Source organism: Manihot esculenta, chromosome 6, assembly GCF_001659605.2.
Source record: "Manihot esculenta cultivar AM560-2 chromosome 6, M.esculenta_v8, whole genome shotgun sequence".
Taxonomy (NCBI): domain Eukaryota; kingdom Viridiplantae; phylum Streptophyta; class Magnoliopsida; order Malpighiales; family Euphorbiaceae; genus Manihot; species Manihot esculenta.
The window spans coordinates 10072157-10143925 of record NC_035166.2 but is presented as its reverse complement, the minus strand read 5'-3'; the positions used below and the strand labels follow the sequence as shown (position 1 = coordinate 10143925).

At 38.6% G+C, this 71769-nt stretch overlaps 3 protein-coding genes and 1 pseudogene across 3 annotated transcripts; all 4 read right to left on the bottom strand.

Moving 5' to 3' along the window:
- Positions 1–17310: 17310 nt before the first annotated feature.
- Positions 17311–19140, bottom strand: LOC110608368 (GDSL esterase/lipase At5g03980-like). Its single transcript, XM_043957741.1, has 5 exons — positions 18520–19140; positions 18221–18433; positions 17970–18109; positions 17610–17883; positions 17311–17528 (listed from the first exon to the last, which is right to left on the bottom strand). The coding sequence occupies exons 1-5, from the start codon at positions 18776–18778 to the stop codon at positions 17311–17313; spliced, it is 1104 nt and encodes a 367-aa protein (XP_043813676.1). The 5' UTR covers positions 18779–19140.
- Positions 19141–31421: 12281 nt separating this feature from the next.
- On the bottom strand, positions 31422–32908 carry LOC110608375 (GDSL esterase/lipase At5g03980-like). The gene is made up of 5 exons (XM_043957740.1): positions 32631–32908; positions 32332–32544; positions 32081–32220; positions 31721–31994; positions 31422–31639 (listed from the first exon to the last, which is right to left on the bottom strand). The coding sequence occupies exons 1-5, from the start codon at positions 32887–32889 to the stop codon at positions 31422–31424; spliced, it is 1104 nt and encodes a 367-aa protein (XP_043813675.1). The 5' UTR covers positions 32890–32908.
- Positions 32909–54168: 21260 nt separating this feature from the next.
- On the bottom strand, positions 54169–55773 carry LOC122723847 (annotated as a pseudogene).
- Positions 55774–68504: 12731 nt separating this feature from the next.
- Positions 68505–70334, bottom strand: LOC122723846 (GDSL esterase/lipase At5g03980-like). The gene is made up of 5 exons (XM_043957739.1): positions 69714–70334; positions 69415–69627; positions 69164–69303; positions 68804–69077; positions 68505–68722 (listed from the first exon to the last, which is right to left on the bottom strand). The coding sequence occupies exons 1-5, from the start codon at positions 69970–69972 to the stop codon at positions 68505–68507; spliced, it is 1104 nt and encodes a 367-aa protein (XP_043813674.1). The 5' UTR covers positions 69973–70334.
- Positions 70335–71769: the final 1435 nt, after the last annotated feature.

Sequence of the window (71769 nt, the reverse complement as noted above, 5' to 3'; positions counted from 1 at the left end):
GCATTGCATAAATTGATGTTGATGTGGATGGTTGATTGGATGATCCATAGTCCTCGATATGTTATGATGAGATATGGCATGTTATGCATGAAAGTCCAGGTTGTACCCATTCTACGTCCCTGGCACAAAGAAAGAGAAAGACCGGTTGACCCATTCTACGTCCCGGCATATTGGAATGTTATGTTATGATGTGTTATGTAAGAGAAAGACCGGTTGACCCATTCTACGTCCCGACACTTTGGAAAGGAAGAGGACTAATGGTGACAATACCATCCTTTATGTGATTAGCTGTGATGTGTTGCATTTCATGAAAGCATGAAAAAAAAAAAAAAAAAGTTAAATAATATGTGGAAATAAAATAAATAATAATAAAAAGAATAATAAAATAAAAGGAATAATGAATAATAATAATAAAGGAAATAATAAAATCTATGTTTTTAGTTTCTGCTCATTGGGCTTTATAGCTCACCCCCTCTCCCCTAACCCCAGTCTTGCAGGTGCAGAGTAGATAGAGAAGTCAGCAGAGTAAGAGAAGTTTATGTAATAGCTTAGCTGTGGACATGGTTTGTTTGTAATGTAAAAGTATGATATGTTATGTAATGAAAGTTTAATAGTGTGCTTGACTAGAGTCTGTTGTATTCCCTGTACACATGGTCTTGTATGAGATATAATGTTTTTATGATGCCTATGTAACCCAAGCCTATATTATGTTATGTTACCCCATTGGAGTATTTGATGAGGACTCCAATGAGAAGTTTATGTTATGCTTGTGCATGCACAGGCTAGGCTTGGCAAAGAAATGTTTGAATGAAAGAAAAGTTTTAAATTTTTATGTATGTTGTTGACCATGTATGGGATTAAACAGGTTCACAGGATGTATGTTTGGCTTGCTATGGGTTCTGGCGGCCTTAAGCCGACCTGAATCCTAGCGCCGGTAGCGGTCCGGTTTCCGTGTCGTTACAGAGTGGTATCAGAGCCCTAGGTTCATATGGTCGGACCTAGAGTGTCGGGCTCATAGATGTTATAGAAAGTCAAGCACGATAGGAAATCATGTCCACTAGGATAGGATGTAGAGTCCTGTCTAGAATGAAAGTATGTATGCCATGAGATATGCTATGAATATGATGTGTATATGATGTGGGTTCATGTGTTTCCACATGAACCATTTGATGCTAATGTTTTGTTATCTGTGCTGTTTTTCAGTAAACAGAATGCGAGGAACTCGTCGATCGGCTAGATTGACTAGAGTACCACCGGAGGATGAGGGCACGAGCGCCCGTCCTCCAGCATTGCCAAGGGCAATTTCAAGTAGGTCCAACAGGGACAGAGCAGTGGGAGACCCTAGAAGGTCTCTGGATCTGGGTAGAAACAGATCAGTAAGAGGAACGGTTCAAGGAGGCAGGTCAGTGGATGTGGGAGAAGAGATGGATGTGGACCAGAGGAGGGATGGTAATCTTGGTGTGAGCATGCCAGAAGAGGGCATGGGTGAGTCTCAGGGAGGCACTCAGGCCTCGGGGTTTGTTCCACCACCCCAGTACCCACCTTTTTCACCATACCCCGGGTATTCGATGGGAAGTACATCGGATTACCCCAGTTTTAATCCTTACCCTTCTCACATGCCATACCCACCTTTCCACCCACAGTATCCACAATACCCTATGTACCCACCTCAACCCTCCTATCCAGGCACAGCAAACCCTATCCCAGGGGATGTTGCACCACCACCACCAGCAGAACCCACAGTTCCAGAAACCCTAATACCTCAGCCTAGCTCATCTGGAGGGAGCAAAGTCAAGATGACTGACTATATGAAGTTGGGTGCTCCCCAGTTTGATACAGGTGATGATCCGTTTGTGTACCTGGAGAAGGTCAAAACAATTACAGATGAGATAGGGGCGGATGACAGTAGAGCCATTCAGATGGCTGGTTTCACTCTGAAATGCAAGAAGGCACGAGAGTGGTTCAAGAACTATGTGAAACCAAGGGTGGACAGTCTGTCATGGGAGGAGTTTGCGAATGAGTTCGCAGGATGGGTTTTCCCTGACAGTTCCAGGGAGCTGAAGATGATTGAGTTTGAACAGCTGAAGCAGACAGATGAGATGGGTGTCGATGAGTACACCGATAGATTCTTAGAGTTGTTGCCGTTTGCTGGGCAACATCTGGACACAGATCCGAAGAAGTCGAGGAGGTATATCATGAGGCTCAATTCCAGGTATTCCTCTTTGATTCAGTCAGCTGATAGAGAAAGTTTCCATGCCATTATAGACATGGCCAGGAGAATGGAGGCTAGTGCCGTAATAGAGGGAAAAGTCAAGCAGTCAGTGGCACAACCTTCTGGTTCCAAGACCCCAGGTGGGGGAAGGATTGACCCTTCATCCTTGAGTTCAGGCAGTAAGAGGTGGAATAATACCACCAGGAAGACAAAGAAGAATAAGTTCTGGAGCAAGATCAAATCAGGTCTGGGATTAGGAGGTGGCTCAAGCTCTGGTGCTGATAACGCAGTTTGTGCGAGGTGTGGTAAGCTACACCGGGGGGTATGCCGGTTTGGGACGACAGCCTGCTACAGGTGTGGGCAAGAGGGACACATGTCTTGGGAGTGTCCGAGAGCAGTTCCTACGGCACAGCCCCAGCAGACAGCTTCGGGTAGTGTGGCACAGCCAGCAGCTTCAGCCGCGACACAGGCTAGTGGCAGAGGCCGAGGGAGAGGGTCAGCCTCTTCTTCAACAGGTTATAGAGGGGAAGGTCCGTCAGCTCCAGCACGAATCTTCACGATGACGCAGCAAGAGGCGAATGCATCCAACACCGTGGTGTCAGGTAATATCATCATTGGTTGTTCAGATGTTTATGCCTTAATGGACCCGGGTGCAACCCATTCTTTTGTTTCTCCGAGAGCGGTCGAGAGGTTGGGTTTGATGGTCTCTGGGTTAGAGTGTCCCCTATGGGTCAGTGGACCCAAGTGTGACCCGTCAGTGGCAGAGTCAGTCTGCCAGTACAGTCCAATTTTCATAGAGGGAAGATGCCTATCCGCCGACCTAGTGGTTCTAGACTTGACAGATTTTGACGTCATTCTAGGGATGGATTGGCTATCTACCCATGGTGCTACCTTGGATTGCAGAGACAAGGTAGTTAAGTTCAGATGTCAGGATGGGTCAGAGGTTGTCTTTAGAGGAGACAGGGGGAGTACACCTAGAGGTTTGATATCAGCCCTACAGGCTCGTAGGCTGCTCAGGAGGGGTTGTCAGGGTTATCTAGCTCATGTGAGAGAGCTAGACAGAGATGTCAGAGAGCCCGCCTCGGTGCCTGTGGTTAGAGAGTTCTTAGATGTTTTCCCAGACGAGCTGCCAGGTTTACCGCCTCCTAGGGAGATAGAGTTCGAGATAGAATTGATGCCAGGAACCAGACCGATCTCTATCCCTCCCTATAGGATGGCGCCAGCAGAGCTGAAGGAGCTTAAGGAACAGTTGCAAGAGCTGGTAGACAAGGGTTTCATCCGACCGAGTACCTCGCCTTGGGGTGCTCCAGTGTTGTTCGTGAAAAAGAAGGATGGATCCCTCAGACTTTGTATCGACTACAGACAGTTGAACAAGGTCACTACCAAAAACAAGTACCCGTTGCCTAGGATCGATGATCTATTCGACCAGCTAGCAGGAGCAGGTTGTTTCTCCAAGATAGATCTGAGATCTGGGTATCATCAGCTGAGGATCAGAGATGAAGACGTGCCAAAGACAGCTTTCAGGACCAGATATGGGCACTATGAGTTCCTAGTGATGCCGTTCGGGTTAACAAACGCCCCTGCAGCATTCATGGATCTCATGAACAGAGTATTTAGCCAATACCTGGATCACTTCGTTATTGTCTTCATAGATGATATCTTAGTGTATTCCAGGAATGCAGAAGAGCATGCCCATCATCTGCGGTTGGTCTTGCAGACTTTGAGGGAACATGGCTTGTATGCCAAGTTCTCTAAATGTGAGTTCTGGCTGAGGAGCATTTCGTTCTTGGGGCATGTAGTGTCAGAGAATGGTATTGAGGTGGACCCCAAGAAGACAGAAACTGTGGCTAACTGGCCTAGACCCACTTCAGTGACAGAGATTAGAAGTTTCTTAGGTTTGGCAGGTTACTACAGGAGGTTCGTTCAGGACTTCTCAAAGATAGCAGCTCCTCTGACCAGGTTAACCAGGAAGAATCAAAAGTTTCTGTGGACCGACCAGTGCAAAGAGAGTTTTGAAGAGCTTAAGAAGAGGTTGACTTCAGCACCAGTTTTAGCTCTGCCATCTAGTGATGAGGACTTTACAGTCTTTTGTGATGCGTCCCGTGTGGGACTGGGTTGTGTACTGATGCAGAATGAGAGGGTGATTGCTTATGCTTCGAGGCAGCTAAAGAAGCATGAGTTGAATTACCCCACACATGACCTGGAGATGGCAGCAGTAATCTTTGCACTCAAGATGTGGAGGCACTACCTCTACGGGGTAAAATGTGAGATCTTTACAGATCATAAGAGCCTGCAGTACATCCTGAGTCAAAGAGATTTGAACTTGAGACAGAGGAGATGGGTAGAGCTGCTGAATGACTATGATTGCAAGATTCAGTATCATCCGGGTAAGGCGAATGTTGTGGCAGACGCCCTAAGCCGGAAATCACTCGGTAGCTTATCCCACATATCGGCAGAGAGGAGGCCAGTGGTGAAGGAATTCTACAAGCTTATTGAGGAAGGTCTACAGATGGAGTTGTCTGGTACAGGTGCCTTGGTGGCCCAGATGAGAGTATCACCCGTGTTTCTGGAGCAGGTGGCTCAGAAACAGCATGAGGACCCGGAGTTAGTGAAGATTGCCAGGACTGTTCAGTCAGGCAGTGGTAGTGAGTTCAGATTCGACAGTAAGGGGATCCTCCGCTATGGGAGTCGATTATGTGTACCAGATGACATAAGGCTAAAAGGAGACATTATGAGAGAGGCTCATAATGCAAGATACAGCATTCACCCCGGAGCCACCAAGATGTATCAAGATTTGAAGAAAGTTTATTGGTGGCCAGCGATGAAGAAAGAAGTGGCACAGTTCGTGTCAGCCTGCGAAGTGTGTCAGAGGGTGAAGCTGGAACATCAGAAGCCGGCTGGAATGCTTAACCCGCTACCAATTCCAGAATGGAAATGGGAAAACATAGCTATGGACTTCGTAGTGGGGTTACCGGCGGCGTCCAACAGAGTGGACTCCATATGGGTGATTGTGGACAGACTCACCAAATCTGGTCACTTCATCCCTGTCAGGAGTGGCTACTCTGTGGACAAGTTGGCGCAGGTGTATGTGGATGAGATCGTCAGGCTGCATGGGGTTCCTGTTTCGATAGTGTCAGATAGAGGGCCCCAGTTCACCTCCAGGTTTTGGCGGAGTCTGCAGAATGCCATGGGTACTAGGTTGGATTTCAGTACTGCCTTCCACCCCCAGACTGATGGACAGTCAGAAAGGACCATCCAGACTATAGAGGATATGCTCAGGATGTGTGTGCTGGACTTTGGCGGTTCTTGGAGGCAGCATCTACCTTTGGTGGAGTTTGCCTACAATAACAGCCATCATGCTAGCATCGGGATGGCTCCATATGAAGCTTTGTACGGAAGGAAGTGCAGATCACCTGTTTGCTGGGAGGAAGTTGGAGAGAAGGCCTTGGCAGGGCCTGAGCTAGTAGAGATTACCAGCAGGGTAGTACCCATAATCAGAGAGAGAATCAAGACTGCTGCAAGCAGACAGAAGAGTTATGCAGACATCCGCAGAAGGCAGTTAGAGTTTCAGGAGGGGGACCTGGTATTGCTCAAGGTGTCTCCAATGAAGGGAGTGGTTCGCTTCGGGAAGAAAGGTAAACTAGCCCCACGATACATCGGACCCTTTGAAATCTTGCAAAAGATTGGGAATGTGTCGTACAAGCTAGATTTACCTGCTTCAATGGCAAGAATCCATCCGGTTTTCCATGTTTCGATGTTGAGGAAGTTTGTGTCAGATCCGAGCAAGGTTCTTAGTGAGCCTGATGTGGAGGTCCAAGAGGATCTCACCTATGTTGAACAGCCAGTACGGATCGTAGACACCCAGATCAGAAAGTTAAGAAACAAGGAAATCCTGATGGTAAAAGTCCTGTGGAACCACCACAACTTGGAAGAATGCACTTGGGAGACACGGAAGTCTATGCTCCAGCAGTACCCTCATCTCTTTTAAGGTTGGATCTCTATGTGTTGATGTGCTATATATGTATGTTATATGTTTGCCATGTTATGTGTTGTTTGGTGAACATTCGGGGACGAATGTTCTTAAGGGGGGAAGAATGTAATACCCGGCTAGACTCTGGTATCGGAATTCCTACCGTCCGGTGGAATCTCGGATGTCGGAAGCCTCTAGTAGGGTAGAAACATGTTTTCATAAAATGTTTTAAAGCATTTCATGGTTTTAAGTATGAAAATTAAATGAGTTTTTGGCATGAAAAGTCTTTAGAGGAAAACCCAGGTTCGGCCGCCGGAAGTCAAGTTCGGCCGCCGAACATGCATGCGTTTTGGAGGCACGTTAGGCCCCCGAAAGCATGAGTGAGGGAAGTTCAGGTTCGGCCGCCGAAAGTCAAGTTCGGCCGCCGAACATGACATGCGTGCGGAGGCACTTTCGGCCCCCGAACGTGGTCTGGCCAGCCACTATAAAAGGGGCACTTAGCCGAAATGGGCGAGCTTTCTCCCATTTTCGGCCACAGCTAGCTTCCGACCGCCCTCTTCCAGATCTAGTGTTCTTCCTTCAAATCCCCACCATTTTTCTTGAGTTTTAAGCTTGCATTGAAGGTTTTGAACTTTTGAAACAAGTTTTGGAGCTTTGGAAACCCAGGAGCTCATTTTCGTGGATCTCCAAGTTTAGGTCGTCTCCCTCTCGATCTTCAAGAGGTAAGAGCCGATCTTAAGCTCCTTATATGTTTTAAGTAAGTTTTAAGTTGTTTTATGGGTAGAGATGCATGTTTAGGCTTGTTGATGAGTTTATGGGTTTAGATGTTTTGATGAACAATGTATGTTGTTTGTGTGTGTTTGAAGTGTTGTAGTTGGGGTATTTGATAGTTTGAGACCCCTAGGTGTGATGTATGGTGTTGATGCATTTTTTAGAACAAGTTTATGCATGATTGGTGAGTTTGGAGGCAAAAATGCTTAAGGGAGCCAAGTTTCTGCCCTTTGGCAGAAACCAGGTTCGGCAGCCGAAGGGAGTTTCGGCCGCCGAACATGGCTTGGGAGGCAGCTTTAGGCTGCCGAAGCTTGCCCCCGAAAGTTGGAGTTTCGGCTCTATCCGAGACTTTCGGCCGCCGAAGGTGCCGCCGAACATGCATGAGTTTCGTCTCTGTCTGGGAGTTTCGGCCGCCGAAGGTGCCGCCGAACCTGCCTGACTTTCGGCTCTGGAGGGACTTCCGGCCGCCGAAGGTACCGCCGAAAGTGCCCTGTCCAGCCTTTTCTTGCATGTTTTCTAGGGGTGTTTTGAGGTGTTTTTAGGAGGTTTTTGGGGGTATGTTTAGAGTCTTGTTTATGTTTGTTTGGTACCTCATCTAAGTCCACCTGTGTAGGTTCGGACCCGAGGAACCGAGACCCCCGGCAGTGAGATAGCTGCCCTTGAGTTGTTAAAGCTTCAGTCATCAGGTGAGTGGAACAACCCCTTAAGTTTTAAAGTAAAGTAAATGAATAAATGAATGAAGCATAAAGCATTGCCCATGCATCACTAATGCCATGCAATATTTCAGGATGTTTGCATTAGAATTCACGAATATGCTGCATTGCATAAATTGATGTTGATGTGGATGGTTGATTGGATGATCCATAGTCCTCGATATGTTATGATGAGATATGGCATGTTATGCATGAAAGTCCAGGTTGTACCCATTCTACGTCCCTGGCACAAAGAAAGAGAAAGACCGGTTGACCCATTCTACGTCCCGGCATATTGGAATGTTATGTTATGATGTGTTATGTAAGAGAAAGACCGGTTGACCCATTCTACGTCCCGACACTTTGGAAAGGAAGAGGACTAATGGTGACAATACCATCCTTTATGTGATTAGCTGTGATGTGTTGCATTTCATGAAAGCATGAAAAAAAAAAAAAAAAGTTAAATAATATGTGGAAATAAAATAAATAATAATAAAAAGAATAATAAAATAAAAGGAATAATGAATAATAATAATAAAGGAAATAATAAAATCTATGTTTTTAGTTTCTGCTCATTGGGCTTTATAGCTCACCCCCTCTCCCCTAACCCCAGTCTTGCAGGTGCAGAGTAGATAGAGAAGTCAGCAGAGTAAGAGAAGTTTATGTAATAGCTTAGCTGTGGACATGGTTTGTTTGTAATGTAAAAGTATGATATGTTATGTAATGAAAGTTTAATAGTGTGCTTGACTAGAGTCTGTTGTATTCTGTAAGACCCCGCTCGTTCAGACATCGGAATTCCTACCGTCCGGTGGAATCTCGGGTGTCGGATCCTCTTTGGGGGGTAGAGCAAGGGTAAAGGGAAGGTTTTCTAAAATGTTTTTAAGTGTTTTATGGTTTTAAATAGAAAAGAGTTGAGTTTTTGAAGAGAAAAGACCAAGGAGGCATTTGCCAGGTTCGGCCGCCGAAAGTGAAGTTCGGCCGCCGAACATGGAAAGGCTTCGGGAGCGCCTTTGGCCTCCGAAAGTCTTGTTTAAACGAGCCAAGGTTCGGCCGCCGAAAGTGAGGTTCGGCCGCCGAACATGCATGAGTTTAGGGGGCACGTTAGGCTGCCGAAGGTCTTCGACCAGGCCACCTATAAAGGGCCCTCAGATCGGAAATGGGTGAGTTTTCTCCCCATTCTCGAGCTCAGGTGAGTTTATGCCTTCCTTTGGTCGTTTTCGTGTTTTCTCTACCCATCTCTCAAGTTTCTCATGATTTCTACCCTTGTGTTTGAAGATTTAAAGCGTAAAAGGAGCTTTGGGAGCTTGGAGCTTTTGGAGCTTGGATTCTCCACACCTCCGAGTTAGGGATCGCACCAACCCTCGATCTTCAAGAGGTAAGTGTAGATCTTGGTTTCCCTTGAGCTTTCATGAAGTTTTAAGTAAGTTTTATGAAGGTTTTATGTTGGAATGGGTAGATATGCATGTTAAGGGTTTATGTGGGTTTTATGCCCAATGTATGTTATGTGATGATGTGTTGAGGAGTTTAAGTTAGTTTCTTTGCTCTCTATGCTTGTGGGAGTGTGTATGCATGCTTGGGAGAGAGTATGTGAGGTTTGGGGTGTTTTGTGAGGTTATGGAGGCTGATGTGCACGAAGGCTGAGTTCTGGATGAACCCAGGTTCGGCCGCCGAAGGTGGTTTCGGCCGCCGAACGTGCCTTTGGATGCATGGTTTGGCCGCCTAACCTTGCCCCCGAAAGTTGAGTTGTGGCTTGAAAGCAGACTTTCGGCCGCCGAAGGTAATGTTCGGCCGCCGAAAGTGCCTGACTTTCGTCTCTGGAGTGAGGGTTCGGCCGCCGAAGGTGCCGCCGAACCTACCCGAGTTTCGTCTCTGGAGGAGACTTCCGGCCGCCGAAGGTGCCGCCGAAAGTGCCTGTCCAGCCTTTTCATGGCTGTTTTCTATGCATGTTTAAGTGATGTTTAGAAGGGTTTTTGGGGAGTTTCTTATGAGTTGTTAGAATGTGTTTAGTACCTCATGTGAGTCCATCTGTGTAGGATTGGACCTGAGGAGAGGTGTCTAGCTTCAGTGCTAGTTGACCCAGAGTTTGTTGAGCAGTGGCTTCAGGTGAGTAGAACTAAACTTAATCTTTTATTTTAAGAAATCTAATGCCTAAAGCATACTCATACATCATGTTATGTAATAGGATGTTTGCACTAGTTCACCATGCCCATGCACCATGTTTATATGTAATAGGATGATTGCACTAGTTTCACGAAGGTGATGCATTGCATAATGTGCTATGTATATGATGTGATGGGTGGACCAAGGCGACCTCAATAGCCCACAAGTCTGTCATGAGTCTTTGTCAGTCGGGTGAGTACATATAGGAAAGCCCCATGAGAGCTCCTTCGGGGCCAAGTTTTGACAGAGGGAATGTTGGGGTCATGTCTAACCCTGAGGGGAAGGACGTTACGTGAACCCTCTAAAATCACCCGCAAGAGGAAGAGATTTGCTAGCATGAACTCAAGCGGGGGTGAGATGTTTGTTGTGATATAATTGTGTTATGACGCATCTCATGAATGCATGAATAAGAAGAATAATAGAATTGAATAAAATGTCTTTATAATAAAATACATAAAAAGGGTGGAACAATAAAATGAATAATAATATACCTAAAAATGGAGGAACTAAATCAAATGTTTTTCTCTGTTTCTACTCACTGGGCTCTTGTAGCTCACCCCATTCCCTTAACCCCAGTTTTGCAGGGCCAGAGTAAGTAAGCCAGAGTTCAGTCAGAGTAAGCTATGGGATAGAAGAGGTTCAAGCATGGGTTGCCATGTTTGGTTGTAATAGCTTAGCTTGTTTTGTTTATGTTTATGTATAAGGAGAGATGCTTATTGTATATGTTTATGGAGATAGTATGTGATGTAAGTTGCTAAAGAGATGATATGTTATGTACTGCTATGAATGCTTTGTATGCTTGTATAGTTTAGTTGTGGACATGATGATGATGACGATGTATGGACATGTTGTGAGCATATGAATGAGTAGAAAGAGAAATGTGTAAAGAGATAGAGCCAAGTTAAGAAAAGTATAGATATGCCATGTGTTGTAGCATGAGATGTTTAGAATTGTGCTTTGCCTTGAGTGTTGGTAAATCCCTTTTTGTTATGCATGATCTTGAGAAAATGTTTTAAATGTTATGAGTTTTGAATGGCCCGTGAGGGAAGAAAGGGTTTCAATCCCTTGACCCAAAGCGGATATGTTTTAAAGCAAGCTTGATGACCCATTTGGTATGAGGTTCTATGTTTTCATGCATAGGTCAAGCTGAGGTAAGGAAAATAAGTTTAAAGGTTTTTATGAGATCAAAGCTTAAGTTTTCAAGAAAAGTTTGATCATGTATGGGATTATACCTAGAGTTCAGGATGTATAGAGGCTTACTACGGGTCCCGGCGGCCTTAAGCCGATCTGGATCCTAGTGCCGAGCAGTTTGGAGCCGTTACAGAAGGGTACCGGTTTCCGGGCTGTTACAGATGGTATCAGAGCATCGGTTCCTCGAGAGTACGGTGTTTTGATGCGAAGGTGCTCAGACATCGGAAAGAGGTTGTGCTAGATGTTAGTGAGGCAAGCACATTAAGAAAGATTGAGAGTAAGATCATGTCCACTAGGATAGGATGAGGAGTCCTGTCTTGCTTGATGATGTGTAATGCCATGTGTGATGCGTGTGCATTTATGTTGTATTATGGATGTTGATAGTCCCTTAGCTACAAGATGGCATGATATGTACTGATATGAGATGAGCTGAGCGACCAAGAGTGGCCCTTGGCACAGTTGGTCATGGCATGTTCTGCTATGTTGTAGGCTGTAGGTGACTGGTTCATCCATGATATATGTTGCTTGAGGGGTCATGTGTTTATCACATGGACCATATGATATGATGCTATGCTATGTGTGGTGAGTTCATGTGTTTGTCATGGACCACATGATGTGATGTGATGCTTATGTGTGCTTGTGTGCCTGTTGTGTTTCAGAAAAGCTGAGATGCAAGGTGCTAGGAGCTCTATGGAGTCAGATCCATCTGAGTGGGAAAGTGAGCCTTTTCCTCTTGCAAGGTCAGGTGGAGATGACAGGACAAGAGACCCTGAAAGGTCTGTTGAAGTCAGCAGAGAAGTTATGGTGCAGAGGAGGGATGTTAGTTTACAAGTGAACATGGATGAGGAAAGTATGGAAAAGTCTAAGGATTCTAAGAGTTCAAGTTCAGGGGAAGTTGATCCCTCCATGATGAGTACAGCTACCAAGAGAGGTAGAAAGTGGGGAAGAGCCAGAGCCCCTAAGCAATGGGGCAGGACTAGGAAGGGTAGGTTGTGGAAGAGGTTTAGGCTTGATGCTGAGGATGGTTCGAGTTCTGGCCAAGGTCCTACAAGATGTTTGAGGTGCGGAAGGTTGCACAGAGGGCCTTGTCGAGTTGGGACAACGGCATGCTTCAGGTGCGGACAGGAAGGGCACTTCGCACGTGATTGTCCTACTGCGCCCAAGAGGGTGTGGTCCCAGCAGCGAGCTGCAGGTGATGTGGCTCAAGCCAGTGTTCCAGAAAGGGGAGCAGACACATCGAACGCAGTGATGCCAGGTATGCTCACTTGTGCATGTTCTGATGTGTGTGTTTGTGCTCTAGTGTGTTTCCCTTTTCTGTTGTTGCTCTAGGAGCCTTTGAGAGGTTGAGTTGATAGCTTCTGGGTGTAGAGTGTTCTCTTTGGGTTAGTAGACCCGGATAGGATCCATCTGTAGCTGAGATTCAGGCCAGTGTCCGATGAGGGTAGATGCCTTCCACCCGTGCATGAGGTCCTAGACGTGAGTGTCTGGATGTCAGCCGGGGGATGGATTGGTTTTCTACTTGTGGAGCTGGTGATACTTGCGTCTGCAGCGCCAGGTGGTCGGGATCGAAATGCAGAGTGGGTCCGAGGTAGACTTCAGAGGGGACCAAGTAGGATGCCTAGAAGTTTGATGTCAGCTGTCAGGCTCGGAGAGTGTGTAGGAGTGGTTAGTAGAGAGTTCTAGCTCGGGTTTGTGAGCTGAATAGGCAGGTCTAGGAACCAGCCCTAGTGCCATAGATAGAGCGAGTGTTCAGGGGTTTTATCTGACTCAGTACCTCACCCTGGAACGCTCCAGAGTTGTGAGGGAAAGGAAGGATGGATCCTTGAACCCTTGTAGCGACTGTAAGCAGTTGTGCAGGGTTACTACCGGGAGTAGGCAACCTCTACCTTGGATTGATGATCTACGGGATCAGCTAACAAGAGTCGGTTGTTTTCTAGATCTGAGATTCGGTTGTAGGTTGTGAAGCTTAGAGGAGAGATTAGTGGCAGAATAGATGGTAAAAGTATAGCAGAGAAGAGTAAGAGTAGACTAGAAGGCAGAAGAGAAGAGCAAGATCGGTGAAGGAAGAAGAGAGAAGGATCAGAGTAGCGCAGCAGAAGCTTGTGGCGTTCAAGCGCAAGTTTGAGATTTTGATTGTTTGTTTGTGTGTTTTTGTTTGAACATTCGGGGACGAATGTTCTGTAAGGGGGGAAGAATGTAAGACCCCGCTCGTTCAGACATCGGAATTCCTACCGTCCGGTGGAATCTCGGGTGTCGGATCCTCTTTGGGGGGTAGAGCAAGGGTAAAGGGAAGGTTTTCTAAAATGTTTTTAAGTGTTTTATGGTTTTAAATAGAAAAGAGTTGAGTTTTTGAAGAGAAAAGACCAAGGAGGCATTTGCCAGGTTCGGCCGCCGAAAGTGAAGTTCGGCCGCCGAACATGGAAAGGCTTCGGGAGCGCCTTTGGCCTCCGAAAGTCTTGTTTAAACGAGCCAAGGTTCGGCCGCCGAAAGTGAGGTTCGGCCGCCGAACATGCATGAGTTTAGGGGGCACGTTAGGCTGCCGAAGGTCTTCGACCAGGCTACCTATAAAGGGCCCTCAGATCGGAAATGGGTGAGTTTTCTCCCCATTCTCGAGCTCAGGTGAGTTTATGCCTTCCTTTGGTCGTTTTCGTGTTTTCTCTACCCATCTCTCAAGTTTCTCATGATTTCTACCCTTGTGTTTGAAGATTTAAAGCGTAAAAGGAGCTTTGGGAGCTTGGAGCTTTTGGAGCTTGGATTCTCCACACCTCCGAGTTAGGGATCGCACCAACCCTCGATCTTCAAGAGGTAAGTGTAGATCTTGGTTTCCCTTGAGCTTTCATGAAGTTTTAAGTAAGTTTTATGAAGGTTTTATGTTGGAATGGGTAGATATGCATGTTAAGGGTTTATGTGGGTTTTATGCCCAATGTATGTTATGTGATGATGTGTTGAGGAGTTTAAGTTAGTTTCTTTGCTCTCTATGCTTGTGGGAGTGTGTATGCATGCTTGGGAGAGAGTATGTGAGGTTTGGGGTGTTTTGTGAGGTTATGGAGGCTGATGTGCACGAAGGCTGAGTTCTGGATGAACCCAGGTTCGGCCGCCGAAGGTGGTTTCGGCCGCCGAACGTGCCTTTGGATGCATGGTTTGGCCGCCTAACCTTGCCCCCGAAAGTTGAGTTGTGGCTTGAAAGCAGACTTTCGGCCGCCGAAGGTAATGTTCGGCCGCCGAAAGTGCCTGACTTTCGTCTCTGGAGTGAGGGTTCGGCCGCCGAAGGTGCCGCCGAACCTACCCGAGTTTCGTCTCTGGAGGAGACTTCCGGCCGCCGAAGGTGCCGCCGAAAGTGCCTGTCCAGCCTTTTCATGGCTGTTTTCTATGCATGTTTAAGTGATGTTTAGAAGGGTTTTTGGGGAGTTTCTTATGAGTTGTTAGAATGTGTTTAGTACCTCATGTGAGTCCATCTGTGTAGGATTGGACCTGAGGAGAGGTGTCTAGCTTCAGTGCTAGTTGACCCAGAGTTTGTTGAGCAGTGGCTTCAGGTGAGTAGAACTAAACTTAATCTTTTATTTTAAGAAATCTAATGCCTAAAGCATACTCATACATCATGTTATGTAATAGGATGTTTGCACTAGTTCACCATGCCCATGCACCATGTTTATATGTAATAGGATGATTGCACTAGTTTCACGAAGGTGATGCATTGCATAATGTGCTATGTATATGATGTGATGGGTGGACCAAGGCGACCTCAATAGCCCACAAGTCTGTCATGAGTCTTTGTCAGTCGGGTGAGTACATATAGGAAAGCCCCATGAGAGCTCCTTCGGGGCCAAGTTTTGACAGAGGGAATGTTGGGGTCATGTCTAACCCTGAGGGGAAGGACGTTACGTGAACCCTCTAAAATCACCCGCAAGAGGAAGAGATTTGCTAGCATGAACTCAAGCGGGGGTGAGATGTTTGTTGTGATATAATTGTGTTATGACGCATCTCATGAATGCATGAATAAGAAGAATAATAGAATTGAATAAAATGTCTTTATAATAAAATACATAAAAAGGGTGGAACAATAAAATGAATAATAATATACCTAAAAATGGAGGAACTAAATCAAATGTTTTTCTCTGTTTCTACTCACTGGGCTCTTGTAGCTCACCCCATTCCCTTAACCCCAGTTTTGCAGGGCCAGAGTAAGTAAGCCAGAGTTCAGTCAGAGTAAGCTATGGGATAGAAGAGGTTCAAGCATGGGTTGCCATGTTTGGTTGTAATAGCTTAGCTTGTTTTGTTTATGTTTATGTATAAGGAGAGATGCTTATTGTATATGTTTATGGAGATAGTATGTGATGTAAGTTGCTAAAGAGATGATATGTTATGTACTGCTATGAATGCTTTGTATGCTTGTATAGTTTAGTTGTGGACATGATGATGATGACGATGTATGGACATGTTGTGAGCATATGAATGAGTAGAAAGAGAAATGTGTAAAGAGATAGAGCCAAGTTAAGAAAAGTATAGATATGCCATGTGTTGTAGCATGAGATGTTTAGAATTGTGCTTTGCCTTGAGTGTTGGTAAATCCCTTTTTGTTATGCATGATCTTGAGAAAATGTTTTAAATGTTATGAGTTTTGAATGGCCCGTGAGGGAAGAAAGGGTTTCAATCCCTTGACCCAAAGCGGATATGTTTTAAAGCAAGCTTGATGACCCATTTGGTATGAGGTTCTATGTTTTCATGCATAGGTCAAGCTGAGGTAAGGAAAATAAGTTTAAAGGTTTTTATGAGATCAAAGCTTAAGTTTTCAAGAAAAGTTTGATCATGTATGGGATTATACCTAGAGTTCAGGATGTATAGAGGCTTACTACGGGTCCCGGCGGCCTTAAGCCGATCTGGATCCTAGTGCCGAGCAGTTTGGAGCCGTTACAGAAGGGTACCGGTTTCCGGGCTGTTACATATTCCCTGTACACATGGTCTTGTATGAGATATAATGTTTTTATGATGCCTATGTAACCCAAGCCTATGTTATGTTATGTTACCCCATTGGAGTATTTGATGAGGACTCCAATGAGAAGTTTATGTTATGCTTGTGCATGCACAGGCTAGGCTTGGCAAAGAAATGTTTGAATGAAAGAAAAGTTTTAAATTTTTATGTATGTTGTTGACCATGTATGGGATTAAACAGGTTCACAGGATGTATGTTTGGCTTGCTACGGGTTCTGGCGGCCTTAAGCAGACCTGAATCCTAGCGCCGGTAGCGGTCCGGTTTCCGGGTCGTTACATGGAGTGACATAGAGACATTCTAAACAGCAAGTCAATATTCTGCTAGACATTTGTTGTAACCTCCATTGTATTTCTCCATCACTTAGTAGATTCTCTTACACCCCAAATACTCTTCCCAATCTTGCTTGTTTGTTTAGTTACTTTGCTTCCTTACTTGTGTGTGTGATTGGCTTCCACAACACCTTGAGGTCCCAATTACCCAAGGTTGTGCTTATTGACCGCTGTGAGCACTTGCAATCTGTTGATTGCTGGAATCAACCCTTTTGTTTATCTTCCGCTGTGTATTGAGAGATTAAGGCTGACTCAGTTCGACAGACTGAGCTAAGTGTCGCATAGTGATAGAGCATATTTTAGTTCATATTATCATTATGTTCTTAATGTCTATTTGCATCTTTTCTGCTTAATTTTGTGATTTTAATCATGTTTTGCAGATATTAGGAGTAAAGAGACAATATGGAGAAAATGCTTTTAAAACTGCCAAAAAGTGCCAAATATGGAATGTGCCAAAAAAGGAAAGTTTCAAATAAGGAAAGTTTTCAGAAAAGGAAAGTTCTCAAATAAAGAAAGTGCAGAAGCAAAAGCAGATAAGGAAAGCTCAGTCAGAAGATTGATAAGTGGAAAGTTAATTATCAAAAGTTAAAATTTTTTTTTTATAGGTAACAAATATTATTTCCATTTAAATTTAAATATTACTTTATTTTTCATATTATGAAAATGGATACCTTTTGTACAATTTACTATTTACTCAATTATTAATTTGATAATATTTAATATCTATATTTATTTCTTTATTTTTTATTTATTTTTATATTAAAAATTTTTTCGAATTAAAATTGCATTGACGATTCAAAATTTAGATTTAATTGAAACCAAAACTAGCATATATAAGAATTGCTAATAGCATATATAAGCAACATAAGAATTAATATTGATAGATATAACATCTAAAAAATGTTAACCAACTGAATTTCTTTCCATTAAAATTAAAAGCCACAAACTAAATTAAATGAAAAACTTTCAAACTAGTATATAAATTTATGAAATAATCAAGCTATGCACTTAAGCTTTTGGAAGATGTTGCGAATGATCCATCGAGCCATGAAGAAATAGGCCTTTTCAGTTGAATGTACTCCATCCCAACTGATATGTTCTTGAGGTGTATGACAAACTGGTACGTTAGGAGCCCCACACATTCTATTAAGACTAAAATCATAATCACCTCCACTCCCACAACAAGCCTTTTGCAGTGATTTTGGATCAAACCCTGTTTCCATGAAGCAACGCAACGTTAGTTTCAGTAGTTAATGTTATGTTAAACCACAATTTGCAGACTTCAAAAACTCACCAAGCAATGCAGCTTTACTCAAAATCCACTTGTAGGCATTGTAGTAATCCCCATATACTATATTCACTTTTGGATTCTCTTCTTGCAATTCTTTAATTGCTTGCTGGAGTTGCTCATTGTGATACATTGCAAAGTTATTCAGTCCTTTGAGGCAATGAAATTCATCATATTCACTAGAATCATTGGAGTGAAATCCACTAAGATATATGGGCATGCAACCGATTGGAAAATTCCCAGGAACAATAACCCGAGCAGCACCAAATCCAATAACCCTCTACAGAAATCATGTAGGAAATTTAAGGTAATGAAAAGATGAACAGAAGAAATCAATTACTCTATGTTTGAAGAAAATTAACTAACCATAACAGCTTCTTTGATAGCTTTAACAACATCAGATACCATGGACTTCAACTCATCAATACTCTTGCCTTGAAAGAAAGCATAGTTATAATCATTGCCTCCAATCTCCCCAACCATGAACAAAGATCTCTTATGTTTCTCTACACATTCTGTAAAATATAAGAAGGATAAGACAATAGTAAGCATAGTTATAAGTTCAATAAATAATTTATCTTATTATAAAGTATGATGCATCAGTAATATATAGTGACCTTTGGAACTATGGCAGGTTGTATTGAAATGGGTATGCATCCAGTTGAGTTGTTTGGTAAGAGAACTATTGGTGACAGGGGCAATCACTCCTTTTTCTGCAAGAAATTCCACAGGCAATGCAGTAGAGCCAGCAACTGCAAAATTCACGCCATGTGTCTTGCTGGAACTAGCATTCAAATATGCTTCAAGAAGTGGAATACCAGCTGATTTTGCTGTCAAAATACAAACAAGTGCAATAATTATCTTAAGCGCACACAAAAGAGCATATAAAACGTGAAATAATATAGTGGTTTCTTACCAATGAAATCAATAATGAGCAAGCCATTGGAGCATCTACCAGTTGGATTCCTGTACAGGTTTTGGCCATAGGGAAGTCTAGAAAAAACAGAAGCAGGGTCCTCTTGGATCAAATTGCCAGTGTCAGAAATTGAATCCCCAAGGTTGTATATGGCCTCAAACTCACAAGCCTTGAGAAGATGAGCATTAGATATAGGCAGAAGAAGAAAAAGGAAAACGGAACAGAGAAGCAAAGGGAAAAGAAGCTTGGAGGAAGCCATGGCTGTAGAGAATAAAGAGTTTCAACTATTGCTGGCTTTGGCAAACTAGAGTGAAAACAATTGCATCTATTTATGGTCATACGAAGTCCATGCAGAGATAGAAATCAGAAGTCAAATACGACTTGGTTCTGTCCTGATCTTTGCATCCTATTTGGATATGAAATCCGAGATTAAGTTATAGTTGGACTTTCGACAGAAAAAAAAAAAAAGAAGTTATAGTTGGACTAGGATTCTGTGAAGAAATCACTCCATGCTAAAATCTGATGGCCTAATACATATAAAACACCTGTAATATAAAATAAATTATTCATAGTCATATTATGAAACAACTCATTGCAATGTCAACGCATAATCTTGAAAATATTAGATTATATATCTTATAACTTTCGAATCCCTCAAAACAAACAAACAAACACTTTTTAGATTTATAATTTATTTCATAATTTTTTATTAACTTAACTTTTATTAAATATCAAAAAGTATTTTAAATATTCACTTAAAAAAATAATTTGAGAAGTTATTTTTAAAATAAAATAAAATAAAATTATAATAGTCAATTTATATAAAAATATAATGTAAAATAAAAAGTAAACAATCATTTTAGAACGACAAAAAAAGAAAAGTGAAAAAGAGATATGAAATACAGACGGTATTTATTTTATTTTTTCTATCCTAATAAAATTTTTATATAAAACAAGTAATTATTTTAAGTAATTATTTTTATACCTCAAGATCATTAAACCTAATTTGAAATCAGTTTATATAACATAATTTTTACTATCTATATATATGTGTGTGGATGGAAATATGAGTTGAAACTTGGTTTAAAAATAATGTTTTGAAGTGGGAAATGAAAGTTTGAAAAGCTTAAAAATTAAAATGAAATTTTAAAATATTTAAAAGAATTAAGTGTAATTTTTTTAAGAAGGTTGTTGCTCCTCCGCCTCCTTTACTTACTGTATGGTGCAATGCCGCCTTCTCCCAACTTTTAAAAAAATAAAAATTAAAAAAAAAGAGTCGAAAAGAAATAAAAAAATCAGGATACAAATGGCATTCTTATAATAGAGCACACATTTAGCATATACTTCATATCTAACACTAATCTAAGTAACTTTCTATTAATTTTGTGTCTTTTGTCATGTTTTTACTGTAAAATAAAGAATCAGTTAATTTGACAAATATCTTGAAAAAACTGCTAAACAAAGCCTTAACCAACGATTTGGATAAACCTACTTACTATTTTTATTCGTTCAGTACCAAAAATTACCTAAGGCTCTAGATAGAAATTGTCAAATTACCTAAGGCCCTAGATAGAAACTGCCAAATGACCCAGTCAATCTTTGACCTGAGCCTTGCTCAAACTCCTAAGAAAATCTACAGTCTGTGAAAACAAAGAAAATAAGATTTTCCCATTAAAGATACGCGATCTCGCACGTTTCATTCCAAATTTTACGGCATTATCTAATTTAAATTCACCACGTCGTTTGGTTTGTTAGTCAGAATTGGATGTAATACCCGGCTAGATCAGGTATCGGAATTCCTACCGTCCGGTGGAATTCGAGGATGTCAGAGGTTTCTAGAAGGGTAAGAGAAAATTTTTCTAAAATGTTTTTAAGTATTTTAAAGGTTTAGAGTGGAATAGGATTGAGTTTTGAAGAGAAAAGACCAAGGAGGATTTGGCCAGGTTCGGCCGCCGAAGTGACGTTCGGCCGCCGAAAGTGCCTTAGATTCGGCTTCCAAAACTCCAAGTTCGGCCGCCGAACGTTGCATGGTTTTGCATGCGGTTAGGCTGCCGAAGCTGAGTCGGTTTGCCACCTATAAAACGCCTCCAGTCGGTGAAATGTATAAGTATAGCTTGTCTTTTCACTTCCAGAGGTAAGATCATGTCGTCCATGGGTATTTTTCATGATTTTGAGGTACTAGGTCGGATAAAACCTTTATCTACCAAGCTTCTCTACACTACTCTGATTACTCTGCCCAGTGTATGGATAATCCCTATATGCATGTATTCTGTTTTACGTTTCTTGATGAGAAATGTGCTGAACCAGGCTTATTGTTTGACATGTTTGATGAGACGCCAGTGAGTTGTAAGGTGGGAAGAAAGGGTTTCAATCCCTTGACCCACAGGGATCAGTAGTCACCAGTGTAAGCCCTGAGGGCATGTTTCAGATTTGTATATCTGAATGATAGTAGTTAAGCCTGGTAGTTCTATAGGATTGTGGTTGTGTTTGATCATGTATGGGATTTATCAGGTGCTCAGAGTTTAAGTTCGGCTTACTACGGATCCCGGCGGCCTTATGCCGATCTGGATCCTAGTGCCAGTAATGGTTCGGACCGTTACAAAGGGGTACCGGTTTCCGGGTCGTTACATTGGATCTCTCTAATTCTTAAGGTGGTTGATAAATTAAATCTAATAGACGTTTTTTAGATTGCTTGTTGACTAGGGTTAAATAGCGAATATTTTCTAATTAATTTACATCTAAGGAGAGATTGGTTATTAGGAGCGTCTCCCATAACTAGAACCAATCTATTGGAATTAATAAATATATTTTTGCTTCAATAATCAATTCTCACAACTGAAATGGATCCTATTTTTCAATAGAATTTGTTTGTATTGATTTTCTCTTAGTTAATATTTGATTTTTTTTCTTAGTTATTGCTTCCTTTAATTGTTTTATTTTTATTTTTTTACTTTAGTTTCACCCTTCATCAAAACTTCCCTTTTTATTTTTATTGTTTGTTTTCCTAGTTATTGATTGAAACTTTTTAGTATCAATTTCTTGTCCTATGGTCGACTCAAGCATTGGGGAAGTGAGTTCCCAAGAGGAGAAGGATCTAGAGGAATGTCGGGTCCAAGATGGAGTCGAATGTCCGATCCAAGGTGAAGCTGAGTTGCCGAAAGGGCTACCATCGAGAGAAATGGTGGTTTATGCTTTGGATGGTGGATCCAATAGGGAGTTGGTAGCCGAATGTCCAAGGGAGGTGGTGTTGCCCAAGCGAGAGAGGTGAAGGCGACGTTGCTCAAAGAAGAAGAGAAATAATAGGTGCAAGGCCGACGGATTAGCGAAGTCACCTAACCACATGGACGAAAGAAGTGTTGCTGGGGCACAAGTAGAGAACGTCGAAGGCAACAAGGAGCACGTGGGTGAACATGCATTGCATGTAGGTGGACATGCAAGTGGAATCAACATGGAGCATGTAGGTGGACATGCAAGTGGGACCGATATGGAGCATGTAGGTGGACATGCCAGTAGATCTTACTCTAGCTCGTGCGTTGGAGGACGTACGAGGAGGATGCGACGAGGCCGTTGCCAGGATGAGTGAGGGAGGATGTCACGGTCAAAGAGTGGTGAGACCAAGAGAGGTCATAGAGGCAAAATCGGCGAAGTATTGCTTGCGGTGCATGCGGCAGCCAATTGGTAGGCCAACGGGCCAATTCTGCATCAGGGGCAGATTTGGTATCGCAAGCTGGCAGTAGGCTGAATGAGGTTCAGCCTGGGGCTAATGATGTGTAGTGGTTGGTCAGAACGCTGGTTGGTGATGGAGTTGCTAGGCTGCCAGAAATGAGTTGCTATGCGACTGGCAGGAAGCTGGGGCGTATGGCAGGCCAGTAGGCTAATGAGGTGCAGTGGCTGGTCAGAACGCTGGTTGGTAATGGAGCTACTAGGCTGCCAGAAATGAGTTGCACTTGGACTGGCAGGAGGCTAGGATGCATGGCAAGCCAGTAGGCTAATAAGGTTCACTAGGGGAGTTTCCAAGGATTGGCAAGGCTGTTGGAAGTATTGTTGGGCCATTAGGACAGTGGTAGGTCGCTGGAGGCAAGGACAGGCCCAACTGGTATGTTGCAGACCGCTGGGAAGAAGCAAGCATGGGCCCAACACTGTAGAAACAAGGTCCATGGCTACAATGCTGGTGCGGCACGAGATAGGCCTGCGGGAGTTGCAGCGCATGCGGGCCAGCGCCCAAATGAAGTTCAGAGGTGCGCATCCCAGCAGGCAGATAGGCGAGCGGCCCAACAGGCAAGTGAAGTTTGCAAATGTGCAGCCCAGAGCCTAAACGAGGTTCACAGAGGCACTGTGGCGCGCAGAAGGCGACCAACACGTGCAGCAATGGGCCCGCAGCAGGCAAGCACGCAGCAAGTGGGGCTGGCGCACCCTCAGGACTGCCAGACTTGTTAGAACTGACTAAATGAGGTTCAAAATGGGCAGAAACTGTCAGAATATCCCAAAACTGCTGGAAAACAGCCAAGGCAGCAAAATAGGATAGAACGGAGATTGAAGAAGCTTCTCCAAGAAGCAGCTTGCTAGGGAAGATTGAACAGCAGCTTACTAGGGAAGATTGGACAGCAGCTTGCTGGGGAAGCTGGACAATAGCTTGCTGAGGAAGCTTCGCATCTCAGCCACAAATGGGGATGTGGCAGCCCTATAAATACCACTTAAGAGGTTCATTTAGAGTCATGAGAGATATGAAAACATGGAGAGATGGAGTGACCTGGAGACATTCTAAACAGCAAGTCAATATTCTGCTAGACATTTGTTGTAACCTCCATTGTATTTCTCCATCACTTAGTAGATTCTCTTACACCCCAAATACTCTTCCCAATCTTGCTTGTTTGTTTAGTTACTTTGCTTCCTTACTTGTGTGTGTGATTGGCTTCCACAACACCTTGAGGTCCCAATTACCCAAGGTTGTGCTTATTGACCGCTGTGAGCACTTGCAATCTGTTGATTACTGGAATCAACCCTTTTGTTTATCTTCCGCTGTGTATTGAGAGATTAAGGCTGACTCAGTTCGACAGATTGAGCTAAGTGTCGCATAGTGATAGAGCATATTTTAGTTCATATTATCATTATGTTCTTAATGTCTATTTGCATCTTTTCTGCTTAATTTTGTGATTTTAATCATGTTTTGCAGATATTAGGTGTAAAGAGACAATCTGGAGAAAATGCTTTTAAAACTGCCAAAAAGTGCCAAATATGGAAAGTGCCAAAAAAGAAAAGTTTCAAATAAGGAAAGTTTTCAGAAAAGGAAAGTTCTCAAATAAAGAAAGTGCAGAAGCAAAAGCATATAAGGAAAGCTCAATCAGAAGATTATTTGAAATTTAAATCGCAGATCTTCCTTTCCTTATTCAAAGATGTGCACACACTGCAACAGTCAAATCTTCCTATTTAGGCAGCAAGATTTCAAGGAGATACACTTGCCTCTTCTTTATTCAGCATTCAAAATTCAAACGAAGGCTCCACCTAAAAAGGAAAGACAAGATAGATTCACTTTCCCTTCTGCATTCAATGACCACGCGCGACCTGCCTTCTGCAAAGCAAGATGCGCGCCTTCCTCTTCTGAATCCTTGGTGCACGCCTCCTTCCTTCTGAAAGCCTTAGAACGTGTTTCTTTCCTTCTGAAGCTCCAGCCATGTCTCCTTCCTCTTCTGAAAGCATTAATGCACGATTATTTCCTCTTTTGAACACAAGCCGCGCGCCTCTTTCCTTTCGGATAATTTACAACGCGATTCTTTCCTTTTCAGACACAACTTGGGTAGCAAGCACCACTTGGGCAGCAACTTAGGCAGCAATGAGACCTAGGGCAACACTTTCAACTATAAAAAGACACATAAGGAGCCTCCACACAGCTTTTACAGACCACCTTGGAGACACCTACGGGATTCACATCTCTTCTTCTACCTTTCTTCTTTTCTTTTATTTTTGGTTTTGTTTCAGCCATGAGAGGCTGAAATCTTTTATTCTAGTTGAAGATTAGGTGATACTTTAGTTGTTATATGGATTGGGAGACTTGATCAAACATTATTTAACTTTTGGTTGTTCAATATTTATGCAATTTCATGCTTGATTTCAATATTGCTTTGTTGTTTAGATCTACGTTGATTCTTGATTGCAAGGTAATAATATGTTAGTTTGGATGATTTAAGTCCGTAATTGCTTGGATTATTCAAACATAAGAATACTTGGTGTAAAAACTAAGGAAATTGTATGATCTAACGACATCTCATGCGTTTGAGTAGTTAGGATTGGATCTCTCTATCTCCTCATGCAATTAACAATTGTTTTGATGCCTAAGGTCCAAGGACGTTCCTTGGCAATTTGTTAATTAGTAATTAATTAGAGGACGTTCCCTAATTGGTTTAATCATAAGGAGAGATATGGTGGTGAGAAGCGTCTTCCATCTCCATAACTAATCTATTGAATCAATCAAGAGAAACTAAGTGTCGATGATCAATCCCAACAACTGAAGTGGATCCAATTCTTCAACTAGAGCCTTTCTCATTATTGTTTATTCTTTATTTTTATTATTCGCTTTACTTTTATTGCTTTCAGTAGTTGCTTAATTAAATCAAACTCAAAACCCCCCATTTTACTTTCAGTTTATTTCTCTTTCAGTTATATTTGCTTTCAGTTTATTTCTCTTTCAGTTTATTTCTCTTTCAGTTAATTCTCTTGGTCTTGATAAGAAAAATAGGTAAGTATTCAATTCCCTGTCGATTCGATCCTTTCACCACTATCTGTAGTTGTAAATTGTTGATAACCGAAAGGTTATTTTTGACCGGTCTCGACAACCGCGAGTCACATGGCTTGAGTGTTTTTCGGGGTTGGAATCGCTAAACACGTGACAATATATGCGATAAGTGTCAAGTAGAAGTGCAGTGATGTATGCAACTGAGGCACAAATCGATAGACTTGAACTTTGTTCCTACATGACTCGATCAATTCGATTAATTTTTCTATTTCCACATGCTCTTTTCTTCCTCCATTACTTTCTTTTTTCTTTCATTCCTTACATTATATCTTTCTCTCCTAACTATTATTTAATTCTTTTTTTTTATTTCATTTCCCAATTAAATTCATTCTCAATATTTATTTTAAGGGTTCTATTTCTTTGTTTTGATTTCAAGTCCCTATTGCTTGAAGTTCTTGAAATTTAACATTGTACTAATTCTCTTCTTGAATTTTTTTTCTCAGTTTCTTTTGGAAACAAATATAACCACATTTGGGAGCTAAAATTCTCTAGGAATGCTGATTAGTTGGGCTACCTGAAATAAGAAAGACCCTGTTGGCTAGAGCAGTTGTTAGAGTGACTTTTTCTCTAGCAAAACATTGAAGTTTGTGAAATTGTTCATCAGAGTTGGGCTACCATTATTCATTAATAGCATACTATTACCCATATTTTATTTTTGGTGGTAATAATTCTTTTAAGATTTGATAGTTCTATTTATAATTTTATTTTCTGCATGCAACACATGCAGAATCTACTTGAGTATTTAATTTAGTTTTTTCAAAGGACAGAGCTTAATTTGGTTGTTATGCTTGCGATTTTACTTTTTTCTACCTGAGTTGGGCCTCTGCAAGATTTCGATAGAATATTCTCAAAGTATTGCTTTAACAATAAGTAAACCTTAATCCAAATTAAGAGGATTTGGTATGCTTTGTTGCATAGTGATGACACTAGAGGTAGCTTACAGCTGAATTTGAAGACTAATAGAAAGATAACAACATACAAGGATGGGAGGATGTTAAAAGAAAATTGGCATGTTCCACTTCAGCTTACTGTTATCAATTTGATTAGGGAGATTTACAATTTAGTTACTTAGTATTGCCATTATTAACAAGTACGTCCCTGCATTTTCAGAAATCTATTAAAACGTCCTTATCTTTTTTTTCTATTAATAAAATAGTCATTCCATCTATTTTTGCCGTTAAAAATATAGCAAAAGACCAAATTACCCTCCTTCTTTTCCTCCTCCTCCTTCTTCTTCTTCTTCGATTCTTCTTCGATTTTTCCTTTTATTCTTTTTTCGATTTTTCTTTTTATTCTTCTTTTTTAAGGAGGAGGAGAAGGAGGAGATTTTTCTTCTTCTTTTTCTTTCTCTTCTTCAACATCATCTTCTTCTTCTCCTTCTTCTTCTTTTTCTTCTTCTTCTTCTTCTTCTTTTTCTTCTTCTTCTTCTTTTTTTTCTTCTTTCTTAAGGAGGAGGAGGAGGAGGAGGAGGAGGGACTATTTCGTTCACGGAAAGAAACGATAAGAACATTTTAATAGATATAAGAAAAGATAAGGACATTTTAATATATATGAAAAAAGATAAAGACATTTTAATAAATTTCATAAAATATAGGGACTGACTCGTTAATAATAGCAATATCGAAGGACTAAATAAGGGGTTTTATTTGAGGGTAAAATTGGATTTTAAAAATTTTCTCTCTCGTCCTTTATCTATTTTTAACGGAAAAGAGGACGAAAAAACTATTTCATTGACGGAAAGAAAAGATAAGAACATTTTAATAAGTTTTTAAAAATGCAGAGACTGACTTGTTAATAATGACAATATTCAATAATTAAATTACAAATCTCCCATTTGGTAAATTAATATTGAAACTCTAATCCTCCTCCTCAGGCTTGGAGCTGAAGGGGTATATAAGCATCAATCATTTGGTAAATTAATAACAGGTCTGAGCTGCATTCATTTGGCTTTATGGATCCATCTCTAGAATGCTTGAGATTGTTTGAAGATTTGTGCGATTGAGATTGTTTCTAAGTTGATAAGCATAGTTTGGTGATTCATGGTATCCTTTCTTGTTGTGTGCATGATAAGCATGATTTGGAGATTGTTCTACTGTTTTACTTGTTTGTAAGAAAATCAAAGCTGATCCATGTATAATATTTGATAAAATGTTTGAGAGAGATTGGTTATTGCATGTTTATTGTGTGTGATAGTGTTAGATTTTTTCAGTTATTTAGCAATAATATAGTTATTTTAAATTTTATGAACAACAATTTTGACAGAAATATTTTAAATTTTGATTAGTGTAAAATTTAAAGATTTAAAGTGTTTGGTTTTAAAAAAATAGAAACTAATCTGTTAATTATGTTTAAATTTTGAGATTAAAGTGTAATTTATTCTATCTCTAATAATAATATGGGTAAGAATAATTTTCTATTTTTAATAACAAGGACAAGTACACCTGGTTATGATTTGATTCAAATTGTGAACCAGAATAGAAGTGAATTCGACTGGAACTTTATATTAGGGTTAGTTATAGGCGCCTTCCTTTGAACAAAAATCAAAATTAGCTTGTTTGAATTGACGGTCCAATTTAGTTTCAGTTTAATCATCTAATAAAACTGTAGTACTTAAAATTGATAAGTGGAAAGTTAATTATCAAAAGTTTAAATTTTTTTTATAGCTAACAAATATCATTTCCATTTAAATTTAAATATTACTTTATTTTTCATATTATGAAAATGGATACTTTTGTACAATTTACTATTTACTCAATTATTAATTTGATAATATTTAATATCTATATTTATTTCTTTATTTTTTATTTATTTTTATATTAAAAATTTTTTCGAATTAAAATTGCATTGACGATTCAAAATTTAGATTTAATTGGAACCAAAACTATCATATATAAGAATTGCTAATAGCATATATAAGCAACATAAGAATTAATATTGATAGATATAACATCTAAAAAATGTTAACAAACTGAATTTCTTTCCATTAAAATTAAAAGCCACAAACTAAATTAAATGACAAACTTTCAAACTAGTATATAAATTTATGAAATAATCAAGCTATGCACTTAAGCTTTTGGAAGATGTTGCGAATGATCCATCGAGCCATGAAGAAATAGGCCTTTTCAGTTGAATGTACTCCATCCCAACTGATATGTTCTTGAGGTGTATGACAAACGAAGGCTCCACAACAAGCCTTTTGCAGTGATTTTGGATCAAACCCTGTTTCCATGAAGCAACGCAACGTTAGTTTCAGTAGTTAATATTATGTTAAACCACAATTTGCAGACTTCAAAAACTCACCAAGCAACAGAGGCTGAATCTCATATATTGGAATTCAAAAACTCTACCACAGGTTATGCTATTTTTATGGGCACAAATCTCATATATTGGAATTCCAAAAAACAACAAACAGTTGCTCGTTCATCAACAGAGGCTGAATATCGAGCTATTGGTCTTGCTGTCATTGAATTAACTTGGATTCAGTCAATATTGCGTGACATTACTTTCCATTCCACCAAAACTCCCAACTTGTGGTGTGATAATATTGGCGCAACATATCTTTCTATCAATCCTGTTTTCCATGCTCGGACGAAGCACTTGGAAGTCGATTTTCATTTCGTTCGTGATAAGGTGCAAAAGGATGAAGTCAAAGTACAGTTTATTTGCTCTAAAGATCAATTAGCTGACATTCTGACTAAACCATTATAAAAAATGCGGCATCAAACTCTAATGCAACATTTAACAATTCGTCTTGTCCCTACAACGCACGAATTGAGGGGGCGTGATAAGGCTTAGAGTTGTGATAAGGTCTAGAGTCATGATAAAGTTAGAGTTGTGATAAGATTTAGAGTTATGATAAGGTTTAGAGTTGGTTGAGATAATATTTGTTATTCATACAATCTGTATCCAACTCAACCACCGGTATATACTATATAAATGTATTCCATACAGAAATACAAAGAACACATAGAATTCTCAATACCATAAATCTTCTATAAAATTTAACATTGTACTAATTTCTCTTCTTGAATTTTTTTTCTCAGTTTCTTTTGGAAACAAATATAACCACATTTGGGAGCTAAAATTCTCTAGGAATGTTGATTAGTTGGGCTACCCGAAATAAGAAAGACCCTGTTGGCTAAAGCAGTTGTTAGAGTGACTTTTTCTCTAGCAAAACATCGAAGTTTGTGAAATTGTTCATCAGAGTTGGGCTACCATTATTCATTAATAGCACACTATTACCCATATTTTATTTTTGGTGGTAATAATTCTTTTAAGATTTGAAAGTTCTATTTATAATTTTATTTTATGCATGCAACACACGGAATACATGCAGAATCTACTTGAGTATTTAATTTAGTTTTTTCAAAGGACAGAGCTTAATTTGGTTGTTATGCTTGTGATTTTACTTTTTTCTATCTGAGTTGGGCCTCTGCAAGATTTCGATAAAATATTCTCAAAGTCTTGCTTTAACAATAAGTAAACCTTAATCCAAATTAAGAGGATTTGGTATATGCTTTGTTGGATAATGATGACAGTTGAGGTAGCTTACAGCTGAGTTTGAAGAGTAATAGAAAGATAACAACATACAAGGATGGGAGGATGTTAAAAGAAAATTGGCAAGTTCCACTTCAGCTTACTGTTAGCAATTTGATTAGGGAGATTTACAATTTAGTTCCTTAGTATTGCCATTATTAACAAGTCTGTCCCTACATTTTCAGAAATCTATTAAAACGTCCTTATCTTTTTTTTCTATCAACAAAATAGTCATTCCGTCTATTTTTGCCGTTAAAAATATAGCAAAATACCAAATTACCCTCCTTTTCCTCCTCCTCCTCCTTCTTCTTCTTTGATTCTTCTTCGATTTTTCCTTTTATTCTTTTTCGATTTTTCTTTTTACCCTTCTTTTTATTTTTCTATATAAGCATCAATCATTTGGTAAATTAATAATAGGTCTGAGCTGCATTCATTTGGCTTTATGGATCCATCTCTGGAATGCTTGAGATTGTTTGATGATTTGTGCGATTGAGATTGTTTCTAAGTTGATAAGCATAGTTTGGTGATTCATGGTATCCTTTCTTGTTGTGTGCATGATAAGCATGATTTGGAGATCGTTCTACTGTTTTACTTGTTTGTAAGAAAATCAAAGCTTATCCATGTATAATTTTTGATAAAATGTTTGAGAGGGATTGATTATTGCATGTTTATTGTGTGTGACAGTGTTAGATTTTTTTTTTTTAGAGATTTTTTTAGTTATTTAGGAGTACTATAATCATTTTAAATTTTACGAACAACAATTTTTACATAAATATCTTAAATTTTGATTATTATAAAATTCAAGGATTTAAAGTGTTCGGTTTTAAAAAAATAGAAACTAATTTGTTAATTATGTTTAAATTTTGAGATTAAAGTGTAATTTATACTATCTCTAATAATAATATGAGTAAGAATAATTTTCTATTTGTAACAAGGACAAGTACACCTGATTATGATTTGATTCAAATTGTGAACCAGAATAGAAGTGGATTGATTAAGTTCAAGACTATACCTCTCAATCGATTTCAGTTAGTGAATTCGACTGGAACATTATATCAGGGTTAGTTATGGGCGCCTTCCTTTGAACAAAAATCAAAATTAGCTTATTTGAATTGACGTTCCAATTTAGTTTCAGTTTAATCATCTAATAAAATTGTGGTACTTAAAATTGATAAGTGGAAAATTAATTATCAAAAGTTTAAATTTTTTTTTTATAGATAACAAATATTATTTCCATTTAAATATGGATACCTTTTGTACAATTTACTATTTACCCAATTATTAATTTGATAATATTTAATATCTATATCTATTTCTTTATTTTTTATTTAATTTTATATTAAAAATTTTTTCAAATTAAAATTGCATTGACGATTCAAAATTTAGATTTAACTGGAACAAAAACTAGCATATATAAGAATTGCTAATAGCATATATAAGCAACATAAGAATTAATATTGATAGATATAACATCTGAAAAAATGTTAACCAACTGAATTTCTTTCCATTAAAATTAAAAGCCACAAACTAAATTAAATGACAAACTTTCTAACTAGTATATAAATTTATGTAATAATCAAGCTATGCACTTAAGCTTTTGGAAGATGTTGCGAATGATCCATCGAGCCATGAAGAAATAGGCCTTTTCAGTTGAATGTACTCCATCCCAACTGATATGTTCTTGAGGTGTAGGACAAACTGGTACGTTAGGAGCCCCACACATTCTATTAAGACTAAAATCATAATCACCTCCACTCCCACAACAAGCCTTTTGCAGTGATTTTGGATCAAACCCTGTTTCCATGAAGCAACGCAACGTTAGTTTCAGTAGTTAATATTATGTTAAACCACAATTTGCAGACTTCAAAAACTCACCAAGCAATGCAGCTTTACTCAAAATCCACTTGTAGGCATTGTAGTAATCCCCATATACTATATTCACTTTTGGATTCTCTTCTTGCAATTCTTTAATTGCTTGCTGGAGTTGCTCATTGTGATACATTGCAAAGTTATTCAGTCCTTTGAGGCAATGAAATTCATCATATTCACTAGAATCATTGGAGTGAAATCCACTAAGATATATGGGCATGCAACCGATTGGAAAATTCCCAGGAACAATAACCCGAGCAGCACCAAATCCAATAACCCTCTACAGAAAACATGTAGGAAATTTAAGGTAATGAAAAGATGAACAGAAGAAATCAATTACTCTATGTTTGAAGAAAATTAACTAACCATAACAGCTTCTTTGATAGCTTTAACAACATCAGATACCATGGACTTCAACTCATCAATACTCTTGCCTTGAAAGAAAGCATAGTTATAATCATTGCCTCCAATCTCCCCAACCATGAACAAAGATCTCTTATGTTTCTCTACACATTCTGTAAAATATAAGAAGGATAAGACAATAGTAAGCATAGTAATAAGTTCAATAAATAATTTATCTTATTATAAAGTATGATGCATCAGTAATATATAGTGACCTTTGGAACTATGGCAGGTTGTATTGAAATGGGTATGCATCCAGTTGAGTTGTTTGGTAAGAGAACTATTGGTGACAGGGGCAATCACTCCTTTTTCTGCAAGAAATTCCACAGGCAATGCAGTAGAGCCAGCAACTGCAAAATTCACGCCATGTGTCTTGCTGGAACTAGCATTCAAATATGCTTCAAGAAGTGGAATACCAGCTGATTTTGCTGTCAAAATACAAACAAGTGCAATAATTATCTTAAGCGCACACAAAAGAGCATATAAAACGTGAAATAATATAGTGGTTTCTTACCAATGAAATCAATAATGAGCAAGCCATTGGAGCATCTACCAGTTGGATTCCTGTACAGGTTTTGGCCATAGGGAAGTCTAGAAAAAACAGAAGCAGGGTCCTCTTGGATCAAATTGCCAGTGTCAGAAATTGAATCCCCAAGGTTGTATATGGCCTCAAACTCACAAGCCTTGAGAAGATGAGCATTAGATATAGGCAGAAGAAGAAAAAGGAAAACGGAACAGAGAAGCAAAGGGAAAAGAAGCTTGGAGGAAGCCATGGCTGTAGAGAATAAAGAGTTTCAACTATTGCTGGCTTTGGCAAACTAGAGTGAATACAATTGCATCTATTTATGGTCATACGAAGTCCATGCAGAGATAGAAATCAGAAGTCAAATACGACTTGGTTCTGTCCTGATCTTTGCATCCTATTTGGATATGAAATCCGAGATTAAGTTATAGTTGGACTTTCGACAGAAAAAAAAAAAAAGAAGTTATAGTTGGTCTAGGATTCTGTGAAGAAATCACTCCATGCTAAAATCTGATTGCCTAATACATATAAAACACCTGTAATATAAAATAAATTATTCATAGTTATATTATGAAACAACTCATTGCAATGTCAACGCATAATCTTGAAAATATTAGATTATATATCTTATAACTTTTGAATCCCTCAAAACAAACAAACAAACACTTTTTAGATTTATAATTTATTTCATAATTTTTTATTAACTTAACTTTTATTAAATATCAAAAAATATTTTAAATATTCACTTAAAAAAATAATTTGAGAAGTTATTTTTAAAATAAAATAAAATAAAATTATAATAATCAATTTATATAAAAATATAATGTAAAATAAAAAGTAAACAATAATTTTAGAACGATAAAAAAAGAAAAGTGAAAAAGAGATATGAAATACAGACGGTATTTATTTTATTTTTTCTATCCTAATAAAATTTTTATTAAAACAAGTAATTATTTTAAGTAATTATTTTTATACCTCAAGATCATTAAACCTAATTTGAAATCAGTTTATATAACATAATTTTTACTATCTATATATATGTGTGTGGATGGAAATATGAGTTGAAACTTGGTTTAAAAATAATGTTTTGAAGTGGGAAATGAAAGTTTGAAAAGCTTAAAAATTAAAATGAAATTTTAAAATATTTAAAAGGATTAAGTGTAATTTTTTTAAGAAGGTTGTTGCTCCTCCGCCTCCTTTACTTGCTGTATGGTGCAATGCTGCCTTCACCCAACTTTTAAAAAAATAAAAATTAAAAAAAAAGAGTCGAAAAGAAATAAAAAATCAGGATACAAATGGTATTCTTATAATAGAGGACACATTTAGCATATACTTCATATCTAACACTAATCTAAGTAACTTTCTATTAATTTTGTGTCTTTTGTCATGTTTTTACTGTAAAATAAAGAATCAGTTAATTTGACAAATATCTTGAAAAAACTGCTAAACAAAGCCTTAACCAACGATTTGGATAAACCTACTGACTATTTTTATTCGTTCAGTACCAAAAATTACCTATGGCTCTAGATAGAAACTGTGAAATTACCTAAGGCCCTAGATAGAAACTGCCAAATGACCCAGTCAATCTTTGACCTGAGCCTTGCTCAAACTCCTAAGAAAATCTACAGTCTGTGAAAACAAAGAAAATAAGATTTTCCCATTAAAGATATGCGATCTCGCACGATTCATTCCAAATTTTACGGCATTATCTAATTTAAATTCACCACGTCGTTTGGTTTGTTAGTCAGAATTGGATCTCTCTAATTCTTAAGGTGGTTGATAAATTAAATCTAATAGATGTTTTTTAGATTGCTTGTTGACTAGGGTTAAATAGCGAATATTTCCTAATTAATTTACATCTAAGGAGAGATTGGTTATTAGGAGCATCTCCCATAACTAGAACCAATCTATTGGAATGAATAAATATGTTTTTGGTTCAATAATCAATTCTCACAACTGAAATGGATCCTATTTTTCAATAGAATTTGTTTGTATTGATTTTCTCTAAGTTAATATTTGATTTTTTTTCTTAGTTATTGCTTCCTTTAATTGTTTTATTTTTATTTTTTTACTTTAGTTTCACCCTTCATCAAAACTTCCCTTTTTATTTTTATTGTTTGTTTTCCTAGTTATTGATTGAAACTTTTTAGTATCAATTTCTTGTCCTATGGTCGACTCAAGCATTGGGGAAGTGAGTTCCCAAGAGGAGAAGGATCTAGAGGAATGTCGGGTCCAAGATGGAGTCGAATGTCCGATCCAAGGTGAAGCTGAGTTGCCAAAAGGGCTACCATCGAGAGAAATGGTGGTTTATGCTTTGGATGGTGGATCCAATAGGGAGTTGGTAGCCGAATGTCCAAGGGAGGTGGTGTTGCCCAAGCGAGAGAGGTGAAGGCGACGTTGCTCAAAGAAGAAGAGAAATAATAGGTGCAAGGCCGACGGACTAGCGAAGTCACCTAACCACATGGACGAAAGAAGTGCTGCTGGGGCACAAGTAGAGAACGGCCAAGGCAACAAGGAGCATGTGGGTGAACATGCATTGCATGTAGGTGGACATGCAAGTGGAATCAACATGGAGCATGTAGGTGGACATGCAAGTGGGATCGATATGGAGCATGTAGGTGGACATGCCAGTAGATCTTACTCTAGCTCGTGCGTTGGAGGACGTACGAGGAGGATGCGACGAGGCCGTTGCCAGGATGAGTGAGGGAGGATGTCACGGTCAAAGAGTGGTGAGACCAAGAGAGGTCATAGAGGCAAAATCGGCGAAGTATTGCTCGCGGTGTGTCAGGGTCATAGAGTTTTCAGGGACCAAAACTGTAATTTTCCAACATTGGAATTCCTAGAAAGCAATATTAGGATAAAATAGTAGAAATTAGTAGGAAGATAATGGCCGAGACAATTTGTTGTAATTCTTTTCCATGTATTTGTTTTAGGGGGGGTGTCATATGAGACATGTTGATGTCTCCTCCTGCCATAGGCCAAGTTGTTCTTAAGGCTCTTTAGGGGGGAGTGACTAGTTGGCCACCAGCTGGGGCTGGGCCCAGTTGGCTACCGTAGGCCTACGGAGATCCAAGTTGTGCCTTCACTCCTTGTAGACCGTCCCCCCTGTCTACAAGGGAGGTGAGAATTATTGTAACGATTGCATCGATGATAATGTATAATTACTATTTTGCCCCTATAATAAAATAAGTAGCCTGTTCATGAATTTCCATGTTCAGTTCTTATCTTTTGTACCTACTGTGAGGCTTCTGATGGAATGCTGTCTGTTGGCTTCGTTGTTCATTTATATAACATTGACTAATCAGGGTATTCATGTTCACAGGATATTGGGTGATTCTTAAGGCTGACTTGGCTTGAAGGTGTTCAAGTCAAGTGCCGCACGGTTCCTGGCGATTGCTAAAATCTGAAACCGTGACAATTGGTATCAGAGCAAGAAAGATCTGCGAGCAATATAAAGGAATGACGAAGTTTGGCATATGCACGAAGACCATTGAGAGAAGGGTGAGAATCGTGCTGCCTGGTGGGTTGTCTATACCACTTAAGAGGAGAAGGCGTTGGAGATTGATTCTGGTTAGAAGTGCTTTGAGGCACTAGAAATGGAAAAAAAAAAATGAACGTTGTTGGCTATGATAGCCAAATTGGCGAGAAATTGAGGCCATCCAAAACCTCTTTCATGCGAATGACACCCAGTGGGGTGATCTTGAGCATAAAGTGGGGAAAGGGGGAGGTAGTGACCTCCCAATTATGAAGCTACGTGGAGTAATAACACATTGTGAGGCAAAGAAGACAAAAGCATGAGCCTTCGGGCTAGACTGGCCATATTAACTAGAGGTGCTGCACGCTCCATCGGGACACCATTGGGAGAGAGGTAATAGCCTAGTACTGCACACTCCATTGGAAATGTCTTCTGGAGATAGGGTAATGACTAGGTGCTACCTACTTCCTTTTAGTGGCCCTTGGAGAGGGAGTAATGACCTCAGGTATAGTGATAAGGGGGAGGATGAGCCAATAGAGCTTGAGGCCATCTGAGAATCCCGAGACCATTTCACTCAAAATTAAGGCAAGAGGCCTTCTGAGACACAATTGAGGCAAGAGGCCTCCTGAGATAGAATTGAGGCAAGAGGCCTTCTGAGACAAAAGTGAGGCAAAAGCCTCTCATGTATTGTTTTGCTTGCAGGAATGGTGCAAGAATATTAAAGATAACATAGGAGAGACTATGAGCAATACTTCAGAAGTGAACCAGAGGAACATTTATTAATGGCGTGCATTACGAGCTAATGCCTATGAAGTAGGCAAGGGTGGAATCCCAGAACCTCAATCTGTGTCGTAGGATGGAGGTAGATGATTTTCTCTTTAATATGAACTTATTTGTTAATATTATTGGGAATTGTGATTGTGCATATATATAAAGAACAACATTTATGTGATCGAACTATAAAGCTAAATTTATTCCAAGGATGAAAGTGTAAAGTCTTATGGATAGAGAGCGTTCCCACTGGACATGAGAAAAGGGATATGAAATGGTAAGCTTCAATTTTACTACAAGAATGTAACATTCGTTATTCAAGAGAGTTGGTAAACTCCAACAAAGTGTTCATAAGGAAAGTACATAAAGGAATTGTTTAGCATATATGGCTAACACAAAAGAATGTGGCACTTGACTTTAATAGAGTAAGCGGATTGTGACAACAAATTCAAGAGACATGGATGAGCTTAAAACCTTCCTGAATATGGTGTAGAGCAAAGGATGACTAAGATTGAGTTGATTCTATTACCAAGGAGTTAAAGTGATGTTCAACTCTGGTATCTAATTGATAGCCGCCTAAGAAGATGGGCTAAAGCAGTAAGTGGGGGAGCAATCTGAAATGTGATTAACAAGATGACATAGAAGTGGCATAACTAAGCAGTATGAAGTGTTCTCTATGAAGAAAGCCATATTATTCTACAAATTGCTTGGGCAAAAATGCTTCGAAGGTCTTGAAGGACTTGGTGAGTAAGGGAGGAGGGAACATAAGGTATAAATCATAGAGTTGTCAACTCTAAGTTGTTTGTATTTTCTTGTTCCTCCTCGTCTAAGGTAGTATTGTTCGCGTGAAGGGATCAAGCATGATGGAAATATTCTGCGAGTTATGTGTCGAATAAGGGACATGGGACGGACGAGGAGATCTTTAAAGTCTCATAGAGGACTTTAAGAGAGGAAATGAGAATCGGAGCTAGTATAAAACAACATATCATTGCCCGGTGTCAGGTACATTGGAGTTGATGCTACAAAGCGGGCACAGATACAAGATTCGTGGACCGTTTACACAATTTCTAGAATCAAGACTAAAACTGAAGTGGATGATATGAGGAAATAGAGATAAAGCGGACAACTTGAGTGCAGGGATTAATGTGAGCATGTCCTTTGACAAACTCGCTTAATCAAGGACATCAAAAAGCAAGATGGACTTCACAATTCCTTCCTGTAGTGAATCCGAGACGTTAATGGGTGTGTCGTCTCCCAAGAAAGGCACAAGTTATCTCTGTATTGTCCAATAATTGTTCCTTGATAAAGGAGAGGTAAGCAAGAGTAGTGAAGAAGAACTTAGTGGCTATCCAGCACGAGGGGGTGCAAGAGTAAACTCGACAAAAAGTAGCATTCGATGAAGTATTGTCTATTTGTGAGTTGTGCAACGTTGTTAGTGCAGAAAGAAGAGCCTTGAGGGATCCATGTGAAACACTGGTGTGGATGAGATGGTGATAGATCAAAAGTGGTGGTTGCCTCATCTCTCAAAAAAACATATCCTTTACAGGAATACAGAAAATGAGCATCAAAATAGGAAAGGCATACCCTAAAAAGGAAAATAACAATTACAAGAGTATGAAACAATGGATGATAGGTGCCAACCAACTATGATTGCCGAGCACATGTTCATTCTCTTTGAGGTAAGTGAACATTTTGATCGGACAACCAAGAGGCATGTAGGGTGACATTGGGTGAGAGTTGTATCAAATTCCATGGAGAGCAACAGGGCTGTGAAAGCAAGTAATTCACTCGTCCTACGACACAAGAAGGAGGATAAGTGGAAACTGGCAAAAGTGAGGACCAGTGAGCTAGTCAAAGGAGTGTGGGGCTCAAGGTAATGAGGAGAGATGGAGATCCTTAGTGACAATTCAGTACGAGAGAAGGGAATTTAACAAGAGGGAACTCTCTCACACCAGACAAGTATAGTGCTTTGGTGTTTCCTGATATTATTCTTTGTCTTACTTCATTTTAGTTATTCATTTTTGAGATATTTTGTGTATTATTGAGTCAGGTTCCTCGTGATGTGGGACTTGACAAGTTGGTGCTAACAGATATTGTGAACATACAGGGTATAGCTTCCTTAAAAAGAGGATTGGAAAATAATGTATAATTAAAAGGACAAATTTAGTCCTACCCTTGTTGTTGAGCAGGAAAGAGACCTCAGGGCTAAACAAAAGTTCTCACAAGTGGATCAACATGGAAGAGGACCGAGATAGGTCGAGAAGCACAGGTTGCTTAAGCCAAGTTGGTGAGGCAAGTCGATGTTGAGAGCTATGATGAAAGCGGCATAATAAAGGGGGTATCTTCTAGTAATTTCTTATTATTGAATCATAATGATGATATTAATTGCTTTATGTATAGTCAATCTTAGTAGCTGTTTTGAGTAGTCTTCTGCGGCTCATAGGGTTCAGTGGTCGTGGTTATTTGGTGTGTGATGTGTGTCATTTTGTAAGCATTTTGCATTAACTATATTCTTAGGGAGAGAGAAAAAGGAGATTAAGTGAGCATAATACCAAAGCTTATGAAGGGAGGACTGTAAAACGGACAAAAGAGAAAGAGAGTGTGGAGTGATCTCTATTGACAATGGAGACACCGATTTCTTAGGAGTATTCGCCAAGCTTCGCTGCAAGTGGGATAATGTGGTGTTATGTCAAGGGAATGGATAAAATCAGTTCAAGTCTTAGTGGTCAAGTGCGATTGGCACACCTGTTGAGTTGTAATGGGTTGTATTTTAGATGACTTGCTATACTAATTTGTATTTGAATCTGACATGGGTGGTACTAATCTTTCTTATGAGACTATTACAGGTTAATCACGATGTCGTGTGGCACGAGTGTATGCAGGTTGATAGATTTGTTGCCCGATGGGGTCATGCTTTTTGAGGCGAGGAGTAAGGTCGACAAGTAAAGACGAGTAATGGCGAGACAGGTTTAGGAGAAAAGAACTAGTGATCAATGACTTCAGGCAATAAGTTCGTGCAGAGAAAAGAACCAGTGATCAATGACTTCAAGCAATAAGTTCGTGCAGAGGAGGAGAGCAATAATTTCTAGCACCGTTTGCAGTAGTCTAAGGAATCAAGGGCAGAACATTTACCACCAGAAGATAGAGCTTTTGTAGTCTCATCATCATTAAGAAGTAGCAGTCCACAGAGATCAATTGGGAGGAGATACTAAGGATTAAGGCTGTCCAACAATTTAATGGAGCAGGACTGGGATCAAATCACACTACAAGCCTAAGAATGTCGGACTCAAAGATTGAAGAACCCCAACAAACCCAGTCGACGAGGACGTCGACCGTTTAAGTGGGGGAGTGTCAGGGTCATAGAGTTTTCAGGGACCAAAACTGTAATTTTCCAACATTGGAATTCCTAGAAAGCAATATTAGGATAAAATAGTAGAAATTAGTAGGAAGATAATGGCCGAGACAATTTGTTGTAATTCTTTTCCATGTATTTGTTTTAGGGGGGGTGTCATATGAGACATGTTGATGTCTCCTCCTGCCATAGGCCAAGTTGTTCTTAAGGCTCTTTAGGGGGGAGTGACTAGTTGGCCACCAGCTGGGGCTGGGCCCAGTTGGCTACCGTAGGCCTACGGAGATCCAAGTTGTGCCTTCACTCCTTGTAGACCGTCCCCCCTGTCTACAAGGGAGGTGAGAATTATTGTAACGATTGCATCGATGATAATGTATAATTACTATTTTGCCCCTATAATAAAATAAGTAGCCTGTTCATGAATTTCCATGTTCAGTTCTTATCTTTTGTACCTACTGTGAGGCTTCTGATGGAATGCTGTCTGTTGGCTTCGTTGTTCATTTATATAACATTGACTAATCAGGGTATTCATGTTCACAGGATATTGGGTGATTCTTAAGGCTGACTTGGCTTGAAGGTGTTCAAGTCAAGTGCCGCACGGTTCCTGGCGATTGCTAAAATCTGAAACCGTGACACGGTGCATGCGGCAGCCAATTGGTAGGCCAACGGGCCAATTCTGCATCAGGGGCAGATTTGGTATCGCAAGCTGGCAGTAGGCTGAATGAGATTCAGCCTGGGGGTAATGATGTGTAGTGGTTGGTCAGAACGCTGGTTGGTGATGGAGTTGCTAGGCTGCCAGAAATGAGTTGCTATGCGACTGGCAGGAAGCTGGGGCGCATGGCAGGCCAGTAGCCTAATGAGGTACAGTGGCTGGTCAGAACGCTGGTTGGTAATGGAGCTACTAGGCTGCCAGAAATGAGTTGCGCTTGGACTGGCAGAGGCTAAGATGCATTGCAAGCCAGTAGGCTAATAAGGTTCACTAGGGGAGTTTCCAAGGATTGGCAAGGCTGTTGGAAGTATTGTTGGGCCATTAGGACAGTGGTAGGTCGCTGGAGGCAAGGACAGGCCCAACTGGGATGTTGCATACCGCTGGGAAGAAGCAAGCATGGGCCCAACACTGTAGAAACAAGGTCCATGGCTATAATGCTGGTGCGGCACGAGATAGGCCAGCGGGAGTTGCAGCACACGCGGGCCAGCGCCCAAATGAAGTTCAGAGGTGCGCATCCCAGCAGGCAGATAGGCGAGCGGCCCAACAGGCAGGTGAAGTTTGCAAATGTGCAGCCCAGAGCCTAAACAAGGTTCACAGAGGCACTGTGGCGCGCAGAAGGCGACCAAGACGTGCAGCAATGGGCCCGCAGCAGGCAAGCACGCAGCAAGTGGGGCTGGCGCGCCCTCAGGACTGCCAGACTTGCTAGAACTGACCAGATGAGGTTCCAAATGGGCAGAAACTGTCAGAACATCCCAAAACTGCTGGAAAACAGCCAAGGCAGCAAAATAGGATAGAATGGAGATAGAAGAAGCTTCTCCAAGAAGCAGCTTGCTAAGGAAGATTGAACAGCAGCTTACTAGGGAAGATTGTACAGCAGCTTGCTGGGGAAACTGGATAATAACTAGCTGAGGAAGCTTCGCATCTCAGCCACAAATGGGGATGTGGCAGCCCTATAAATAGCACTTAAGAGGTTCATTTAGAGACATGAGAGATATGAAAACATGGAGAGATGGAGTGACTTGGAGACATTCTAAACAGCAAGTCAATATTCTGCTAGACATTTGTTGTAACCTCCATTGTATTTCTCCATCACTTAGTAGATTCTCTTACACCCCAAATACTCTTCCCAATCTTGCTTGTTTGTTTAGTTACTTTGCTTCCTTACTTGTGTGTGTGATTGGCTTCCACAACACTTTGAGGTCCCAATTACCCAAGGTTGTGCTTATTGACCACTGTGAGCACTTGCAATCTGTTGATTACTGGAATCAACCCTTTTGTTTATCTTCCGCTGTGTATTGAGAGATTAAGGCTGACTCAGTTCGACAGACTGAGCTAAGTGTCGCATAGTGATAGAGCATATTTTAGTCCATATTATCATTATGTTCTTAATGTCTATTTGCATCTTTTCTGCTTAATTTTGTGATTTTAATCATGTTTTGCAGATATTAGGTGTAAAAAGACAATCTGGAGAAAATGCTTTTAAAACTGCCAAAAAGTGCCAAATATGGAAAGTGCCAAAAAAGGAAAGTTTCAAATAAGGAAAGTTTTCAGAAAAGGAAAGTTTTCAAATAAAGAAAGTGCAGAAGCAAAAGCAAATAAGGAAAGCTCAGTCAGAAGATTATTTAAAATTTAAATCGCGGATCTTTCTTTCCTTGTTCAAAGATGTGCACACACTGCAACAGTCAAATCTTCCTATTTAGGCAGCAAGATTTCAAGGAGATACACTTGCCTCAATTTATTCAGCATTCAAAATTCAAACGAAGGCTCCACCTAAAAAGGAAAGACAAGACAGATTCACTTTCCCTTCTGCATTCAATGACCACGCGCGACCTGCCTTCTGCAAAGCAAGATGCGCGCCTTCCTCTTCTGAATCCTTGGTGCATGCCTGCTTCTTTCTGAAAGCCTTAGAACGTGTCTCTTTCCTTCTGAAGCTCCAGCCATGTCTCCTTCCTCTTCTGAAAGCATTAATGCACAATTATTTCCTCTTTTGAACACAAGCCACGCGCCTCTTTCCTTCCGGATAATTTACAACGCGATTCTTTCCTTTTCAGACACAACTTGGGCAGCAAGCACCACTTGGGCAGCAACATAGGCAGCAATGAGACCTAGGGCAACACTTTCAACTATAAAAAGACACATAAGGAGCCTCCACACAGCTTTTACAGACCACCTTGGAGACACCTACGGGATTCACATCTCTTCTTCTACCTTTCTTCTTTTCTTTTATTTTTGGTTTTGTTTCAGCCATGAGAGGCTGAAATCTTTTATTCTAGTTGAAGATTAGGTGATACTTTAGTTGTTATATGGATTGGGAGACTTGATCAAACATTGTTTAACTTTTGATTGTTCAATATTTATGCAATTTCATGCTTGATTTCAATATTGCTTTGTTGTTTAGATCTACGTTGATTCTTGATTGCAAGGTAATAATATGTTAGTTTGGATGATTTAAGTCCGTAATTGCTTGGATTATTCAAACATAAGAACACTTGGTGTAAAAACTAAGGAAATTGTATGATCTAACGACATCTCATGCGTTTGAGTATGTAATACCCGGCTTAATCAGGCATCGGAATTTCTACCGTCTGGTGGAATTCGGGGATGTCAGAGTTTTCTAGAAGGATATAGAAAGGTTTTCTAGAATGTTTTTAAGTATGTAAGTGTTGTTTTAGAAAAGAGTTAAGTTTTGAGGAGATTTGGCCAAAGGAGTTTCTGTAAAGTTCGGCCCCCGAATGGTAAGTTCGGCCGCCGAAAGTGCTCAATGTTCGGCTTCCGAAGTTTAAGTTCGGCCCCCCAAAGTTGCATGGTTTTGCATGCAGTTTCGGCAGCCGAAGCTGAGGAGGTCGGTTCGTTGTGGACACGCCTCAGTCCGTGGTTTGGCCAGGTGTTCACCTCCAGATCATGACCAGAGGGTGAGGCCACGTATCCCTTTGACTCATCTGCAAGCTTTAATCAGCTCATGCAGAGGGTTTGGTCATTTGCCAAGGTTTGAACGTTTTGGAGAAAAAAGAGAGAAAAGTGAGGTTTTGGTAATAGTTGAAGAGGAGTTGCTGAGTTGGCTGTTCCTCTTCTGTTTTCAAGAGGTAAGGGAAGTTTTAAGCTTGTTTTAATGATTTTTACCAGCTTTGAACGAGGTTAAGGGTAGAGTGGCATGTATAGGGTGTAAGTTTAGTTATTGATGAGTTATGCATGCAAGCTTGTCTATGTGTTATGTGTTGTTTTGTTGGGGTTGATAGGTAGTTTTGGACCCCTTTGTACATATACTTGAGTATATGTATGTTGAGGAGTTGTGTATGCATGATTGAGTAGAGTTGGTGCTTGGCAGGAGATGGTTGTGCACGAAGCTGAGTTCTGGATGAACTCAGGTTCGGCCGCCGAAGAGAGGTTTCGGCCGCCGAACCCCTTGTGAAGGTAGTTTCGGCTGCCTAAGGTTGCCTCCGAAAGAATGGACTTTCGGATCTGTCCTGCACGTTCGGCCGCCGAAGATGCCGCCGAAGGTGTCCTGCCTAGCTTTTCCTTGCATGTTCTAAGTGATTGTTTTATGAGCTTTTAGAGGGGTTTTGGGAAGATGTTTAAGAGTTAATAAGAGTATGTTTGACACCTCAATCGAGTCCTTTTGTGTAGGTTTGGACCCGACAGTTCAGGGAGGTTGTCAGGATTAGCAGTTTCAGAGTCAGTACAGTTTCTGCTTGAGGAGCAGAGGTGAGTAGAACTTAACTTAATCTTTTTATAAAGAAACATAATGCTTTAGCATAGTTCATGCATCATGGATGCTATGATTTATCTTAGGGTGATTGCATTAGAATCACGACGTTGTTGCATTGCATATTATTGTTGATTATGTGATCAGAGGTTAGGTGGACCCAGGCGACTCCAATAGCCTAAGCTTCGGCTCCTGTCATTGTGTCAGGTCAGTTGGGCAAGTACATGTTGGAATGCCCTGTGTAGCTCCTTTGGGGGGCCAGTATTGACAGAGGGTATTTTTGGGGTCATGTCTACCTTAGTGGAGATTGGACCAAGGCGACTTCAATAGCCCGTCGAGGGAGTTTTGGGGTCATGTCTAATCCACGATATATTGAGATGTTTGTTTTGTGATGCATTTTCATATATAGTGCGTATGAATGAACTGTTTTCAGTGTTTCTACTCACTGGGCTTTAGAAGCTCATCCCTTTCCCTTAATCCCAGTTTTGCAGGTTCAGAGTAGCTGGGAAGGGTAGAAGCATCAGAGGTGCTAAAGGATTGCATGTGTAATAGTTTAGTGTGGACATGATGTAAATTAAAGAGATATATGTTACAGTTGTAAAGTGATGTAATAGATAGAATGTGCTTTTGCCTATAAGTGTATGTTACTCCCTTGAGTTTATGCATGTATCCTGTTTTATAGTTTCTTGATGAGAAATGAGTCAGACCAGGCTTAATACATGTTGTGTTTCGAAAACCCAGTGAATCATAACTGTGAGGGAAGACAGGGTTTAATTCCCTTGACTCAAGACCAGTGCAAAGGAAAGACCAGGTTTGATTCCTGTGAGCCACAGAGTAGGCCATTAGAGAAGACCAGGTTTGATTCCTGTGACTCTATGGTAGCCAAGTTAACTTATGATATGCTGACCCTTACAGAGTGGGTTCTATGCTGCAGAGCGCATAGGGCATGGAGGTTACTTGGTACAGCATCACTGGTGTATTATAGATAGCCTGAGGGCTAGCTCAGATTAGTATATCTGAGTCTTGTGGTTCATATGCATGGACCTTCAGAGAGTGTTTTAACGGTTAAGTCTGGTTGTTTTTCGTAATAGTTAATAGTCCAGTCGGATCATGTATGGGATTTTAACAGGTACACAGAGTTCATAGCAGGCTTACTACGGGTCTAGGCGGCCTTAAGTCGATCTGGATCCTAGTGCCGAGCAGTTTGGGCCGTTACAGAGAGGGTACCGGTGTCCGGGCTGTTACAGAGTAGTTAGGATTGGATCTCTCTATCTCCTCATGCAATTAACAATTGTTTTGATGCCTAAGGTCCAAGGACGTTCCTTAGCAATTTGTTAATTAGTAATTAATTAGAGGACGTTCCCTAATTGGTTTAATCATAAGGAGAGATATGGTAGTGAGAAGCGTCTTCCATCTCTATAACTAATCTATTGAATCAATCAAGAGAAACTAAGTGTCGATGATTAATCCCAACAACTGAAGTGGATCCAATTCTTCAACTAGAGCCTTTCTCATTATTGTTTACTCTTTATTTTTATTATTCGCTTTACTTTTATTGCTTTCAGTAGTTGCTTAATTAAATCAAACTCAAAACCCCCCATTTTACTTTCAGTTTATTTCTCTTTCAGTTATATTTGCTTTCAGTTTATTTCTCTTTCAGTTTATTTCTCTTTCAGTTAATTCTCTTGGTCTTGATAAGAAAAATAGGTAAGTATTCAATTCCCTGTGGATTCGATCCTTTCACCACTATCTGTAGTTGTAAATTGTTGATAACCGAAAGGTTATTTTTGACCGGTCTCGACAACCGCGAGTCACATGGCTTGAGTGTTTTTCGGGGTTGGAATCGCTAAACACGTGACAATATATGCGATAAGTGTCAAGTAGAAGTGCAGTGATGTATGCAACTGAGGCACAAATCGATAGACTTGAACTTTGTTCCTACATGACTCGATCAATTCGATTAATTTTTCTTTTTCCACATGCTCTTTTCTTCCTCCATTACTTTCTTTTTTCTTTCATTCCTTACATTATATCTTTCTCTCCTAACTATTATTTATTTATTTTTTTTATTTCATTTCCCAATTAATTCATTCTCAATATTTATTTTAAGGGTTCTATTTCCTTGTTTTGATTTCAAGTCCCTATTGCTTGAAGTTCTTGAAATTTAACATTGTACTAATTTCTCTTCTTGAATTTTTTTTTCTCAGTTTCTTTTGGAAACAAATATAACCACATTTGGGAGCTAAAATTCTCTAGGAATGCTGATTAGTTGGGCTACCCGAAATAAGAAAGACCCTGTTGGCTAGAGCAGTTGTTAGAGTGACTTTTTCTCTAGCAAAACATTGAAGTTTGTGAAATTGTCAGAGTTGGGCTACCATTATTCATTAATAGCATACTATTATAGAGAAAAGGGTTTTTGTATTATTTACTGAACGTATTACAGAAGCTTATATAATGTCTCTAACTAAATACAATATAAGTATACAGCTATAACTCAAATACTAAAAATAAGTATACAGCTATAACTCAAATACTAAAAATAGATAAAACTGTTATAGTTAGTCTTTATCCTTAATATCTACAACTAACTAAATACAAGATAAGTATACAACTATAACTCAAATACTTAAAAATAGATAAAACTGTTATAGTTAGTCTTTATCCTTAATACGCCCCCGCAAGATTGAGGCGCCATTGGAGACTCCAATCTTGGTTCTAAAGTAACAAAACTGAGTTCTTCCCAAAGCCTTTGTAAGCACATCAGCAACTTGATCTTTTGAACTTATGTGAAGAACCCTTAACTGTCCAGCATTAATTTTCTCGCGAACAAAATGGTAATCCAGTGCAAGATGCTTCATCCTAGTATGATAAATTGGATTGGCGCAGAAGTAAGTCGCACCAAGATTATCACAATGAAGGACTGGTGGTTGTGATATTGGTGCTCCCAAATCTTGTAATAAACTTTGAACCCAAAATACCTCTGCTGCAGCATTGGCTAAGGCTTTGTACTCAGCCTCTGTAGAAGATCGTGAGACAGTCTTTTGCCGACTAGATTTCCAAGAGATAATATTAGAACCAAGATATAGAACATAAGCAGTTGTAGACCTCCCATTATCAAGGGCACCACCCCAATCAGAATCAGAGAAGGCAGACAGAGTATGAGTGGAATTTCGATTGAGAAATAAGCCATAATGTATGGTTCCTTTGAGATATCGCAAAACACGTTTCAGTGCTTGAAGATGAGTTTGCGTCGGTGCATGCATAAACTGTGACAGCCGATTCACTGCAAAAGAAACATCAGGACGCGTAATTGCCAAATATTGAAGAGATCCAACAATTTGGCGATATACGGTGGAATCAGTCGAACTAGAACCATCATTTAAGATCAGCTTGTCTCCTGTAGACATAGGAGTATTCACCTCTTTAGCTCCAGCCATATCAAATCGGTCTAACAAATTAGCAATATGTCGATGTTGCGAAAGAAATAATCCTGCAGCTGTAGAAATTACTTCAACCCCCAAAAAATGATTTAATATTCCCAAATCTTTGATAGAGAACTGAGCAGAGAGCTTCTGTACACAGGTATTCAGAAAATGATTGTTATTACCTGTAAGTACAATATCATCAACATATACTAGAAAATATGCAGTAATCCCATTGGAGGAAAAAATAAACAAGGACGCATCAGCATTTGATTTGCGAAAACCAAGTTTGAGCAAAAAAGAAGTAAGTTCAAGATACCAAGCTCGTGGAGCCTGTTTCAAACCATAAAGAGACTTCTTCAGTTTGCAAACATAATCAGAAAACTCAGGTTGCACATATCCTGGAGGTTGCTGCATGTAGACATCTTCATAAAGTGTGCCATGTAAAAAGGCATTATTTACATCCAATTGCCTTAACTGCCATCCTTTAGAAATTGCAAGAGTAAGAACTACCCGAATTGTGACCGGTTTTGTAACCGGACTAAATGTATCAAAATAATCACGCCCAGGTTCCTGAAGAAATCCTTTGGCAACCAAACGTGCCTTGTACTTATCAATAGTACCATCCGGTTTACGCTTAATCCGAAACACCCATTTGCAACTAATAAGATGATGTTTGTCTCTCGGAACCAGCTCCCAAGTTTTATTTTGCAAAAGAGCATTGTACTCTGAATCCATCGCCTGCCGCCAAAGTGAACTTGCCAGAGCTTGTTTAACTGTTCTTGGCTCGAGTGTATCCTGTAAAGGATATTTAGTTGTAAGATTAACAAAGGAGGAATTAAAATACTTTGAGTTAGGCTTCCTTTGTCGCTGCTGCCGTTGTACAGGAGCTGGAACTGAGTCTTGTGAAACAATCGGTAGTGGCAAATCTAAATCATCAGTAGAAGATTCAGTCATCAAAGGTTCAACTTGTTGAGTCTCAGTACTAATTAATGGCATGGCAGATTGATCAGATTCTGCTGATAATGCTGTAATAGATTCTGAACCAGTACTCGAAACCAACAAATCAGAATCACTTGGAATAGAAATTGCCAATGGAACCGAAGCAACTGCAGTTGGTGCAACAGGTGATGAATTTTGTTGTTGTGCCGAACCTGTACAAGAAGCATCTCGAAAATAATCTGTAAATTGATGAGAACTAGTGCAAGTTTCAGATGGAAAAATATGCTCAACAAATTGAACATGACGAGACAAATACAAACGATTAGCCTTTGGATCATAACATTTATATGCAGATTGAGTTGGAGAATATCCAAGAAAAATACAAGGCAATGAACGACACTGAAGTTTAGAATTATTATATGGCCTTAGCCATGGAAAACAAAGACAACCAAAAGATTTTAATCGCTTAAAATTATGAGACATACCAAACAATCTAGAGAAAGGTGTTTGAAACGAAATAGCGGACGAAGGCAACCGATTGAGCAAATAAACAGCAGCCTGGAAAGCATGAGACCAATAATTAGAAGGTAAAGACGAAAATTGTAACATAGCAAGACCTGTTTCAACTATTGAGCGATGACGACGTTCAGCAGTACCATTATGCTCTGGCGTATGTGGAGGTGTTGTATAATGTGAAATACCACAAGACAAAAAATGATGCTTAAGCTTTTGATACTCCCCACCATTATCAGTAAACACAGAAATAATTTTAGTGTGAAAATAATTTTCAACCAATTTCTGAAAGTGGATAAACAAATCATGAGTATCAGATTTCTTCTTCATGGGATATAGCCAAACATACTTAGAATAGTGATCAATAAATGTAACGTAATACTCATAGCCATCAATAGATTTTTGTGTAGGACCCCAAACATCGGAATAAACAAGTTGCAAAGGCTTATTACTAACAAGAGAATTCTCAGAAAATGGTAATTTATGACTCTTGCTCATAGAGCAGGAAGTACAATGAAAACTAGAAACATAGTTAGACATAGACTGAAGACCAATATTTCGAAGTACTAACAAAAAGACTTTATTGTTGGGATGACCAAGTTTGTGATGCCATTCAGAAAGCAAAGACAGACACCGAGTAGTAACATTCAGCTGAGGACGTTGAGAATTAACTCTGGAAAAACTTGCACAGTATATATCATCAATGTTCTCTCCCCGTAGCAGAGACGCCCCCGTGTACAGATCCTTCACAACAAAATAAGATGGAAAAAATTCCACAGAAACATGATTAGTGCGACATAACTTAGCAATTGAAACCAAATTCTTGCGCAGATTAGGCACACATAACACATTAGGCAATGATAAATTCTTAGAGTAAGCAGGAATTTGCACAAAACCAGTATGTGATACAGCAAGCGTTTTACCATCACCAAGTTGTACTTCCTCAGGACCTCCATAGTCAGAATAGCTTTGCAAAGAAGCTGGATTCGACACAACATGATGAGAAGCTCCGCTATCAAATAACCATTGTTGTGGAGAAGAAGCAGCCATAGCAGAAGTAACATTAACTGCAGGTATCGGTGCTAAAGAATGAGAGGTATCAGTCTTCAAAGACATATTATTCTCCTTAAGAAAGCGAGCCAATTTGCGACATTCAACAGTAGTATGCCCAGTATATTCACAAAATTGACATACCACATCAGGTCGATAAGAACCTCGACCTCGACCACCAGAGTAAGAACCACGACCACCACGTCGATTTCCAGAATAATTGTAGTTTTGTGGAGATCGATTATAATTGCCATTCTGATTTTGTGAACGCCCTCTAGAACGTTGAGTGTAATTGACAGTAGCAATCACTTGTGACGTAGCTGAAACAGTTGTGGAATCTTTTTCTTGTAAGGATCGTTCATGATCAGTAAGTTTTTCAAAGAGATCAGAAAAGGTTATTGGGGTTTCACGAACTTTTAACGCAGCAACTATGGGACTGTAATCATCTCCCAATCGCGTGATAATATAAACAATTAAATCATCATCACTCACCGGATTCTGGGTAAGAGCAAGCTCATCTGCAATAGCCCTCATCTCATTGAGAAAAACAGCAATTGGTTTGGTTCCCTTAGAGTTCTGTGCTAATTTAGTCTTTAAGGACAAAATTCTAGAACGAGAAACATTAGCAAAACTCTGGTGAAGCCGATCCCATGCTTCTTTGGCAGTATTGGCTGAAGAAATCAAGGGTTGAATAGTATCGGAACAACTTCCTAAAAGAGCACTGATCAAGATTTGATCTTGTCGAAACCATAAGGCGAAAGCTGGGTTGGCTATTTTGTCTTTTTCAGAAAGAAATTGTGATGGTGCAACCCGTGAACCATCAATAAAATCAAGTAAATCAAGACCAATTAAGGTTGATTGGATCTGTTTTCTCCAAACAGGAAAATTCTCCTGAGTAAGTTTAATAGGAAAATGCGTTGGAGCATTTAATTGAATAATAGTAATAGATGACGAAGCCATTAATTAAAGTTTAAGAAAATTGGATCAGAAAACTCGTGAGAGCAGATTGCGGCTCTGATAAGATAAGTATACAAGATAAGTATACAAGATTGCGGCTCTTATCTTGTTATAGTTAGTCTTTATCCTTAATATCTACAACTAACTAAATACAAGATAAGTATACAACTATAACTCAAATACTTAAAAATAGATAAAACTGTTATAGTTAGTCTTTATCCTTAATAACTATTACCCATATTTTATTTTTGGTGGTAATAATTCTTTTAAGATTTGATAGTTCTATTTATAATTTTATTTTCTGCATGCAACACATGCAGAATCTACTTGAGTATTTAATTTAGTTTTTTCAAAGGACAGAGCTTAATTTGGTTGTTATGCTTGCGATTTTACTTTTTTCTACCTGAGTTGGGCCTCTGCAAGATTTCGATAGAATATTCTCAAAGTATTGCTTTAACAATAAGTAAACCTTAATCCAAATTAAGAGGATTTGGTATGCTTTGTTGCATAGTGATGACACTAGAGGTAGCTTACAGCTGAATTTGAAGACTAATAGAAAGATAACAACATACAAGGATGGGAGGATGTTAAAAGAAAATTGGCAGGTTCCACTTCAGCTTACTGTTATCAATTTGATTAGGGAGATTTACAATTTAGTTCCTTAGTATTGCCATTATTAACAAGTACGTCCCTGCATTTTCAGAAATCTATTAAAACGTTCTTATCTTTTTTTTCTATTAATAAAATAGTCATTCCGTCTATTTTTACCGTTAAAAATATAGCAAAAGACCAAATTACCCTCCTTCTTTTCCTCCTCCTCCTCCTTCTTCTTCTTTGATTCTTCTTCGATTTTTCCTTTTATTCTTTTTTCGATTTTTCTTTTTATTCTTCTTTTTTAAGGAGGAGGAGAAGGAGGAGATTTTTCTTCTTCTTTTTCTTTCTCTTCTTCAACATCATCTTCTTCTTCTCCTTCTTCTTTTTCTTCTTCTTCTTCTTCTTCTTTTTCTTCTTCTTCTTCTTTTTTTTCTTCTTTTTTAAGGAGGAGGAGGAGGAGGAGGGACTATTTCGTTGACGGAAAGAAACGATAAGAATATTTTAATAGATATAACAAAAGATAAGGACATTTTAATATATATGAAAAAAGATAAAGACATTTTAATAAATTTCATAAAATATAGGGACTGACTCGTTAATAATAGCAATATCGAAGGACTAAATAAGGGGTTTTATTTGAGGGTAAAATTGGATTTTAAAAATTTTCTCTCTCATCCTTTATCTATTTTTAACGGAAAAGAGGACGAAAAAACTATTTCATTGACGGAAATAAAAGATAAGAAGATTTTAATAAGTTTTTAAAAATGTAGAGACTGATTTTTTAATAATGACAATATTCAATAATTAAATTACAAATCTCCCATTTGGTAAATTAATATTGAAACTCTAATCCTCCTCCTCAGGCTTGGAGCTGAAGGGGTATATAAGCATCAATCATTTGGGAAATTAATAACAGGTCTGAGCGGCATTCATTTGGCCTTATGGATCCATCTCTAGAATGCTTGAGATTGTTTGAAGATTTGTGCGATTGAGATTGTTTCTAAGTTGATAAGCATAGTTTGGTGATTCATGGTATCCTTTCTTGTTGTGTGCATGATAAGCATGATTTGGAGATTGTTCTACTGTTTTACTTGTTTGTAAGAAAATCAAAGCTGATCCATGTATAAGATTTCCTAAAATATTTGAGAGAGATTGGTTATTGCATGTTTATTGTGTGTGATAGTGTTAGATTTTTTCAGTTATTTAGCAATAATATAGTTATTTTAAATTTTACGAACAACAATTTAGACAGAAATATCTTAAATTTTGATTAGTGTAAAATTTAAAGATTTAAAGTGTTTGGTTTTAAAAAAATAGAAACTAATCTGTTAATTATGTTTAAATTTTGAGATTAAAGTGTAATTTATTCTATCTCCGATAATAATATGGGTAAGAATAATTTTCTATTTTTAATAACAAGGACAAGTACACCTGGTTATGATTTGATTCAAATTGTGAACCATAATAGAAGTGAATTCGACTAGATCTTTATATTAGGGTTAGTTATAGGCGCCTTCCTTTGAACAAAAATCAAAATTAGCTTCTTTGAATTGACGGTCCATTTAGTTTCAGTTTGATCATCTAATAAAATTGTGGTACATAAAATTGATAAGTGGAAAGTTAATTATCAAAAGTTAAAATTTTTTTTTTATAGGTAACAAATATTATTTCCATTTAAATTTAAATATTACTTTATTTTTCATATTATGAAAATGGATACCTTTTGTACAATTTACTATTTACTCAATTATTAATTTGATAATATTTAATATCTATATTTATTTCTTTATTTTTTATTTATTTTTATATTAAAAATTTTTTCGAATTAAAATTGCATTGACGATTCAAAATTTAAATTTAATTGGAACCAAAACTAGCATATATAAGAATTGCTAATAGCATATATAAGCAACATAAGAATTAATATTGATAGATATAACATCTAAAAAATGTTAACCAACTGAATTTCTTTCCATTAAAATTAAAAGCCACAAACTAAATTAAATGACAAACTTTCAAACTAGTATATAAATTTATGAAATAATCAAGCTATGCACTTAAGCTTTTGGAAGATGTTGCGAATGATCCATCGAGCCATGAAGAAATAGGCCTTTTCAGTTGAATGTACTCCATCCCAACTGATATGTTCTTGAGGTGTATGACAAACTGGTACGTTAGGAGCCCCACACATTCTATTAAGACTAAAATCATAATCACCTCCACTCCCACAACAAGCCTTTTGCAGTGATTTTGGATCAAACCCTGTTTCCATGAAGCAACGCAACGTTAGTTTCAGTAGTTAATGTTATGTTAAACCACAATTTGCAGACTTCAAAAACTCACCAAGCAATGCAGCTTTACTCAAAATCCACTTGTAGGCATTGTAGTAATCCCCATATACTATATTCACTTTTGGATTCTCTTCTTGCAATTCTTTAATTGCTTGCTGGAGTTGCTCATTGTGATACATTGCAAAGTTATTCAGTCCTTTGAGGCAATGAAATTCATCATATTCACTAGAATCATTGGAGTGAAATCCACTAAGATATATGGGCATGCAACCGATTGGAAAATTCCCAGGAACAATAACCCGAGCAGCACCAAATCCAATAACCCTCTACAGAAAACATGTAGGAAATTTAAGGTAATGAAAAGATGAACAGAAGAAATCAATTACTCTATGTTTGAAGAAAATTAACTAACCATAACAGCTTCTTTGATAGCTTTAACAACATCAGATACCATGGACTTCAACTCATCAATACTCTTGCCTTGAAAGAAAGCATAGTTATAATCATTGCCTCCAATCTCCCCAACCATGAACAAAGATCTCTTATGTTTCTCTACACATTCTGTAAAATATAAGAAGGATAAGACAATAGTAAGCATAGTAATAAGTTCAATAAATAATTTATCTTATTATAAAGTATGATGCATCAGTAATATATAGTGACCTTTGGAACTATGGCAGGTTGTATTGAAATGGGTATGCATCCAGTTGAGTTGTTTGGTAAGAGAACTATTGGTGACAGGGGCAATCACTCCTTTTTCTGCAAGAAATTCCACAGGCAATGCAGTAGAGCCAGCAACTGCAAAATTCACGCCATGTGTCTTGCTGGAACTAGCATTCAAATATGCTTCAAGAAGTGGAATACCAGCTGATTTTGCTGTCAAAATACAAACAAGTGCAATAATTATCTTAAGCGCACACAAAAGAGCATATAAAACGTGAAATAATATAGTGGTTTCTTACCAATGAAATCAATAATGAGCAAGCCATTGGAGCATCTACCAGTTGGATTCCTGTACAGGTTTTAGCCATAGGGAAGTCTAGAAAAAACAGAAGCAGGGTCCTCTTGGATCAAATTGCCAGTGTCAGAAATTGAATCCCCAAGGTTGTATATGGCCTCAAACTCACAAGCCTTGAGAAGATGAGCATTAGATATAGGCAGAAGAAGAAAAAGGAAAACGGAACAGAGAAGCAAAGGGAAAAGAAGCTTGGAGGAAGCCATGGCTGTAGAGAATAAAGAGTTTCAACTATTGCTGGCTTTGGCAAACTAGAGTGAAAACAATTGCATCTATTTATGGTCATACGAAGTCCATGCAGAGATAGAAATCAGAAGTCAAATACGACTTGGTTCTGTCCTGATCTTTGCATCCTATTTGGATATGAAATCCGAGATTAAGTTATAGTTGGACTTTCGACAGAAAAAAAAAAAAAAGAAGTTATAGTTGGACTAGGATTCTGTGAAGAAATCACTCCATGCTAAAATCTGATGGCCTAATACATATAAAACACCTGTAATATAAAATAAATTATTCATAGTCATATTATGAAACAACTCATTGCAATGTCAACGCATAATCTTGAAAATATTAGATTATATATCTTATAACTTTCGAATCCCTCAAAACAAACAAACAAACACTTTTTAGATTTATAATTTATTTCATAATTTTTTATTAACTTAACTTTTATTAAATATCAAAAATATTCACTTAAAAAAATAATTTGAGAAGTTATTTTTAAAATAAAATAAAATGAAATTATAATAGTCAATTTATATAAAAATATAATGTAAAATAAAAAGTAAACAATAATTTTAGAACGACAAAAAAAGAAAAGTGAAAAAGAGATATGAAATACAGACGGTATTTATTTTATTTTTTCTATCCTAATAAAATTTTTATATAAAACAAGTAATTATTTTAAGTAATTATTTTTATACCTCAAGATCATTAAACCTAATTTGAAATCAGTTTATATAACATAATTTTTACTATCTATATATATGTGTGTGGATGGAAATATGAGTTGAAACTTGGTTTAAAAATAATGTTTTGAAGTGGGAAATGAAAGTTTGAAAAGCTTAAAAATTAAAATGAAATTTTAAAATATTTAAAAGGATTAAGTGTAATTTTTTTAAGAAGGTTGTTGCTCCTCCGCCTCCTTTACTTGCTGTATGGTGCAATGCCGCTTTCACCCAACTTTTAAAAATATAAAAATTTAAAAAAAAGAGTCGAAAAGAAATAAAAAATCAGGATACAAATGGTATTCTTATAATAGAGCACACATTTAGCATATACTTCATATCTAACACTAATGTAAGTAACTTTCTATTAATTTTGTGTCTTTTGTCATGTTTTTACTGTAAAATAAAGAATCAGTTAATTTGACAAATATCTTGAAAAAACTGCTAAACAAAGCCTTAACCAACGATTTGGATAAACCTATTGACTATTTTTATTCGTTCAGTACCAAAAATTACCTAAGGCTCTAGATAGAAACTGTCAAATTACCTAAGGCCCTAGATAGAAAATGCCAAATGACCCAATCAATCTTTGACCTGAGCCTTGCTCAAACTCCTAAGAAAATCTACAGTCTGTGAAAACAAAGAAAATAAGATTTTCCCATTAAAGATACGCGATCTCGCACGTTTCATTCCAAATTTTACGGCATTATCTAATTTAAATTCATCACGTCGTTTGGTTTGTTAGTCAGAATTGGATCTCTCTAATTCTTAAGGTGGTTGATAAATTAAATCTAATAGACGTTTTTTAGATTGCTTGTTGACTAGGGTTAAATAGCGAATATTTTCTAATTAATTTACATCTAAGGAGAGATTGGTTATTAGGAGCGTCTCCCATAACTATAACCAATCTATTGGAATGAATAAATATGTTTTTGCTTCAATAATCAATTCTCACAATTGAAATGGATCCTATTTTTCAATAGAATTTGTTTGTATTGATTTTCTCTAAGTTAATATTTGATTTTTTTTTCTTAGTTATTGCTTCCTTTAATTGTTTTATTTTTATTTTTTTACTTTAGTTTCACCCTTCATCAAAACTTCCCTTTTTATTTTTATTGTTTGTTTTCCTAGTTATTGATTGAAACTTTTTAGTATCAATTTCTTGTCCTATGGTCGACTCAAGCATTGGGGAAGTGAGTTCCCAAGAGGAGAAGGATCTAGAGGAATGTCGGGTCCAAGATGGAGTCGAATGTCCGATCCAAGGTGAAGCTGAGTTGCCGAAAGGGCTACCATCGAGAGAAATGGTGGTTTATGCTTTGGATGGTGGATCCAATAGGGAGTTGGTAGCCGAATGTCTCAGGGAGGTGGTGTTGCCCAAGCGAGAGAGGTGAAGGCGACGTTGCTGAAAGAAGAAGAGAAATAATAGGTGCAAGGCCGACGGACTATTGAAGTCACCTAACCACATGGACGAAAGAAATGCTGCTGGGGCACAAGTAGAGAACGGCCAAGGCAACAAGGAGCACGTGGGTGAACATGCATTGCATGTAGGTGGACATGCAAATGGAATCAACATGGAGAATGTAGGTGGACATGCAAGTGGGACCGATATGGAGCATGTAGGTGGACATGCCAGTAGATCTTACTCTACCTCGTGCGTTGGAGGATGTACGAGGAGGACGCGACGAGGCCGTTGCCAGGATGAGTGAGGGAGGATGTCACGGTCAAAGAGTGGTGAGACCAAGAGAGGTCATAGAGGCAAAATCGGCGAAGTATTGCTCGCGGTGCATGCGGCAGCCAATTGGAAGGCCAACGGGCCAATTCTGCATCAGGGGCAGATTTGGTATCGCAAGCTGGCAGTAGGCTGAATGAGGTTCAGCCTGGGGCTAATGATGTGTAGTGGTTGGTCAGAACGCTGGTTGGTGATGGAGTTGCTAGGTTGCCAGAAATGAGTTGCTATGCGACTGGCAGGAAGCTGGGGCGCATGGTAGGCCAGTAGGCTAATGAGGTGCAGTGGCTGGTCAGAACGCTGGTTGGTAATGGAGCTACTAGGCTGCCAGAAATGAGTTGCGCTTGGACTAGCAGGAGGCTAGGATGCATTGCAAGCCAGTAGGCTAATAAGGTTCACTAGGGGAGTTTCCAAGGATTGGCAAGGCTGTTGGAAGTATTGTTGGGCCATTAGGACAGTGGTAGGTCGCTAGAGGCAAGGACAGGCCCAACTGGGATGTTGCAGACCGCTGGGAAGAAGCAAGCATGGGCCCAACACTGTAGAAACAAGGTCCATGGCTACAATGCTGGTGCGGCACGAGATAGGCCTGCGGGAGTTGCAGCGCACGCGAGCCAGCGCCCAAATGAAGTTCAGAGGTGCGCATCCCAGCAGGCAGATAGGCGAGCAGCCCAACAGGAAGGTAAAGTTTGCAAATGTGCAGCCTAGAGCCTAAACGAGGTTCACAGAGGCACTGTGGCGCGCAGAAGGCGACCAACACGTGCAGCAATGGGCCCGCAGCAGGCAAGCACGCAGCAAGTGGGGCTGGCGCGCCCTCAGGACTGCCAGACTTGCTAGAACTGACCAGATGAGGTTCAAAATGGGCAGAAACTGTCAGAACATCCCAAAACTGCTGGAAAATAGCCAAGGCAGCAAAATATGATAGAATGGAGATAGAAGAAGCTTCTCCAAGAAGCAGCTTGCTAGGGAAGATTGAACAGCAGCTTACTAGGGAAGATTGGACAGCAGCTTGCTGGGGAAGCTGGATAATAGCTTGCTGAGGAAGCTTCGCATCTCAGCCACAAATGGGGATGTGGCAGCCCTATAAATACCACTTAAGAGGTTCATTTAGAGACATGAGAGATATGAAAACATGGAGAGATGGAGTGACATAGAGACATTCTAAACAGCAAGTCAATATTCTGCTAGACATTTGTTGTAACCTCCATTGTATTTCTCCATCACTTAGTAGATTCTCTTACACCCCAAATACTCTTCCCAATCTTGCTTGTTTTTTTAGTTACTTTGCTTCCTTACTTGTGTGTGTGATTGGCTTCCACAACACCTTGAGGTCCCAATTACCCAAGGTTGTGCTTATTGACCGCTGTGAGCACTTGCAATCTGTTGATTGCTGGAATCAACCCTTTTGTTTATCTTCCGCTGTGTATTGAGAGATTAAGGCTGACTCAGTTCAACAGACTGAGCTAAGTGTCGCATAATGATAGAGCATATTTTAGTCCATATTATCATTATGTTCTTAATGTCTATTTGCATCTTTTCTGCTTAATTTTGTGATTTTAATCATGTTTTGCAGATATTAGGTGTAAAGAGACAATCTGGAGAAAATGTTTTTAAAACTGCCAAAAAGTGCCAAATATGGAAAGTGCCAAAAAAGGAAAGTTTCAAATAAGGAAAGTTTTCAGAAAAGGAAAGTTTTCAAATACAGAAAGTGCAGAAGCAAAAGCAAATAAGGAAAGCTCAGTCAGAAGATTATTTAAAATTTAAATCGCGGATCTTTCTTTCCTTGTTCAAAGATGTGCACACACTGCAACAGTCAAATCTTCCTATTTAGGCAGCAAGATTTCAAGGAGATACACTTGCCTCAATTTATTCAGCATTCAAAATTCAAACGAAGGCTCCACCTAAAAAGGAAAGACAAGACAGATTCACTTTCCCTTCTGCATTCAATGACCACGCGCGACCTGCCTTCTGCAAAGCAAGATGCGCGCCTTCCTCTTCTGAATCCTTGGTGCATGCCTGCTTCTTTCTGAAAGCCTTAGTACGTGTCTCTTTCCTTTTGAAGCTCCAGCCATGTCTCCTTCCTCTTCTGAAAGCATTAATGCACGATTATTTCCTCTTTTGAACACAAGTCGTGCGCCTCTTTCCTTCCGGATAATTTACAACGCGATTCTTTCCTTTTCAGACACAACTTGGGCAGCAAGCACCACTTGGGCAGCAACTTAGGCAGCCCTTGTTTCAGCCATGAGAGGCTAAAATCTTTTATTCTAGTTGAAGATTAGGTGATACTTTAGTTGTTATATGGATTGGGAGACTTGATCAAACATTGTTTAACTTTTGGTTGTTCAATATTTATGCAATTTCATGCTTGATTTCAATATTGCTTTGTTGTTTAGATCTACGTTGATTCTTGATTGCAAGGTAATAATATGTTAGTTTGGATGATTTAAGTCCGTAATTGCTTGAATTATTCAAACATAAGAACACTTGGTGTAAAAACTAAGGAAATTGTATGATCTAACGACATCTCATGCGTTTGAGTAGTTAGGATTGGATCTCTCTATCTCCTCATGCAATTAACAATTGTTTTGATGCCTAAGGTCCAAGGACGTTCCTTGGCAATTTGTTAATTAGTAATTAATTAGAGGACGTTCCCTAATTGGTTTAATCATAAGGAGAGATATGGTGGTGAGAAGCGTCTTCCATCTCCATAACTAATCTATTGAATCAATCAAGAGAAACTAAGTGTCAATGATCAATCCCAACAACTGAAGTGGATCCAATTCTTCAACTAGAGCCTTTCTCATTATTGTTTACTCTTTATTTTTATTATTCGCTTTACTTTTATTGCTTTCAGTAGTTGCTTAATTAAATCAAACTCAAAACCCCCCATTTTACTTTCAGTTTATTTCTCTTTAGTTATATTTGCTTTCAGTTTATTTCTCTTTCAGTTTACTTTTGTTTCAGTTAATTCTCTTGGTCTTGATAAGAAAAATAGGTAAGTATTCAATTCCCTGTGGATTCGATCCTTTCACCACTATCTGTAGTTGTAAATTGTTGATAACCGAAAGGTTATTTTTGACCGGTCTCGACAACCGCGAGTCACGTGGCTTGAGTGTTTATCGGGGTTGGAATCGCTAAACACGTGACAATATATGCGATAAGTGTCAAGTAGAAGTGCATTGATGTATGCAACTGAGGCACAAATCGATAGACTTGAACTTTGTTCCTACATGACTCGATCAATTCGATTAATTTTTCTATTTCTACATGCTCTTTTCTTCCTCCATTACTTTCTTTTTTCTTTCATTCCTTACATTATATCTTTCTCTCCTAACTATTTTTTAATTCTTTTTTTTTATTTCATTTCCCAATTAAATTCATTCTCAATATTTATTTTAAGGGTTCTATTTCTTTGTTTTGATTTCAAGTCCCTATTGCTTGAAATTCTTGAAATTTAACATTGTACTAATTTCTCTTCTTGAATTTTTTTTTTCTCATTTTCTTTTGGAAACAAATATAACCACATTTGGGAGCTAAAATTCTCTAGGAATGTGGATTAGTTGGGCTACCCGAAATAAGAAAGACCCTGTTGGCTAGAGCAGGTATTAGAGTGACTTTTTCTCTAGCAAAACATTGCAGTTTGTGAAATTGTTCATCAGAGTTGGGCTACCATTATTCATTAATAGCATACTATTACCCATATTTTATTTTTGGTGGTAATAATTCTTTTAAGATTTGATAGTTCTATTTATAATTTTATTTTCTGCATGCAACACATTCAGAATCTACTTGAGTATTTAATTTAGTTTTTTCAAAGGATAGAGCTTAATTTGGTTGTTATGCTTGCGATTTTACTTTTTTCTACCTGAGTTGGGCCTCTGCAAGATTTCGATAGAATATTCTCAAAGTATTGCTTTAACAATAAGTAAACCTTAATCCAAATTAAGAGGATTTGGTATGCTTTGTTGCATAGTGATGACACTAGAGGTAGCTTACAGCTGAATTTGAAGACTAATAGAAAGATAACAACATACAAGGATGGGAGGATGTTAAAAGAAAATTGGCATGTTCCACTTCAGCTTACTGTTATCAATTTGATTAGGGAGATTTACAATTTAGTTCCTTAGTATTGCCATTATTAACAAGTACGTCCCTGCATTTTCAGAAATCTATTAAAATGTCCTTATCTTTTTTTTTCTATTAATAAAATAGTTATTCCGTCTATTTTTGCCGTTAAAAATATAACAAAAGACCAAATTACCCTCCTTCTTTTCCTCCTCCTCCTTCTTCTTCTTCTTTGATTCTTCTTCGATTTTTCCTTTTATTCTTTTTTCGATTTTTCTTTTTATTCTTCTTTTTTAAGGAGGAGGAGAAGGAGGAGATTTTTCTTCTTCTTTTTCTTTCTCTTCTTCATCATCATCTTCTTCTTCTCCTTCTTCTTCTTTTTCTTCTTCTTCTTCTTCTTCTTCTTCTTCTTCTTTTTCTTCTTCTTCTTCATCATTATCTTCTTCTTCTTTTTTTTTCTTTTTTAAGGAGGAGGAGGAGGAGGGGCTATTTCGTTGACGGAAAGAAACGATAAGAACATTTTAATAGATATAAGAAAAGAGAAGGACATTTTAATATATATGAAAAAAGATAAAGACATTTTAATAAATTTCATAAAATATAGGGACTGACTCGTTAATAATAGCAATATCGAAGGACTAAATAAGGGGTTTTATTTGAGGGTAAAATTGGATTTTAAAAATTTTCTCTCTCGTCATTTATCTATTTTTAACGGAAAAGATGATAGAAAAACTATTTCATTGACGGAAAAAAAAAGATAAGAACATTTTAATAAGTTTTTAAAAATGCAAAGACTGACTTGTTAATAATGACAATATTCAATAATTAAATTACAAATCTCCCATTTGGTAAATTAATATTGAAACTCTAATCCTCCTCCTCAGGCTTGGAGCTGAAGGGGTATATAAGCATCAATCATTTGGTAAATTAATAACAGGTCTGAGCTGCATTCATTTGGCTTTATGGATCCATCTCTAGAATGCTTGAGATTGTTTGATGATTTGTGTGATTGAGATTGTTTCTAAGTTGATAAGCATAGTTTGGTGATTCATGGTATCCTTTCTTGTTGTGTGCATGATAAGCATGATTTGGAGATTGTTCTACTGTTTTACTTGTTTGTAAGAAAATCAAAGCTAATCCATCTTGAGATTATAGGAAGAAAACTGTTTTTATTTTCTTACCTCTTGTGTAGTAAGTTACAGAGTTTATATAGTACATGATATGAACAATTAGACCTTTGATTGAGCCCTCAATTATGTTCTAGAATCGTGCTATGCTAAATATGGTAAGATTTGATCACTGACTGATTTACAATCATGACAGAGGATCACTGATTGATTTACAATCATGGCAGAGGATTCTTTCCAACAACTGATTGATTTACAATCATGGCAGAGGATTCTTTCCAACACTCCCCCTCAAGTTGGTTCATGTGGATCTAGCATACCCAACTTGCCCAAAACCTCATGGAATATTCGTCCAGCTACTGCTTTGGTTAGGATGTCCGCCCATTGATCCTTTGATCGAACAAATGGTAAAGATATCAGACCACTGTCCAACTTTTCTTTGATGAAATGTCGGTCTATTTCAACATGTTTTGTTCGATCATGCTGAACTGGATTTTCAGAAATGCTTATTGCCGCCTTGTTGTCACAACGGAGTTCAGCTGCATCCTTTGATGGGAATCCAAGCTCAAACATCAACTTTCTGATCCATAGGAGTTCTGCCAGTCCTTTTGCTATTCCCCTAAATTCTGCTTCAGCACTTGACAGTGCCACCACCTTCTGTTTCTTACTTTTCCACGTTACCAAATTTCCTCCGACAAAGGTAAAGTATCCTGAAGTAGATCGTCTGTCAGAGAGATCTCCTGCCCAACTTGCGTCCGTATATCCACTGATACTGAAATGACCATTCTTTTTGAACAACATGCCCATCCCAGCTGTTCCTTTCAAATATCGAACGATTCTTAATGCTGCCTCCATATGGTCTTGTTTTGGATCATGCATAAACTGACTTACCAAACTCACAGCATATGCCACGTCTGGTCTGGTGTGTGATAAATAAATCAGTTTTCCTACCAGTCTCTGGTACCTCCCCCTGTCTGTGGGTCCTTCTTTTGAGTCCTTGCTCAACTCGTGATTGACCATTACCGGAGTATCGACTGATTTGCAATCTATCATTCATGTTTCAGTTAACAGATCAAGAATGTACTTTCTCTGTGATATTAGAATTCCCTGGTTTGATCTGAGAACTTCGATTCCAAGAAAATATTTTAGCATCCCCAGGTCTTTCATCTCAAATTCTTGGAATAAGTTGTCCCTTAGTTGTTTGATTTCGTCCACATCATCTCCAGTTATAATCATGTCATCCACGTATATAATCAAACACGTGATCTTCCTTCCTTGCCTCTTCAAGAATAGAGTGTGATCGGAGTTACTCTGTCGATATCCATTTTTCTTCATTGCTTGAGTAAATCTCCCAAACCATGCTCTGGGTGACTGTTTCAACCCAAAGGCTCGCCTCAATCGACACACTTCTCCCCTTCTATATCCACTCATGAACCCTGGTGGAGCATCCATGTATACTTCCTCCTCCAGATCACCATGTAAGAAAGCATTTTTCACATCAAATTGGTGAAGTGCCAGTCTAGGTTTGCAGCTAGAGAGAATAGGACCCGTATTGTATCAATTTTTGCTACTGGAGAGAATGTTTCAGAATAGTCAACTCCATAAGTCTGAGTATATCCTTTTGCTACAAGTCTAGCTTTATATCTCTCCACCGTTCCGTCTGACTTATACTTTATGGTAAACACCCATTTGCATCCCACTGGTCGTTTTCCCATGGGTAGCCAGCATTTTTCCCAGGTCTTGTTTTTCTCCAGGGCATCCATCTCGGTCTCCATCGCCTCAACCCATCTTTTGTCCTTCTGGGCCTCTGTGGCATCCTTTGGTATCCATTCTGAGCAAATGTTTTTCTGTAGGTTGACCAACTGAGGTGATAGTCTTTCTCCTCTGGTAACATTTGCCACAGGGTATCTGGACCTGGCTGCCTCAAATTCTGGATCATATCTCCTGGGTGGAATTCCTCGATTATTCCGAGGGGGTAGGACATATTGGCCTGTTTCAGAAACCTCAAGGGAAATGGGTTCAGTAGTAAGGTTATTAGAACCAGGGGAAAGTTCAGATTCACATACCTCAGTTGTGTGTTCCTCAGGATATTCTACGGTGTCAGGTTCTGGTTGTGACGTTGAGACCGAGGACTGTACTAGATGGTCAGTGTCTCCCAGTTCTGGTGTAGACTCAGGAAGAGAAGAATGATCAAGTTCTGGCCCCTCCTGACTAAGCCAATTTGGCAGTGGTGGTGATTGTGCCGTTGTCTCCCCCTCACTGCTAGTTGGCGAGGGAAAAAAATATTCCTCTTCCAGAAAAGTGCAGTCCATGGTAGTGAAGAGCCGTTTAGAGATTGGGTCAAAACACCGATAGCCCTTTTTATGGACACCATAACCAAAGAAAACACACTTAAGAGCACATGGATCAAGTTTAGTGCGGTGTGTTTTAGGAATGTGAACATAAACTGTACAGCCAAAGATTTTAGGTGGAAGGTTGAGAAAGGAAGGGATGGTGTGATGAGAGGACAAGGTATGCAAGGGAGATTGGAAATTAAGGACGCGAGACGGAAGTCGATTGATGAGGTAAATGGATGTGACAACTGCTTCAGACCAAAACTTAGGAGGAACTTGGGCTTCAAACAATAGGGCTCGGGCAGTCTCAAGGATATGTCGATTTTTCCTTTCAGCAACCCCATTTTGCTGTGGTGTATAAGGATAAGTAGTTTGGTGAAGGATCCCATTATCCCGGAAAAAGGTTTGGAGATGGTTATTGACAAATTCCCCCCCATTGTCAGATCGGAGGACTTGAATGGTCTTGTGAAATTGGGTTTTAATCATGCGGAAAAAATCACAGAATTTCTCAGCCACTTCACTTTTTTGTCTTAACAGGTAAACCCAAGTAACACGAGTGCAATCATCAATAAAAGTCACAAAGTATCTATAATCAGGGGAGACAGTTTCCGGGGCAGGCCCCCATACATCAGAGTGTATTATTGAGAAGGGAGTATCAGATTTATTTGTGGATATATGATAAGTACTCTTATGACTCTTAGCAAGCACGCATGAAGAACAAACTGGAATGTCAATGGATTTAAACTCAGGAAACAAAGTACGAAGATAATCACTTGAGGGATGGCCGTAGCGCCGGTGCCAGAGCCATAACTGTCGGGTTGAGGACCCTTGAGCTAAATGAGCTGACCCAGTACTTGAGATCTCCTCCACATAGTACAGTCCATCTTTCTCAGTACCACGGCCCAGTACCGTGCCCGTATGAATATCCTGCAAAACACAAAAATGAGGATACATGAGTACTCTGCAATTTAACTGTTTGGTGATCTGACTGACAGAGAGTAATTTGCAAGATAAGGAAGGTACATAGAGGCTGTTGGAGACATTTAAAGTGGGGGTTATAGAAACGGTACCACCACCGATGACCGGGAAAGAGCCACCGGTAGCGTTTAGAATATTGGATTTTGAGGGTGGGGCTGACACAACAAAATCTGAAGAATCATTAGTCATAGTGTCTGTGGCTCCTGAATCAAATATCCACCCACTAGTATTTTGTACCTTGTTAGAATTAAAACAAGCAGAGGCACATTTAGATTTATTTAAAGAGACAGGAGTAGAAAGGTCATTTGCCCTCCTTTCTAACCCTAAAATACCTCCTTTCTGATCATAAGGGACACCCGTGCCTCCTCCTTTCGCGGCTCCTTGTAGTGCCGTGATAAACATCTCCATCATCTTTGCCCATACAACATAATTGGAATCATTCAATTTTATGTCGGACGGTGGCTGTGCTGAATTAAGAGTGAATTGGTTCACTGATTTCTGATTTCCATCTTGGCTATTCTGAATTAACTGAAATAGTTTTTGTGACAGGTCTGCTATTGGATCAATTATTGTCTGGAATTGGTCAACCGGGCTGGGGAGGTCGGCCATTGTTGTTTCGGTGAGAGAAAGACGTTGGGAAGGGTATCTGGTAAAGGATTATTGCAGGATGGCTATATTTTAGACCGAAACCTGCTCTGATACCATCTTGAGATTATAGGAAGAAAACTGTTTTTATTTTCTTACCTCTTGTGTAGTAAGTTACAGAGTTTATATAGTACATGATATGAACAATTAGACCTTTGATTGAGCCCTCAATTATGTCCTAGAATCGTGCTATGCTAAATATGGTAAGATTTGATCACTGACTGATTTACAATCATGACAGAGGATCACTGATTGATTTACAATCATCGCAGAGGATTCTTTCCAACAACTGATTGATTTACAATCATGGCAGAGGATTCTTTCCAACAATCCATGTATAATATTTCATAAAATATTTGAGAGAGATTGGTTATTGCATGTTTATTGTGTGTGATAGTGTTAGATTTTTTCAGTTATTTAGCAATAATATAGTTATTTTAAATTTTACGAACAACAATTTTGACAGAAATATCTTAAATTTGGATTAGTGTAAAATTTAAAGATTTAAAGTGTTTGGTTTTAAAAAAATAGAAACTAATCTGTTAATTATGTTTAAATTTTGAGATTAAAGTGTAATTTATTCTATCTCCGATAATAATATGGGTAAGAATAATTTTCTATTTTTAATAACAAGGACAAGTACACCTGGTTATGATTTGATTCAAATTGTGAACCATAATAGAAGTGAATTCGACTAGATCTTTATATTAGGGTTAGTTATAGGCGCCTTCCTTTGAACAAAAATCAAAATTAGCTTGTTTGAATTGACGGTCCAATTTAGTTTTAGTTTAATCATCTAATAAAATTGTGGTACTTAAAATTGATAAGTGGAAAGTTAATTATCAAAAGTTTAAATTTTTTTTATAGGTAATAAATATTATTTCATTTAAATTTAAATATTACTTTATTTTTCATATTATGAAAATGGATACCTTTTGTACAATTTACTATTTACTCAATTATTAATTTGATAATATTTAATATCTATATTTATTTCTTTATTTTTTATTTATTTTTATATTAAAAATTTTTTCGAATTAAAATTACATTGACGATTCAAAATTTAGATTTAATTGGAACCAAAACTAGCATATATAAGAATTGCTAATAGCATATATAAGCAACATAAGAATTAATATTGATAGATATAACATCTAAAAAATGTTAACCAACTGAATTTCTTTCCATTAAAATTAAAAGCCACAAACTAAATTAAATGACAAACTTTCAAACTAGTATATAAATTTATGAAATAATCAAGCTATGCACTTAAGCTTTTGGAAGATGTTGCGAATGATCCATCGAGCCATGAAGAAATAGGCCTTTTCAGTTGAATGTACTCCATCCCAACTGATATGTTCTTGAGGTGTATGACAAACTGGTACGTTAGGAGCCCCACACATTCTATTAAGACTAAAATCATAATCACCTCCACTCCCACAACAAGCCTTTTGCAGTGATTTTGGATCAAACCCTGTTTCCATGAAGCAACGCAACGTTAGTTTCAGTAGTTAATGTTATGTTAAACCACAATTTGCAGACTTCAAAAACTCACCAAGCAATGCAGCTTTACTCAAAATCCACTTGTAGGCATTGTAGTAATCCCCATATACTATATTCACTTTTGGATTCTCTTCTTGCAATTCTTTAATTGCTTGCTGGAGTTGCTCATTGTGATACATTGCAAAGTTATTCAGTCCTTTGAGGCAATGAAATTCATCATATTCACTAGAATCATTGGAGTGAAATCCACTAAGATATATGGGCATGCAACCGATTGGAAAATTCCCAGGAACAATAACCCGAGCAGCACCAAATCCAATAACCCTCTACAGAAAACATGTAGGAAATTTAAGGTAATGAAAAGATGAACAGAAGAAATCAATTACTCTATGTTTGAAGAAAATTAACTAACCATAACAGCTTCTTTGATAGCTTTAACAACATCAGATACCATGGACTTCAACTCATCAATACTCTTGCCTTGAAAGAAAGCATAGTTATAATCATTGCCTCCAATCTCCCCAACCATGAACAAAGATCTCTTATGTTTCTCTACACATTCTGTAAAATATAAGAAGGATAAGACAATAGTAAGCATAGTTATAAGTTCAATAAATAATTTATCTTATTATAAAGTATGATGCATCAGTAATATATAGTGACCTTTGGAACTATGGCAGGTTGTATTGAAATGGGTATGCATCCAGTTGAGTTGTTTGGTAAGAGAACTATTGGTGACAGGGGCAATCACTCCTTTTTCTGCAAGAAATTCCACAGGCAATGCAGTAGAGCCAGCAACTGCAAAATTCACGCCATGTGTCTTGCTGGAACTAGCATTCAAATATGCTTCAAGAAGTGGAATACCAGCTGATTTTGCTGTCAAAATACAAACAAGTGCAATAATTATCTTAAGCGCACACAAAAGAGCATATAAAACGTGAAATAATATAGTGGTTTCTTACCAATGAAATCAATAATGAGCAAGCCATTGGAGCATCTACCAGTTGGATTCCTGTACAGGTTTTGGCCATAGGGAAGTCTAGAAAAAACAGAAGCAGGGTCCTCTTGGATCAAATTGCCAGTGTCAGAAATTGAATCCCCAAGGTTGTATATGGCCTCAAACTCACAAGCCTTGAGAAGATGAGCATTAGATATAGGCAGAAGAAGAAAAAGGAAAACGGAACAGAGAAGCAAAGGGAAAAGAAGCTTGGAGGAAGCCATGGCTGTAGAGAATAAAGAGTTTCAACTATTGCTGGCTTTGGCAAACTAGAGTGAAAACAATTGCATCTATTTATGGTCATACGAAGTCCATGCAGAGATAGAAATCAGAAGTCAAATACGACTTGGTTCTGTCCTGATCTTTGCATCCTATTTGGATATGAAATCCGAGATTAAGTTATAGTTGGACTTTCGACAGAAAAAAAAAAAAAGAAGTTATAGTTGGACTAGGATTCTGTGAAGAAATCACTCCATGCTAAAATCTGATGGCCTAATACATATAAAACACCTGTAATATAAAATAAATTATTCATAGTCATATTATGAAACAACTCATTGCAATGTCAACGCATAATCTTGAAAATATTAGATTATATATCTTATAACTTTCCAATCCCTCAAAACAAACAAACAAACACTTTTTAGATTTATAATTTATTTCATAATTTTTTATTAACTTAACTTTTATTAAATATCAAAAAATATTTTAAATATTCACTTAAAAAAATAATTTGAGAAGTTATTTTTAAAATAAAATAAAATGAAATTCTAATAGTCAATTTATATAAAAATATAATGTAAAATAAAAAGTAAACAATAATTTTAGAACGACAAAAAAAGAAAAGTGAAAAAGAGATATGAAATAGAGACGGTATTTATTTTATTTTTTCTATCCTAATGTTAAGAAGGTTGTTGCTCCTCCGCCTCCTTTACTTGCTGTATGGTGCAATGCCGCCTTCACCCAACTTTTAAAAAAATAAAAATTTAAAAAAAAGAGTCGAAAAGAAATAAAAAATCAGGATACAAATGGTATTCTTATAATAGAGCACACATTTAGCATATACTTCATATCTAACACTAATGTAAGTAACTTTCTATTAATTTTGTGTCTTTTGTCATGTTTTTACTGTAAAATAAAGAATCAGTTAATTTGACAAATATCTTGAAAAAACTGCTAAACAAAGCCTTAACCAACGATTTGGATAAACCTACTGAGTATTTTTATTCGTTCAGTACCAAAAATTACCTAAGGCTCTAGATAGAAACTGTCAAATTACCTAAGGCCCTAGATAGAAACTGCCAAATGACCCAGTCAATCTTTGACCTGAGCCTTGCTCAAACTCCTAAGAAAATCTACAGTCTGTGAAAACAAAGAAAATAAGATTTTCCCATTAAAGATACGCGATCTCGCACGTTTCATTCCAAATTTTACGACATTATCTAATTTAAATTCACCACGTCGTTTGGTTTGTTAGTCAGAATTGGATGTAATACCCGGCTAGATCAGGCATCGGAATTCCTACCGTCCGGTGGAATTCGAGGATGTCAGAGGTTTCTAGAAGGGTAAGAGAAAAGTTTTCTAAAATGTTTTTAAGTATTTTAAAGGTTTAGAGTGGAATAGGATTGAGTTTTGAAGAGAAAAGACCAAGGAGGATTTGGCCAGGTTCGGCCGCCGAAGTGACGTTCGGCCGCCGAAAGTGCCTTAGATTCGGATTCCGAAACTCCAAGTTCGGCCGCCGAACGTTGCATGGTTTTGCATGCGGTTAGGCTGCCGAAGCTGAGTCGGTTTGCCACCTATAAAACGCCTCCAGTCGGTGAAATGGATAAGTATAGCTTGTCTTTTCACTTCCAGAGGTAAGATCATGTCCTCCATGGGTATTTTTCATGATTTTGAGGTACTAGGTCGGATAAAACCTTTATCTACCAAGCTTCTCTACACTACTCTGATTACTCTGCCCAGTGTATGGATAATCCCTATATGCATGTATCCTGTTTTATGTTTCTTGATGAGAAATGTGC

Excerpts from the sequence above, each read along its gene's own strand:
- LOC122723846 (XM_043957739.1), bottom strand. The coding sequence starts at position 69,972 with ATGGCTTCCTCCAAGCTTCTTTTCCCTTTGCTTCTCTGTTCCGTTTTC. Across the intron at positions 69,078-69,163 it reads CTATCAAAGAAGCTGTTATG|AGGGTTATTGGATTTGGTGC; the intron begins GTTAGTTAATTT and ends TGTTTTCTGTAG. Across the intron at positions 68,723-68,803 it reads GAGTAAAGCTGCATTGCTTG|GGTTTGATCCAAAATCACTG; the intron begins GTGAGTTTTTGA and ends TCATGGAAACAG.
- LOC110608375 (XM_043957740.1), bottom strand. The coding sequence starts at position 32,889 with ATGGCTTCCTCCAAGCTTCTTTTCCCTTTGCTTCTCTGTTCCGTTTTC. Across the intron at positions 32,545-32,630 it reads GCTCATTATTGATTTCATTG|CAAAATCAGCTGGTATTCCA; the intron begins GTAAGAAACCAC and ends GTATTTTGACAG. Across the intron at positions 31,640-31,720 it reads GAGTAAAGCTGCATTGCTTG|GGTTTGATCCAAAATCACTG; the intron begins GTGAGTTTTTGA and ends TCATGGAAACAG.
- LOC110608368 (XM_043957741.1), bottom strand. The coding sequence starts at position 18,778 with ATGGCTTCCTCCAAGCTTCTTTTCCCTTTGCTTCTCTGTTCCGTTTTC. Across the intron at positions 18,110-18,220 it reads AACCTGCCATAGTTCCAAAG|AGAAACATAAGAGATCTTTG; the intron begins GTCACTATATAT and ends CAGAATGTGTAG. Across the intron at positions 17,884-17,969 it reads CTATCAAAGAAGCTGTTATG|AGGGTTATTGGATTTGGTGC; the intron begins GTTAGTTAATTT and ends TGATTTCTGTAG.